This window comes from Orussus abietinus, unplaced genomic scaffold, assembly GCF_000612105.2.
Source record: "Orussus abietinus isolate OABI.00-Male unplaced genomic scaffold, Oabi_2.0 scaffold218, whole genome shotgun sequence".
NCBI classification, from domain to species: Eukaryota; Metazoa; Arthropoda; class Insecta; order Hymenoptera; family Orussidae; genus Orussus; species Orussus abietinus.
In genome coordinates, this window is record NW_019394389.1 from 97,869 (window position 1) to 160,295 (window position 62,427).

The following is a 62,427-nucleotide window of genomic DNA, read 5'->3' on the forward strand; positions in this document are numbered from 1 at the left end:
AATTTAATTGACCTGGAAATCACAGGTGGCGCAGGGAATCCCTCTGCAGTCAATTAGGGCCCCAGAAAGCATGAATCCAGAGGATTTCTGGAGTTTTACTTCGATTTATTTATAATTATTGTACGAAAACGACAGGTGGAGTACGCCATTTGGTACAATACCCAATATAATTCGACCTAGCTGTCGATATAAAAACGAACGTCGGCAACGTAGGCATTTAGAAAAATCTTCTTTATCGACGTCGATCAAGTTCCTCGACGTGTTTCACATCACCTTAAGAGATCGTATCTAGGGTTGGGTAAGTCGAATACTCCGAGCAATTTACGTATTTCCTTTTTTTCTTTTTTATGCCAAATAAGTAGGTATTTTACGTCACGAGTTTTGTCCGCGATGTGAATTAAGCGAATAGGAGACGTTTACGTTTCCGCGGCTCTCGGACGTGTTTCTAATCGGTCGTAAGTGAAATATTAATAGAAGTTGAAGATTTATAGTTTTCCATGGAATGCACAGAAAACTGGAATGTTCAAGACTGGAAGACCCTTTTGATGGTTTGCTGCTCTCTAACGCGATTTTTTATATACTTTTTTAACCGAAACACTCATCACGGACAGTGCACCCTTTGGATATTTTGAAAAAAGTGAAGTCACCGTCCCGCCGTCTTTGTCATGTAATTTAGTAGATTTTTCCCGGGTTTTTTTACGCTAAATACGTCGCTTAACTCGACTTAAAAAACATCGAGTGACGTGTCACCGAACAACCCTGATCGTACCTAGGGACGAACCGATACCACGTATCGGTACTTATTACTTGCATCAAGAAAAAAATACCGATACCTATTCGTGCCGAATCAAAATACGCTCAATACTCAAACCAAATCAGGTGCGTCAAGCTAGCACGTCACCATCACAATTCATGATTTCTAAATACAGAGGAATTATGTGCAAATTTTGTGCTGTAATAGTTTTTTCTTACACCGACCATTTTTTCCAAAAACTCGATCTTCGTTCCGAGGGTGCCAGCTCCACGTAAAGCTAGCACGTTCCCTTTTCAAACATTCCAGAAAGTTAAAATCAAGTACACCAAATTGAAGGGGAAATTATGTGCTAAATTTGTGCTGTAATCGTTTTTTTCTTACACCGAGCATTTTTTCCAAAAACTCGATCTTTGTTCCGAGGGTGCCAGCTCCACGTAAAGCTAGCACGGTCCCTTCTCAAACATTCCAGAAAGTTAAAAACAAGTACGCCAAATTGAAGGGGAAATTGTGCTAAATTTGTGCTGCAACAGTTTTTTTCTTACACCAACCATTTTTTCCAAAAACTCGATTCGGCACAAAATTAGCACATAATTCCTTTGTATTCAGAAATCGTGAATTGGGATGGTGACGTGCTAGCTTGACGCACCTAACCAAATCCGTTTCCCGTAGAAGGGGTGCCTCGAGGTCCATTTACCCACGTCCGATCCGTATCCGTCCCGTCTCCGATTTGTACAGGGACGAACATGAATGCCTCCCATAGGGATATGGTACTGCCAACGTAAAAGGGGGATGTATGCATGTCGACCCTGTACAAATCGGAGACGGATCGGACGTGCGTAAATCGACCTTCATCGACAACGATATCTTCGATACCGGAAACACCGGAGCTTGAACGGACTCTAACAGGACGGCACAAAAACGGAAAGATGGAAGCGTTTCCATTAAAAAACATTGTATCGATCTTGTCGGGTTTACCGGATCGGATACGGAACGGACGCGGGTAAATATGTCTCTTACAATGGCGATACCATATTCATATGGGCAGCATTCATGTTCGTCCTGTATAAATCGGAGACGGATCGGACGTGCGTAAATCGACCTTCATCGGCGGCGATATCTTTGATACCGGAAACACCGGAGCTTGAACGGACTCTAACCGGACGGCACAAAAACGGAAAGATGGAAACGTTTCCATTAAAAAACATTGTATCGATTTTGTCGAATCGACCGGACCGGGTAGTAAATAGGCCTTTTATAATGGTGATACAATCTTCATATGGGTAGCATTCATATTCGTCCCTGTACAAATCGAAGACGGATCGGAGACGGATCGGACGTGCGTAAATTGACCTTCTCCGGCGGCGATATCTTCGATACCGGAAACACCGAAGCTTGAACAGACTAACCGGACGGCACAAAAACGGAAAGATGGAAACGTTTCCATTAAAAAACATTGTATCGATCTTGTCGGATTTACCGGACCGGATACGGAACGGACGCGGGTAAATATGTCTTTTACAATGGCGATACCATATTCATACGGACAGCATTCATGTTCGTCCTGTATAAATCGGAGACGGATCGGAGATGGATCCGCCGTGGGCAAATTTTGCCTTTTAAACGGTATCAGAGACGGCCGTTGCGGACGAATTCTTACATTAATTAAAATACATTTTCGTCGTCAATCGGTTTAACGTTCTAGTGGATACAAGAGAAAAATGAAAAACGGTATCTTCTTACCGCGTTGTATCAGATTTGGTACGAGTACTTTTCACCAATATGGGCTACGTACCGAGACGTACATTAATTAAAATACATTTCCGTCGTCAATCGGTTTAACGTTCGAGTGGATACAAGTGAAAAGTGAAAAACGGTATCTTCTTATCGCGTTGTATCCGATTTGGTACGAGTACTTTTCACGAATATGGGCTACGTACCGAGACGTACATTAATTAAAATACATTTTCGTCGTCAATCGGTTTAACGTTCGAGTGGATATAAGTGAAAAATGAAAAACGGTATCCTCTTATCACGTTGTATCCGATTTGGTACCAGTACTTTTCACCAATATGGGCTACGTACCGAGACGTACATTAATTAAAATACATTTTCGTCGTCAATCGGTTTAACATTCGAGTGGATACAAGAGAAAAATGAAAAACAGTATCTTCTTACCGCATTGTATCCGATTTGATACTACTTTTCACCGATATGGGCTACGTATCGAGACCGAGGGTACCGACGCCAAAAATTCTCGGTACGCGTAAATACGACTGCTCATTTCAGTCGGTTTATATCCCTAATCGTCCGGTCGAAAACAATGTCGGTACGCCCTCAGAATTCCGAGCATCCAATTGAAAAAAGATGGCCGCGGACTAGCGACGGCTGGACGATATCTCATTTCTTTATATCGTACTTCTCAAATGTTATATGAACTAACTGCGAAAAAAGCACGATACGGAACGCTTAACCGTCTACGATTTTGAATTCACTTGTAACCGCGGTCTATCCTCGTTGAAAAATTAATTGGAGAAGTAACGGAGCTTCTGGCGAAATGAACGGCACCGCGTGTCATCCTTGAAGGTTAAATCGCATCGATATACAATGCATAGTTTGTTAAACCGATGCATCTCAACATCGGAAAGAGAAACGTTAACGTTTTTTCATTGTCTGTATCACTGCTACGTTTAGGATTTTTGTAACTAATTCTTCCCGCTAAGATAATCCAATCGGCTGGGAATAATATCTAACCTATGAATAACAAATAACCTAATAAATTTACACGTTGTAGACTCTTACAATGCAAAACTGAATTTCGACGTTAGCCGTGGAAAATGATTTAATCTTACAATTCAGTCAACGCAGATAAAGTGCTTTCCGAAAATGTAAAAAAATTAGGAATTTAACGAGCCACCCATACAATCTTCCTTATTGCCAGGAACAGTTAACGTTATCCAGGGTTAAAAATAGATGGGTTCCGATACTGTATTAAAGTCATAAACATTTTCCCTACAAGAACAATAGCACATTAAACGCGCAATACCAAAAGCCAGGATTTAGAATATAGAAAAATGTATCTCTACCATCTACGATATGGGATATAAATTGTTATTACGTATTCAGAGGTACATTATGCATCACGAGATATAATTCAATCTTTACAATGCGAATATTTTCCAATTTTGTGCAAGAATGAGATAGTAGGTATAAACAATGACTAAAAATGAATGTCTTCTCGACAACCAGGTTGTCGTTTGGTTTGATTGTCCATTGATTGTCAATAAATATTTATTGAACGAATTAATTCATGAAACACCCTGGTCGATACTGTAGTTCGAGAACATTAATAAAAGTATTATAGAAAGTAACGCAGATTTGCGACACGCAAATGACAAAGGAAAATGCAAGTTAAGAAATAGTACACCTAACAAGAATGCCCGTTGCACTATAATTCTTTTTCCCCTTTTCATTAAGTATTTTTTTTAAATACTGTCATTAATTCTTTTAATATAAATACTGTCTACCAGATGCATACCAGACCAGAGAGAAGCACGGTCAAAGTGTCACAATGTGTGACTCTCTATGCGAGATAATATAAAAAAAATTCTTTTTAATTCAGACTTTTTCTTAGTCTTTTCCGCATTGTTTTAATTTTGATCACTGAAAATATATTTTAAATCTTATTTTGATTTTCTCACTAATATCGAAACATCCACAGCAAAGAACTTTATTTGCTTTATAGTTTTTAAACACGTTTATCTCGTTCAAATTCTCAATAGTTTTCAAACGTATTCTTTACATGAAAATGGCCATGTCGTTAAATAACAGAATTTTTTGTTACGTAGGCCAATTTCTTTTTTTTTATTAAACCGATCCATATTTTATTTCCATCTTTCCTTTTTATAACAATCTGAGGTATCCATTAATTTAAAATGTCAGGTATGACATCAAATTACCGATGCATGTTTTTGAAACTATATCGTTATTACTTAATAAGTTTAAGAAATTACGTAGGAAAACTTTGGTACGCTTTAAAAATTACAGCAAGAGTCTGGTCACTCACCTGCGACGAAGCAGAACTCCACGATGACAATTAAGCAGACGATGCCAAAATGCAGGACATGTCAACCCTGTGCGTTAGACAATCTTCGAGGAAGCTTAAAAGATGAGCAATTCCTCTACCGAATCACTTTGCTCCAAACGAAAGAACCATTCACCATTCCACTTGAATCGAGGAGCTCTACACTCAGGAAACGAGCACTTATAACCTTTCTTTTAATCCAAAAAAGAATCTTCCTCGTTCACACATCCACCGTGTACACACACTTCCTGAAACACTCACGAATATCTAGGGCCGAGCTTAAACGCCAAAATTGAGGTCCTGGTGTATGCTTTTACTCTCCGTCGTAGTCCTTCGTTTTCCTATGTCATCCAACTTATCCTTCCGATATTTTCGCTGGCAAAAGATCACGCGAGTCGGTGCTCCACTCCCCCAAAGAAAAAATGTTTCAGCTTCTAGCCTACATCTTCACCGTTAGTTATCGAAACAACTAAGAACTTTACCTTCTACAAAATCTTCGGTATTTCTCCAAGCTCTTACGTTGCATCTCGCGTGATTCTCCCGCGTCTTAAAGAAGAATAAGAAACAAGTCCAGATGGTCCTTGAACGACTCCCGTGGCTGATCGTCGGGATGAAAAAGAGTCGGTAAACCTGGCCAACGTGTCCTCGCCTGGTTACCGTTTCCTTGCCAAAGCAGCTTTTTTTGAAACGTCTTCGGGAGGTTAAATCGTCCAGAAATGATTCCTAGAGCCTATTTAGAATCGCAGGTCACCTGGCCGATAACGATCACCCTCGACGAGATATCCGGAGCGGTCTGGAAAAGTCCAGGAGAGGGACACGGTTAGGTTATATTCCCTTTAATGCGGCGCCGGCCGGTCGAACGGGCTTAAAGCCTCCGTCGATTCGAGAACCACCGCGCACCGGTTTAAAGCGCGACTGTTCGATAGACGCACAGAAATCTTTGAGGTTATGTAACGGTGGCTCGGCTGCACTTTAAGTGAAGTTTACCGATCGAAGAGAAACGTTGCTTCGTTTTCACTGAAGTTCTTGGTCCGTCGGATAACGTTCCAGGGATTCCGGAACGTCGCGGAACCGTGCTAATGGGTCGAACCCCGCCGTTTGAACGCTCCTCGGCCGCGGTTTTTACGAGACCTCGGAAGAGTGAGGTTAGGCCGCTGCGACTACGGGTTAATCGGATACGCGCAATTCACTTCCGGTCCGACCGAAGTCATGCCCAAGGCACGCAGTAACATGCTCATCGTCCTACGACTCGATTGTGACTGCAGGTTAGTAAAATTCACCGTACTTACCCCCTCTTTGAGAACGAGGCATTATTTACGAGAACCGCTGGCGACGCCCTCGGAACGCCGAAGCCCCGCCCACCAGCGAACGGGGGACGGCCTTCTAGACCTTCTACGCTTCGTGGTCCACGCCCACCGAGCCGAATCGGCCTTTCACGGAATTATCCGAACTACTCCGACCGAATAGACGGATGGACGGTTCGATGATTTTTTTTTTTTATAAGTGATTACGTTATCTTCTTTCTTTGTTGTCCTAAACAGTGATCGATCGCTCACAGCTGATTACTTATCTCATGCATTGTTTACCGATTCATTTACTTATTAACCGCAAGTACGCGAATGTATAGAAAGGAAGATTATATGAGATTACTTACCTTTAGGGAAATTGTTAAATCTTGGAAGTTACGTGTGTTTTGTTGTAGGAATTAGATACTTCGTGTTTTACACCCGGCATATCGGGCCGAAAGTTGTACATGCGTCCATCTACGTTCAGTTTTCGTTTCTAGATTGCAACTCGATTATTTGCAACTTGCAATTGGCTATTTCTCCTGTGTTAGAGTGGAATAAGAGCGCAATTTGCAAAACAAACGTGTAACCGCCGGCTTATGTAGAAGTTATTTTTTTATTATCGTGTAACGGTACTACGTGATCAATATTGCAGTATTGCAGTTAACCATGTTAAAAGTTATAAAATAAAGGTCAAGCTTGTTCCAATGCTCGATGTGCTAATGTCAATCATCATTCACGTCACAAATATGACATGATAATTCGTGAAGAAATCTAGATCCGTTGCGGATTAATAATTAATTCGAATAACTATGACGGGCGGAAAGTAAGTGCAACGGAATCGCAAAGCAATTCCGACGATCTTTTATGTTAAGAAAATTTAGAAAATGTGAATTGTTTATAACGACACAGAACCCTTAAATTTAAAGCATCGCAAATAGGAAATCAGTAGGTCAATAAAAATTCCATATACATAAACAAACATAAGCGCACTCAACCGTAATCTTTTAGTTGTTATCATTACATTTGAGGTATCAAGGCGCACGTGTGAAATAATATTGTATGATTTGAGGAAAAACGCTTTGTTTTGACATCACCGTCTACTATATCTATGCAATTACCCCTGCTTTGCAATAGTTTTGTGAAACATTTCTCGGAACTGGCTGTCGAATAATTTGAAATTTTATCTCAAATATGGAGACCCCAGGATAAGTCCTGACACCCATGGAAAATAATTTTTAACCTTTTATAAACAGTTCTAAATTTTTTTTTGTAAAAAGTGGAATTTTATGGATATCAGGACCTTCCTTAAGGCCTCTACATTCACGTCACAAATCTTCAAACAATTTGGTACACCCAGTTCGGAGAAAAGTTTCAAGAACGATTGACCCCTCAGATCTCATTTTCACATCACCTTAAGGTAGGTTTAAGGTAGAATTTCTATATGTTATTTGGAAACATTACCCGGCCACTCAAGAAACATCTCCGATGCACAGTAGGTTAATTTAAATATTCATTTGTCAAAAATATATTTCATTTTCCATTATGCGTTTTATGTCAGTAATACGAAATATTCGACGGCTAACGTTGAGTTTAGAAAAAATGGAACGTTAATAAATATTTTTGAACTTTTATGATAACATTAAAAAAGATTCATGCAATTGTCGATAGGAGAGCTTGGTGGTACATTATGGACAGAGTTTACAAAAATTAAAACGTAGTTAATTTTGAATTCATGGTTTTGTTACTGGAAAGAAATACTTTTCAATGAATATAATATTAAGACATACTTCATATCTATGTTTCTGCAGAAGGGCGCAAATTGTCGCAGCTGCAATTAACGTTTACGTTAAGAGATATCATATAAGAATTGACTGAATTTATTTGGCAGTGGGGATATCCGGGAAATTGTACATATTTTACGTAATAACCATCCCTATGTTCTAAAAAAAAATCATTTTTCAAGTAAAACTTCTTATGCAGCGTCCGAGCTTCGACCATTTGAAGAGTAAAATGCCGGAAAAGATAAGATGTAACAAAAAAGCGTTACGCATTGGAATGTATCCCTTTTCTCTTTTTCGCATCCAAGCCTGTGACGACATCTATCCCGCATGTGTGTATATATACTATATGGCATGCCTACGTGTGTCGTCATAGCGACGTAGCGACGTAGCGCTATCCACACTAACTCGCCTGTGTTAGTCTTCTTCCCTAGCCGGGCGAATGTGTACATTAGCAAGTACTGATAATAAGTAGTATTTTGTGTTGACTTTCACGTATATCTTAGCGAATATATCAGTCTGCATATACATATACAATACAAAAGAATATAAGTGAAAGTGAAAAGGAAACAAACCCGATAAGTTGCGAAGCTGGACCTTTCAATTTGGGAATAAAAGCTCCGTCATTACATAACGCAAATGAATTGCTGAAGTATTACCTCTGTCGTGTGTCCCTCGACACGCACATTTTTTTCTTGTGTAGCCTTGTATGAGAATATATTTCTAATGATCAAGGTGTTATGAAAGGGTTAGTCTATATACAGGGTGTAACGGAACTCGTAGTCACGATTTATACAGCGCTATCTTTGTTGAAAAAGGAGTTGAAAAGTCCTGTACTATTTTTTTCCTATAGTGCATAAATTTCCTGCAATAACTAAGTTAAGGTGAAATGAAACACGTTGAGGAACTTGATCGACGTCGGTAAAAAAAATTTTTCTAAATACTTACGTTGCCGACTTTCGTTTCTATATTGACAGCTGTGTCGAATTATATTGAATATTGTACCAAATGGCATACTCCACCTGTCGTTTTCGTACATAATTATAACGAAATCGAAGTAAAACTCCAGAAATCCTCTGGATTCATGCTTTCTGGGGCCCTAATTGACTGCAGAGGGACCCCCTGCGCCAGCTGTGATTTCCAGGTCAATTAAATCTTCACTCCGAGACCTCGTATTCCCATCGTTTTGGCATAGAAAGGCATACAACACTTTTTTCGCCTTTGTCCCGTTCAAGTGCGAGTTTATCGATTACCAGAGTGTTCCAAATTGTCGTAAAATTGTCCTGATCCTTTCGATTCTCATATCAGACCCTTCGATAATTGTACATTGATCGAAATATGAGAGCTCGAGGCCATTTTGGTTCTGGTCTGGGCTAAAGTAAAAAATTTTGTCAAAAAATCCATATTTTGAATGTATCAGGACAATTCTTAGATGATCAGGAGTACCGTGTCGATGTTTCGGACAGTTTGGTCTAATACCCTTAAAAAAAAAGTGTTGTATTCGAATTGACTGATTTGAAGGGGGTTTCACTTCACCTTAACAACAGCCAATCAATCGCGTTCCCGTACGGAAGGCATTACGGAGAGGCACTAACGCATAGGGTAGTGCTGCGTTTGGCTGTCTGTGGCCAAAGAATTCAGAAGTCCCATGGAAGCCCAGATCCTATGTTAGCGCTTGATGCTCTAAAAGTTGGCTAACAAACCAGAAGTGGGGGTAAAAGAAAGATCGCACGTGTTAGTCAACGATATCTCACGTACAGGAGGAAGAGAGACGCATATGGAAAGGCGAGTATTGGGGGTAAGATAAAGAAAATGCAATCGCTGTATATTGCCATAAGATTAAGAAAGATGGAGAGATGATTACAGCGCCGCCATCCGTTGGCTAACATACTATTTATCGAGCATCGAACGTCCGTATCCTTCTGGTGAAGTGAAACCCCCTTCAAATCAGTCGATTCGAATACAACACTTTTTCTTTAATGTATAAGACCAAACTGTCCGAAACTTTGACACATCATTCCTGATCATCTAAGAATTGTCCTGACACATTCAAAACTTGGATTTTTTTTTATTTTTTAACTTAGCCCAGATAAGAACCAACATGGCGTCGAGCTCTCATATTTCGATCAGTATACAATTATCGAAGGCTCTGATATGAGAAACTAAAGGGTCAGGACAATTTTACGACAATTTAGAACACTTTGATAATCGATAAACTCGCATTTGAACGGGATAAAGGCAAGAAAAATGTTGCATGCGCTTCTATGCTAAAACGATGGGAATACGAGGTCTCGGAGTGAAAATTTAATTGACCTGGAAATCACAGATGGCGCAGGGGGTCCCTCTGCAGTCAATTAGGGCCCCAGAAAGCACGAATCCAGAGGATTTCCGGAATTTTACTTCGATTTCTTCATATTTATTGTACGAAAACGACAGGTGGAGTATGCCATTTGGTACAATACCCAATATAATTCGACACAGTTGTCAATATAAAACCGAACGTCGGCAACGTATGCATTTAGAAAAATCCTCTTTATCGACGTTGATGAAGTTCCTCGACGTGTTTCACTTCACCTTCTGGGCTTCTATGGAGACTTCTGAATTCTTTGTTGTGGCGTACTAGCCTACTGGCGTCCTCTTCATTATGCCTTCCGTTGGGAAATGCCATCGATTGGCAGTGCTTAAATTAGTTATTGCAGGAAATTTATGTACTGTAGAACAAAAAAAAAACAGTACAGAACTTTTCGACTCCATTTTCAACAAGGGTAACGCTGTATGAACCGTGACTACGAGTTCTGTTACACCCTGTATATCTGAGAGATCCAATCGTTCGTGAAAGTATTCTCCTAATTACAGCCCCCCGATTTGTTTCAAATTTTACCACGTGAATATGGAGGCCCTAAGGTAGGTCCTGAAGCTCATGCCTTTTAATTTTCATAAAAAATGTTTTTATTTATCACGAACTAGAACCAATATGGCATCGTCTGTACAAGTTTTTGATGTTTTTCGCTTTCTGAAGGTTTACAATTGAAAATTAAGAATTTCAGGACCTAGCTCGAACAATTGAGAATACTATAGAAATGGATTATTACAGAGTCAGATGGGAAAATATGGAAAATTATTTCACAAACGATTGCAAAAAAATACTGGCTTGTCCCGTGGGTAACACGTGTTTTCAGAGAAAAATTCAATTCTAGATAAACGTCACAGATAGCGCCGTTGGTCCATTGGAGTATCAGAAATTATGAATTCGCGGGATTTTGAGTTTTGTTTCGATAAAACTATAATTATTCTAACAAAATAACGTATGGAAGCCTCATTTCGTACAATTCTGAACGTAGAGTGTAATAGACTTTACAGAAATGTAAACCCTACAAAAACACTTGCGTGTATAATACTTCGCCGAGTACAGGACTGCCGTGAACCTCTTATACAAAAAATGTGTATTACATATAAAGTTTCCATACAAAAAGCATTTAAATCATATTACAAAGCCAAGTACACAAATCATGATTATATATCTGCTTATTTTACCAGTCGGGGTTGACATCAATTTAATGTATTTATATGCGAGTTTTAAAGTGTTTCTATTTATTCATATTCCGATTTATAATTACGTTTGATTAATTGAAATTTAATTCTTTGCGAGTGCGTGTCTACAGAGAGTTGCCGAAAAGTCTTTACAAAGAAAAAGTTCCGACCGCAAAGGATTAACATTCCGTAAAACGTTAAGTGCTTGTTTATCAAGTACTATTTGACAGGTCAATGTTTTTTAATATTTAAAGTATATGTATTAGAGATAACTTCAACGATAGTACGTATACATTTTAGATGCATCACTGCAACATTATATTAAATTGAATAAGTATTTTAGAAAGTCTGTACCTCCAATCTATTTAATAGGATACAGACCCGCCAAGTAGTACTTGATAATCACATAATGCTTTACGGAATGTTAATCCTTTGCGGATGGGACTTTTTCTTTGTAAAGACTTTTGGGCAACTCTCTGTAGACACGCACTCGCAAAGAATTAAATGTCAATTAATCAAACGTAATTATAAATCGGAATATGAATAAGTAGTAACATTTTAAAACTCGCATATAAATACATTAAATTGATGTCAACCCCGACTGGTAAAATAAGTAGATATGTAATCGTAATTTATGTACTTGGCTTTGTAATATGATTTAAATGCCTTTTGTATGGAAACTTTATATGTAATAAACATTTTTTGTACAAGAGGTTCACAGCAGTTCTTTACTCAGTGAAGTATTTTTCAGGCAAGTGTATTTGCAGGGATTTCAGAAATTTTTGTTTTTATAACATTAAGAGCACATTTGAAAGACATAAGAATTTACAGGAAATTAAAATAAGAGAAGCATTGGAAATAGTACTCACCGTATAATATGCAGCCCATCGATTTGCAGTATAAATGTACTTGTATGTATTTTCCTATCCATTTACATACTTTTCTTAAAAATTAATTAACTTGTATATTTGAAATTGTACATTTATGATTGCTCTAATTAATCTCTTGCACTGGAATTACGTGCTACACATGTCCAATGTTATTTATTTCTAAAGTGGGAATGACGTTCTATGCACATAGACTGATTATAGTATATGAATATGAAATACAAGTTTGAGATAGGCATCTGCCAATTAATTTCCAGTGCATTCCTGTCCATGTCGATAGATACTACTCAATCGCATTCTGTCCATGTCTTAGCAGCATGTCGAGGATACCTATAAAATAATATGAATTAAGCTTGATGTTTGTTAATTACATGGTAACAGGAAAATTACAAGTGTCATATACACGATGTAAGTTTTATAAAAGGTACAAACATAATACTAAGACATGAGATTTTTGGAAACGTGTATTTACTGCTAAAAATGTATTATAAATTAACCTCTTCCATTTGATTAACATATTTAGTCACCAAATATAATCGACTGGTTATTCTACATTATGCCAGACGAGGGAAGTATTTCTTATGCTACATTACCTTTAAATATAGAAAATAGTATAGTACAGGAAGTAGGTATCGTACTAACGAGGTTAAGGATTCGACATACAAATTCATTAAACATTTAATTAATGTTTACTCACCATTTGTAATATTTAGAATACTTCCTGCCAATATGTGATCTTTTCTTGCAGGTTTTGCTTCCTCTCGTCTACATATACAGGCGAGAAGCTGTAACGTAACCCAATATGAATAGTTGAGCAGGTCGTTATTGTACTTGTTTCATATCTCTCGTAGCTGTTTCACCATCTACAATTTCTTTCAATTCATACCCCATCCCATGTTCTGTTTCGAACTATTTCTAATATCTATGTACTCCATCTGTAACAAATAAATTTCTAACAAAGAATCAATAATATCAAAAACAATTTTGAAACAAATCTTTTATGGATAATACTTATTTAAGAAAAATATGCATAAAGACGGTCAACTTATCTGAGTTTCGTTCTCCATTAGCCGTTGTATGCTCTAACTAGTTCCTTCTGATGTTGTCTCGAGTGTTTGTGTGGATTATTATAAAACAATGCACGACATGCACTACGTTTTTGCACTTGGAAGCCACTTTGAGGTTAGAGAGGAAGCAGGGGTTTGAGGTAAGGGGAAGGTGTTCCCGCGAGAGACGTCTTGTGCGCCACTAGCGCCATTCACCGACTAAAAAAAGTAACGGAGGTGCGAAGATGACGACGTATCTGAATGAGCCGAGACGCGGTCGTATAGGAAGTGTTGAAAATAATCATTAAAATCTTTGTAGCCAATAAATCAGGCTATATAAAATTGATATAAATATAATCAATGGAATCTCTTGAACAAGATTCATGCATTACATATTGGCTTCCAAGCAGAATAAGTAATATTTGAGGCAAAATAGTTCGGGTATACGGGTCTTCCGACTAGACCGGCCTGGATCTTGCTGGATCAATAGTACCGGAAGTATGAACTAGCAAATTTCCCGCCATAAATTTAAATTGAATGAAATTCAGAAACTGTTATTTAAGTTGCAGTTAATAAGGTTAGGTAACTTATTAGCTGAAAATCTCACAGATATAACAATTTCTGTAAAATTGTAACTATTTAATTTAGTTATTATCATATCTTATCAATTATAAATTTTAAGTTAATGCAATATGATTTGAAATCATTATTTTCAGATCGATCGAGTTCGTAATATGAACAAATATGAATAATAATGAGATAAATTAAAAATTTTTCTTTTATAATAATCTCTGAATTTCAAAGAAACATAACCCATAGCAATGTTATTTACATTCTACTTACCAAGTTACATATATCTATATATGTACATAAATATAACTTCCTACGGTGTTTCGTTGTATTTCTATTCGATGATAACGATGATGATTTATACGCAACTTTAAAATATATTTACAAAAGGAATACGTTATTGGGAACGAAATGAGAACTAATTTTCCTTCTCTTGTAATAAGGAACGCATTGGATGTCCTGGGTTTCTTTCGTACAGAAATAAAAACACTTTTTCTAGTAATTATTTATTTCCAAAGTTTGTTACATTCTCTATTATTAAAGCTATTACCGCTATTACAGGTTATTTCAAATTTTGATGATTAAGACGTATGAAAATTTTAAATAAACAGAAGAAGGTAGGTTGTTAGAAGGTAAAAAATGAAAATCATAGATGTCACCAGGGTACTACAGGGTTCTGAAGAAATAATACAGATGTCATTGGTTAATGAGTAACACGCAAGCGCAAAATTAGTTCTTCACTTCCGTCTACTAGGTCTGATGGCGCTGCAAACACCATTTAATTTCTCCGATTAGAGTGTCACCCCCCTGAGCTGCCTCGAGTAAAAGATCCCTCTCTGGTCGGACGGCCTGTAGCTCGGTGCGAGACTTGATGTCGGTAATGTGATGCTCATGATGCCACTTGAGTATCCATAATGGCGTTACCACCAAAAAAGGGTACAGATGAATTTTATTTTATCGACTTCGATTAAATTTCTTAGCGCCTTTCATATCACCTTAAATGCATTACGGAATGGTGTAAGAGCTATAAGTGATGTGTCAAACGCCCATATTCGCCTAATGTTTTGTAAACTTGTTACGTTATCCTAAATTGCATTCATACGTTTCAGAATGAGTCTAATGTTGTATGGTAGTTTAAGATACGACGGAAAAGAGAATATGGAGAAATCAAGAAACATATTTTACATAATTGCGAAGTATTACTTTTTAACAAAAGAACATATAAATTTACCTACAGTGCAACGCATGTACATGCATTATGTAAACCACGTAGTTTACCGTAGAAAATCGTAGAAAACCAATAAATTACGTTCCCAATATGGAGGATGCCGCAGGTGTGCGTTATTCGGCATCCACTAGGTTATAAAAGTCTTTTTGCACATATGAAAACACGTCAATATTTTTATGGAATACTAAATTGATGGTGCTTGCGTTTGAAATTGTTTAGAATTTTACGTTTCCAATATGGTTGATGCCGCAGATGCAGGATATATGTATTCTCTAGGTTATAAACGTCTTTTAGCGTATATGTGTACACGTAACAATTTTGAAGGAAGAATTAATTTGGCGCTTGTGTTCAAAATTCTTTCGATTTAACCCAGTTTAATATCAAATTTACAATTGAATTCATTATTTTCTATTTCGAAATAGAAGGGGATAATATGCTTCGCGCTCACGTAGAAATCTAGGAACGTATTATGTTGTAATATACGCCTAGAAAACCACGTATATTCCGAGAGAAGATGAGAGTAGCCAGGCCCAAGGGGACACAGCTATCAAATTTTTGCGACACGAGCGCCGTTATTCCTGCGGATGCCTCTGGTACCCGAGGGACCGTTTCAAAAATAGGACGAAGGTTAAAGCGCCATCTCTGATTCAAACCGGTTACTTGAGGCATCGAATTAGACAAGTGATACGTCGCCATCGGCCAGTTATACCAAGTATCTGAAGTACCGAAGCGTAGCCGCATTTTTGAATTGTAATAACATATTAAGGTGAAGTGAAACGCGCCGAGGAACTTGATCAACGTCGATAAAGAAGATTTTTGTAAATGCCTACGTTGCCGACGTTCGTTTTTATATTGACAGCTGTTCCGAATTATATTGGGTATTGTGCCAAATGGCATACTCCACCTGTCGTTTTCGTACAATGAAAATCAAGAAATCTAAGTAAAACTCAAGAAATCCTCTGCATTCGTGTTTTCTGGGGCCCTAATTGACTGGAGAGGGACCCCCTGCGAATCACCCCCTACATGGCGAATCAACATGTAATTCTGCGATGTCCTATCGGAGAGTCGCTTGCAGCGTTTGCCTGAACTACGTATGTTAGCAACGCAGGTACCGTTAACCTAGCTGCCGACACCACATCGGTATGAAATTGTTTTTCGCTTTCTTTTACGGTGGATGGCGGCATCTCCTCGTTTCAAACAGTTTTCAAACAATTTTAATAGTTGATATAGTTTGTGTCATCGTCATATGGGTCATACGCAAATAATAGGGTTAGACATCCGGATTGACCGATTGGTGAATTGAAGATTGTTTCTGGCGTGTTGCGGCCAGAAATAAATATTTTTAACACGTTAAGCGCGGAACCGATTTTGTTGAGTTTCCGTTTACAATTTTTCTAGCACAATTTTTTATATATAGGATTCTTGATGCCGTGTCAGTCCCCAGGGACTGACGCCGCGCTTAACGTGTTAAAAATAGTTTTGTTGTGGAAATAGGGTAGGAACAACAATTCGTATTGTGTTAATTACATTAACATTATGAAGGTATCGTAATATTGTAATGACCTAATACGATAGAGGTTAAGATCTAAGTTGTCATTTTTCAGGTAAAACATTTCACGACAGAGAAAATTGAGAATCGGGCTTAATTATTTGGCAAAATGTTATTTATGGTTAATTATGTTATTATAATAAAATGTTGACTTGAATATTCCATAAAATCTTAACACAGTCTTTTAGCCTGTATAGATACACGTGTTCTGCACAATTAATCGACGTGTTATCCATTTACAACGATTTCAGTGAAGAGGGCCCTATCCAGAGTCAAATGTTAAACATATGAAAATAATTTTGTTTTTTGTTAAACATGGGCTCGCCAAGTAGTACTCGATAAGAAATCACTTAACATTGTACATAATAAAAACTTATGATGATTAAACTTAACTTAAATTTACAGCAAAAACGTAAAACTAGTGAAGGCATCAAAGTTCGTCAATGAAAAAAGATTGATAAACTAATGCCAGATTATATAAGAAGCAGATACTTCCCGGCGTATGTGCTTGGCTTTGTGATTTGATTTCAGTATTTTTTGTAGGTAGAAGCATAATGTGAATATAACTATTTTTTTTTTTTCAAAATGGGGATTCGCAACGACCATGTACTTGACGAGGTTCTTTTACACGGAATACGTCTTATTCCACACACGATAAATAACAATCCCTAGAATAAAACTTATAAATCTACCAAATACATGCAACAAATTATTGCCCAAGATGATCCCGAGTGTCCCCAACCGATGCTGAAATTAAATAATTACAAAATTTGGTACTCACCGCCACCGCTGCGCTCTAACTTATGACGGCAGTATTCTGCCACGTTACACCCTGTGGGAGACATTTATGTTCATCATTTTACAAACTGAAGCCGAATCAGACGCATATAAGTGGACCTTATGCACGCCCGATTCTCGGTACTTGACTGCTTATGTATAAACCCACATTCCGCTCATCCGTTATTAGGTAATTTAAAATTAAATATGATAAACTATAAAATTATTCTTAGTTTACATTCGAAAGGATAGACAAATAACTTTAGTTGTCAAGTTTATATCATGTATTTTATTGTAATAATTATGTATATAGAAAATAAAAATAAAAATGACCTTTACATCTTTTAAAATATTGTAACATTAAATAAGAAAATATATGCGTGGTGTCCCAATTAAAAAATTTTGAGAACGTGTGGGACACCAGTAAACTAAGAGAAAACTATAGGAATTTATTCACTTTTGCTTCCTTTTAGAGAAAATTACAAAAATCTATTAACGGCGTTCACCACCAAAGTGGTGACTTCCACCGCTAGATGGCATTAGCATCGAATTCGGTGGGAGGTAACCAAAACGTACTTTCTCGCTCAGATGAGGGAGACGCGACGCACAATGGGCGGTGTGTAGCAACGGGCGAAAAATATGTGCGTATTTTGCACGTATAGGACTCACACAACGGCTAGACGCCTCTGGACTAGGCGCCGAAACGTGTGTGACCCCCGGCCGCCCGCATACACCAGTTGGACGCTCCGCCTAGAGTCGGCAACGGTTGCTAAGGAATGCCCAAATTCCTAGCGAGAAACTCGAAAATCCTGAAAAAGGTGCTCCATGGGGACAACGATTTTGAGCGTATTTCTCAACCGATCGAGCTCCACGAGTGCTCGTTTTAAAGATAAAACGTTGACGCTTGTTTATATGGGAGCGATTTTCGATTAAGCACCTCCTTCCTAGGTAAAAGGGCATTGAAATTATGTATATATTATATTTCTGAGTTGCTCTCTTCTGATTGGAAATTGGCGTCCACACTGCAGTGCTGCCCCTGAAGCATTACCGTTGAAAAAAATACCATATGCAAATACCATATCATGGTCTCTAAAAGGAAGCAAAAACAAACAAGTTCTTATCAGAGTTGTCTCTCACATGTTCCCAAAGTTTTGACATTAAAATTTTGGACAACCTACTACATATGAATGTATCTACGTTTTTGGAATAACCCTTTTAACTTCTAGAAACGAGAATTCGTCCACCATTATTCACAAGATTATACATTTTGATATTTAACCTTTAATAGAAATAAATGCAGGAGAAGTGGTACCAGTCTTTCTTGGGTTATCATACATAGGGGATAAGTTCTAACTATTTTGAGTTTCGACAAACTTCTTTACGAGACGTAACAGACATTGGCAGTGTTAAGGTGAAGTGAAACATCCTTCAAATCGGTCGATTCGAATACAACACTTTTTTTCAAGGGTATTAGACCAAACTGTCCGAAACTTTGACACATCACTCCTGATCATCTAAGAATTGTCCTGACACATTAAAAATTTGGATTTTTGAAAAGAATTTTTTACCTCAGCCCAGACCAGAACCAAAATGGCGTCGATCTCTGATATTTCGATCAGTATATAATTATCGAAGGCTTTGATATGAGAATCGAAAGGGTCAGGACAATTTTACGACAATTTAGAACACTTTGATAGTCGATAAACTCACATTTGAACAGGATAAGGGTAAAAAAAGTGTTGTATACGCTTCTATACTAAAACGATGGTAATACGAGGACTCGGAGTGAAAATTTAATTGACCTGGAAATCACAGATAGCGCAGGGGGTTCCTCTGCAGTCAATTAGGGCCCCAGAAAGCATGAATCCAGAGGATTTCTAGAGTTTTACTTCGATTTCTTGATATTATTGTACGAAAACGACAGGCGGAGTATGCCATTTGGTACAATACCCAATATAATTCAGTATAGCTGTCGACATAAAAACGAACGTCGGCAACGTAGGCATTTAGAAAAATCTTCTTTATCGACGTTGATCAAGTTAATCGACGTGTTTCACTTCACCTTAAGGGTGTATGTATATACAGCGTCTATCTACATTATCTTTTTCGCATAAATAACAAAATTGTCTTCAAATGTTAAATATTGCCAAGCTTGAATCGTGCTAGTTGTTAGTGATATACATTAGGGGTTACACCCATCCGGAGTTGAGAAAAAAATGATTACTTTATCAGACAAACATGCCTACCATGATGGACATTTTGTACCACGTTTCATTTAACCCTTTGAGGCACGGCATTTATACCCCACCGCATTAAAAGGTGGGACACTTTTAATACCACCGTGCCTCAAAGAGTTAAATAGATCAACCGCAAGCACTTGTAATCAGAAAAAAACATTTCTTTCATAACATTTTAAGGAATGATTTCACACCCTTAAAATCAATTTGAGCAGCTATAAAAAAACACGTGTCTCTTACTTTTTAATGCTTTATCACATATATGAGAGCGAATAAAATCGGAGACGTACACCTGAAAAACATTCCTTATAAAAAAACGTTTGCTCAGTTTGTTAATTGAATCAGTTTCATAAATATCCTTAATATAGATATCATTTAAGTTACTGAATCTTTATATTTGATGGAGTACAATTGTTATTTTATTTACCTTTACTGTATTACAAATGTATAATAATACAAGATTATTACAAATGATAGGGATTGGTAGAAAAACCCAACAAATCGTTTGTAATAATTCTGTATGTAACTTTTTGCTTGCTTCAGTAGAATAAGAATATTCGTTTGTGCATAATTATTTAAAATTACTGTGATGTCTTATTTGTCCTCGTATAGTTTATTACAAGAAAGCGTTATGAAATGTATTGTATTGTATTGTATTGTATTGTATTAATTGTTCCTAAATATCACAATTACCTCCCAGCAGTAACAAAAAATTATATACATATATATAAAAATATATATATGTATAACATTTTACAAGATGAATAATTTGATGCACTGATCTTGTAAAAATAAAATGCAGCTAAATGCTTCAAGTAAAATACCACGATCTTTGTTCTATTAATTAAACATCTTATCTTTTTAGGTTAGGAATGGCTTTGGTCAATCATTTCATTGATCTTATCGGCAACAATGTAACCCATTTCTACATCATTGTTTAAAACAAATGAATGATAGAAACGCCGCTTACATAGCACTGCATCAACTTTAGGATGACAGGCCTTTAAATTTTCATAATATGATACCGGTACCCATCCATCTCTTGTTCCATAGTAGAACCAGAGCTTTGAAGCATGTTTTTCTATAACATTATGATCTAGCTCTCTCACTCGTTGCAACTCTTCATTGGCCAACATGAAGACATTGTTCAAAACAGTATAATTCAACAATTGCAGTACTGCTTTTATACTCTTGGCAGGAATACCATAAAAAATTCCAAATAATCTGACCAGATAAAATTGAAGAATGTAAGGAAAGCACGAAAAAATCCATGTAAATATCAGCAGAACAGGAATTAACCATGAAACCTATTGAAGTGAAAATATTCTTGGTAATAATCTTACGTAGACTATAACAATAACACTTATTTGTCAATATTTCTACAAATTGAAATATAACTTACAATACTAGTATAGAATTTGCCATTTGGAGTATCCAACATATTCTCAATCGTTGGAAAAAGGAGATAACACTTAACGGTACGTTGCTCAATTTCCTCGTCTCTCAATAAATTTAAGATAAACCAAGAACCAATCGAGTGACCCACCAAGTGTAATCTAGCATCCTTTGGAACGTACTTCTTGATAAATTGCATCTACATAGAAAAAATTTTTCGTTATTATAACATAAATACTTATATTTTATGTTATCAAAGTATGAATACTGAACCTTGTGATCATATTGTCCTTTCATATCATAAAGCTGTTTATCTGGTATATCACTAGGTTTTGCATGAAGCAGTTTGGGAGGTTGTACATGCCCTGCATGTCCTACAACCCAAACAGGGGTTTCAGACGGTAGTTTCTCTTTCAAGGACTTTATAAAGCCTTTGTAAAACTCCGGAATCCCTGGATTCCCTGTTATTAAAACAACTATGTCCTTACAACCTCCTGGTGCTAAATCTTCTTCTATCCAACACCCTTGGGTCATCACATGAGTCGGTACTCCATTGATTGGAATCATCGCCTCCTGCATCTTTTTAGGTTTTTGGACACAGTTTCGGGTATTTCTTGAAAATGTAATATTTCTATTTTAGTACTTAGTTATCCTATGTTATTAACAGTATTACTAAGCAACTTTTATCATCACTAAACGATTTATAACAAGGTGTAACAGTCAAATCAGAGTGTTTAACAGCACTCGCTTGTCATATAACTGACATTCGTGGTACGTCTGCGAAATGTAACTGCACAAAATGCGTAGTTTAGTACTGCATGAAAGTAAAACTTTCTCTGCGGTCGAACATCACATTCTCTATCTTTATCCAGAAGAAAGCGACTAATGTCAAGAGGTTGTGTATGTATGTATGTATGTATGTATGTCAAACGTCACATATCGAAAAACGTGATATTACCCAACCTTGAACTTGGGACATTCCTAGAGTTTCAATTGACTAAGGTGGCCACTGCTATTCATCGATGGTTTCCTTGCGGACCTACTGCCCTCTCCGGCCGCGCGGCGTACTAGCGACGAGAGCAGCGCGGAATTTGACTCGCCCAAACGGCAGAAAACGATTTCTTAAAGAAAATAAATGTTCATAAACAAAAACAAATAATACAAATTATTTAAATATGATTGTGAGTATGTATATACAGCGTCTATCTACATTATCTTTTTCGCATAAATAACAAAATTGTCTTCAAATGTTAAATATTGCCAAGCTTGAATCGTGCTAGTTGTTAGTGATATACATTAGGGGTTACACCCATCCGGAGTTGAGAAAAAAATGATTACTTTATCAGACAAACATGCCTACCATGATGGACATTTTGTACCACGTTTCATTTAACCCTTTGAGGCACGGCATTTATACCCCACCGCATTAAAAGGTGGGACACTTTTAATACCACCGTGCCTCAAAGAGTTAAATAGATCAACCGCAAGCACTTGTAATCAGAAAAAAACATTTCTTTCATAACATTTTAAGGAATGATTTCACACCCTTAAAATCAATTTGAGCAGCTATAAAAAAACACGTGTCTCTTACTTTTTAATGCTTTATCACATATATGAGAGCGAATAAAATCGGAGACGTACACCTGAAAAACATTCCTTATAAAAAAACGTTTGCTCAGTTTGTTAATTGAATCAGTTTCATAAATATCCTTAATATAGATATCATTTAAGTTACTGAATCTTTATATTTGATGGAGTACAATTGTTATTTTATTTACCTTTACTGTATTACAAATGTATAATAATACAAGATTATTACAAATGATAGGGTTGACGAGGTTCTTTTANTAAATATTTTACGTTTTAACTAATGTTTAATGTAATTATTTCAGTTCTTACAGTGATTTAAAACAGGCGTTACGCCACTGACACTTTTGTTACTTCTTCTATGTTTAATATACTGTTTCCTTACATTTGTGTGTGTCAGTTTAAGCAACGTCTGTTTTGATCATTGCAAGTACTTTTTTAAATCCCGAAAATATCCCTTCTTTTAATAAATGAATTTGAATAGCCCGCCAAATATTTTAGTTCGCGAAGAAGGCTTACTCCAACCGAAGACGGCGGTAGTGCATAAAGCGTTACACCCCAATACAGGGCAGTGTCGACCCCCTGAGGCGGACGTAAAAGTACGTTGAAGTATAGTTCCTCGAAGTTGCCCTCCTTTGTTCCATCGCGCTCTTAAATAATTTGGTAAGTTTCAGAGGCAAAATCCGCCATTTTTGGCGGAATCAAGAGTACTTTGTACTTGATTAATCCGATCACTACTGTCTGTCTCCAGATATCGTCCATCCAGTGTCCTTATCTCCCGCTTTGCAGGAGTCTTTCACGTCCATCGACTCAGGATCCCGAAGATCAATTCGATGAATGAATTTTCCAAAATCCATGATTCTTTATCTAGCGATTAGTTGTCACTCTCGGCGTAATCGTCGTTATCACCGCTGTCATAGATCTGATTCTTCGCCTGTTGACCTTCGAAGGAGGACGTCACGTCGCAAGGGTGTCCCTGAATCAGGGGGTCTCTTGAATCCCCGATCAGGACGTCCAGATTCGGCGACAACATGTTCTCCGTTCCGGAGTCGCAAGACCTGGAAACCGACAGTCAATCAATCGGTCGTTCTCCCCCGTTTCACCCCCAGGTGTCAGGACAAAAAAAAGAACAGGGCACACGTCCTTTGTTGTTTTTCGACAGGCGTTTACATCGGTCTGATGGAAAAGAGTCGGTGTCTAAAGAGTACTGGAACAGCAACGGATCGTTAGAGATACTCGATAAGTCGGAACTGAAAATCCCAGTCTTTTCGAAGTATGTTTTGGCACGACAAATGTACCGGATTAACGATTTCCTCGGTGCAGGCTCGTCGCTGGCTGTCAAATTGCTGAATCTTTTTTCCATTTTTTCTTGTTCTCATGCATCGGTGCATTAAAAGTAGCGAAGTTAGGGAGGGAACGTTTACCATACTTTACAGTATGTATACTTTCAAATTGCTCTTGAGTTTATTTATACACATAACACGATCTAAGTAAAAATGGAAAGGTTCTTAAAGCAGTGCATCGGTCATACAGCATGTGTTAAAAAAAAAGAAAATGCATTTAAACCAGAAAAGAATGAAGAAAGCGGCGTTAATAAAACCATGGACGGCTGGTCCTCGAGTATTCTTGCCATTGTTACGTGGCGGCCGACTGGCTAGCGAGGCCGGGGGAATTTTGCAGATTCCTCGGAGCGGTATACTGTTTGTAGAGATATTAACTCGTACGCACACGTAACCAGTTTATTGTTTGAGAAATATGGAGAGGATAACCCGAGCGGCTAGGTCAACCTCTTTGGTGGGATCGATAGGTTTTTTGGTCCTCACAGGGTGTTGGAAAGTTGCAATGAGGACACAGCAGGATTTTAAGGTTTCGTGAGAACCAAGTCGTTGTTTTGTATTGAATGAAACAGTTCTATTTATGATATAAGGGGTACAATGTCTATGGGGGTAAGGTGTGCTTATATGTGCTGCGCTAAGCAGATCGTCGCGAGTCGAGACAAGGATATTGTAGGCCGCGCGGTAGCGCCTCGCGGAAGTGTAATCGAGATACGTCCGCGTATCAATTGCGGAATACTGACACGGAATTCTTTGCTTGCAAGGTGCGCTTTGCCTTACTCAGCAAGGGCAGCTAATGAGTTGCGATTCATACTTGAAGAGTTAGAATTTGATAGTTGTTACCGGAAGGTAGATACCGAATTCTATTGCGGGTTAGTAATTTGGAATAGGGTTCAAAATAGAGTGATAAAAGAGTAAAAGAGTGCGAGAGTGGAAGAGTGGAACTCTTCAAAGAGGACCTGTACCTTGCCTTCGCAGAGGCTTTTACTTCCGGTGACTCTCCTACGTCCTGCCGGTTGCGATGAACTGCACGTGAACGCCTTCAAACCGAGGCGTGCCCTAGGGTTGGAACTTCCTAAGATTCTCCCGCTGGTCCGGAATTCACAGCGCCGTCGTTCTTCTCACTGTTGGCTCGTGGATGTAGGAGTACCGAAACGCACAACTGTTACTACGGTCCGGTCAGCTCTTCAGAGAGCTCCAGCCTCGTTCCGGAGACTGCTCTGTATGCTATCTTGAACTCTTCTATACTACTGCCGGCTGCTTTTCGGTACCGCTTTTATACGAGATCTTATCCTTGAGATGCCCGTGAGGACAGGGCCCAGTTTCTTTGTTTCTGGATTTAGTTGTTAGAAGCTTGATCGGAAGTGCTGAGGTAGTCACTATGTTGACGGAAGAGTAGGTCCGTGTTTTGGTCCAGAGTGCAGTTCGATGCGGAGTGCGTGCGAGTAAGCCAAAACATTCCTCGATGATTATTTCACTCGTTATTTTTTTCGGTTTAATCGGGCGATACTGTCGTTGCTTTCGATTCGATATTTATCTTCCGGTAACTGACTCATACTTAATAGAATGCGCGCCTCTCTATTTTGAGGAAAATCGGGTAGCCTCGTAACACCATCGTTTATACCCTTGGATAATTATAATATATAGGCTGCAACTAGTAAAAAGCAGAAAAGAGCCTCACATGAAAGCAGAAGGTTGCCGTTTGCGACGTTAACGATATCTGACCTTCGTAAAAATCACCCCAGGTTGTCTTTTATTTACCAAACGCATCAATACACGTAACTAATATCGCTTGTTTTTACACTTTTGGTTATTGTTACTGGAAGAAACAAATCGACATACCCAAAATGGCTTGACCACACGAGGTTCCGAAGATAAAGAAATATAGTCCAGGTTTGGAACGGTTGCACTTTTCCATCGACTTGTAAAGTGCAACACGCGTCGAATCCGTTCGACTGGATTAGGGTGACGTGAAACACGTCGAGGAACTTGATCGATGTCGGTAAGGAAGATTTTTCAAAATACCTACGTTGCCGACGTTTGTTTTTATATCGACAGATGTGTTGAATTATATTGGGTATTGTACTAAATGGCATATTCCACCTGTCGTTTTCGTACAATAATTATAAAGAAATCGAAGTGAAACTCCAGAAATCTTCTGGATCCATGCTTTCTGGAGCCATAATCGATTGCACGGAGACGTCCTGCGCCATTTGTGATGTCCATATTAACTAAATTTTACTCCGAGACCTCGTACTCTCGTCGCTTTAGCATAGAAGCGCATACAACACTTGTTTTGCCTTTATTCCGTTCTAATGCAAGTTTATCGATTACCAGAGTGTTCTAAATTGTCGTATAATTGTCCTTTAGCGGGATTCTGTACATCATATCCGATAGCTATCAATGTCGGTAGCATAGGTTAACGACAAACGTCGGTAGGAGCGATTCTGTACATACACGTCAGATATCAATACTTGTTGGTAAGAAGCGTCGCTAGCTATCGAAAATTATCCGTAGGCTACCGAGGGCTAGTGGAGGCCTCGTTAGAGCTAAAACTGAATCGTTAAAGCTAAGAAAATATCGATAGAGCAAATAACGTATCGTTAAACACAATTTGTTAAAATATTGGTTTATCTTTGTTCTTGTGGATTAGTCGGTATCATTTCTTATAAGTAGTTCTATTATTTCAATGTAAGGATATTTGCTTATAAATATATACATGTTGCAAAATAATATAGGCAAAAAGATATTTTAGATTAAAATAGCTTTTTTTGCAAATTAATCTTCTGCCGATCAGGATTTAATATTTTATAACCTCAAGTGCAGGTATTTTGTACGGGCTTTTGATAGGAATATAACCTATAGGAATCGTGGAAGTGCATGTGAACAGGCAGGACGAATATGCTAGACATGAAAGAGTCGTTATTATTCATTCACTAAAACGAATTACAAATTTCATGTACAGCAGCAATATATTATTAAATTCTCGAGGGTTTCATCAGTTTTCCGTACACTTGCATTATTTTAATGGATACTGTTCTTACTATAATATTTGATATAACGTACTTAATTATTTGTAATTACACATTTAATGAATTCACCTTGTTCCATTATTTCTTACTTAAATATGTATGTACTTACACGTTGACATTAATTGCTTGCCTTCAAAATACTTCATCAGCCTTAAAATTATTAAACAAGTAAAACATTAACTTAACCAAAATTTAGGATACAAAATTAAAACACTTGTGGAAAATAACAAAAATGATGACACCAAAATTATTTAAATTGGTGCAAAAGAAATTAAAAATGGCAGCAGATTTTGCAGAATATGAAAATCACTTATTTCTTAGAAAATCATTATTTCCCGCCAATGACATTCATAACATAAGATGAAACGAAGTTTAAACATCAATTACAAATACATATATCGTTTTATCACGTATAATACGTTACCTTATAAATTAATTCTCTAGGTATGTATCTAGTAATTAATTGGTAGCAATGCACAGTGTTGTCAAGTCTCGCGTAAACTGTGCCGACTCGTCGAGACTGTCGCTTGCATCGTCAAGTCTTGATGAACTGCAAGTACAGAATCGCACCGAGTCGCTAGTGTCGTTCGCGCAAGCGACACTGCCATAGAGTTCGAGAATTCTCGGTAACATTAAATTGGAGAAGGTAACTGTGAAACATACCGTAAGTTACCGGGAACATTGAGAATTTAAGAGAACGTTAATTTTGTTATTTATACCTTAGGTTTCTTCGTTTAAATAACTTTTTTTTTTCAATCAACTTCAAAGTTCAAGCTAAAGAGTAATAATTACTATTAGAAAATATTGATTACAGGGTCGTATTTACCTCCAGCTAAAAATATTCACGTATGTACAACTTCACGGAAAATTCCATGCCATTTGTTTCAAACGAACTGATATTTCATTCTGCGACGAAGCGAATGGGAGGTTTTTATTGGCTACGGAGAACGTACATCGGAAATTCCCCTCTACGATGTTTCTCTATAGCTAATCGAAACCTCTCGTTCGCTCTGTTGAAAAAGTCAAATTCTCGAAATTTCTCGATAAAAAAGGCTTTGGAGAAATTACCGATAAATTAGCGGGAATTTCTCATCGTTTTTGACGTAACTTACTGGATTTAGAACTCTATCGGTACCTACTGACAGTGTAGAGTTCTAAATCCAGTAAGTTACGTCAGAAACGAAGAGAAATTCCCGGTAATTTATCGGTAATTTCTCCAAAGCCTTTTTTATCGAGAAATTATGAGAATTTGAATTTTTCAACAGAGCGAACGAGAGGTTTCGATTAGCTGTAGGGAAATATTGTAGAGGGGAATTTCCGTTGTACGTTCTCCATAACCAATCAAAACCTCCCATTCGCTTTGTCGCAGAATGAAATATCAGTTCGTTTGAAACAAATGGCATGGAATTTTCCGTGAAGTTGTACATACGTAAATATTTCTAGCTGGAGGAAAATACGACCCTATAATGAATATTTTCTAATAGTAATTATTACTCTTTAGCTTGAACTTTAAAGTTGATTGAAAAAAAAAAGTTATATAAACGAAGAAACCTAAAGTATAAATAACAAAATTAACGTTCTCTTAAATTCTCAATGTTCCCGGTAACTTACGGTATGTTTCACAGTTACCTTCTCCAATTTAATGTTACCGAGAATTTTCGAACTCTAGTTACCGATATCGATAAATACCGACACCGAAGTACAGATTCCCGCTGCAGGAGCTGCCAAGCACCACCAAACGCAACCTCCCAACCTCGCTTGGGGCACTCTCTGCAACTCTCTAGTCTATGGTCAGAACGTTGCGGAGAAACGGGTGGGTGCGACTAATGTTCATTGTTCTGGAATCGGCCTGAGCAGTTCAGGGTCTGTGGTACGATCGTGAATATACGGATGAACATAGTCTTCTACGTGCAGAAATCAGTGGTCTAGACATCCTAACATTAAGTTAGAGACGGACGAGGCTGCACATCATTTCTCTGACAACTCAGTAAAAAAATTCACAATCGTGGAAATGTCTCGCATCGCAGCTTTATTGTTCGTCGTGTTCTCAACAAGTGTGGTTTATGGTATGTTTGAAGGAAACAGTATTTTTTTTCTCAAAGTGGTAAGCCAAGCATGGAACACAGGCAGTTAGTAGGATGGTATTTTTCAGTAAATGTTTATGTATGGAGATTGGATGACATTTTTTGTATCAGAGAATAGTGTAACGAGTTTCGCCGGTTCTTTGTGATAGTTTATTAGTTCTCCCATACTAATTCCATAATTTTTGTATATAATCGGAAACATTCACAATTCTCAATTGAAGCTCACCATGGAGTTGCAGAATGAGTTAGCCCTATACATGAATGCATAGGTATATGTACACACGTCATACACACCACCGCGTGCGTACGCACCAAAGCACGCGTTACACACACACGCGCACACACACACAGAGAGAGATAGAAATATACAGGAGCTCTGCTAAACCTGACGAAGATTATTATTCAGAATTTAGTATATATTCTTTTTTTCTCATTACATTGGTACTCAGCTTTGAATATTATAACAATATATGTGGAAATGTTTTGCATGCACTGATTAAAGACTTTAATATATAGTAATCTGTAAAGTAGGGTTAACAATTCAATGCTCAAATGATTTCCACTTTGCTCAAATTGTTGTACTGTTTAGATATTTAATGAATTAATTATTTATGATTTTTGATTAACTAATGGTACAAAGTAGTAATATCGGAACATGTGAGTAACAATGTTCGGTATGGTTATGATTGAGCACAAAGGGCAGATATAATCGGGTATGGTAGATGGCCAGCACCTGCGATAAGAGTTATTTTTTGTAGGACTTCCATGTTTTTTAGAAAAGTAGTCCTGAACACAATAGTTTTGGACTAGATGTAAATGAACTATAGTTTTTTTTATATGTTAAAACTGAAAGGCACACTCTGAATTCTTTACTGGACTATGACTAAGTACGTAATATGTGTAGGAAATATAATTAAGGTGTATCCACTATTAAAAAGTCCTTATATTTTCCATAAATCTTGCAGGCTAATACAGTGACTTATTAAGAGACAATATTAGTGTAGGCTTCAAAACAAAAGCAATCAAAAAGAGCCCACCTACTTGGATCTGTAGTCCAGGATAAACTTCCTTTTCTGCCCACTCCTTCTGAGAATAGCCTTAGTTCAGCCTTATCTTGTGTTTGGATAACAATGACCTCATTTGTTGAGTAATACCTGGAATAGAATCGCCCATGGACCTCCAATCGCTTGGTCTTTGTTCCTCATTGACATATTCCCTTCATATCTGACTGTATAATTTTTTGAAGAATTAGATCCAACTTTTTAGTTCCGGAATTCAACTATACTTTTTCAGAACTATCTCACGAAGGTGAAAACATTCTTACACATGTCCTTACCTTTCACATCAATTTGTAGAAATTAGTGTCACTGAGCTTACTTTTTTTTTTTTAATGAAATTCTAGGCAGTTCTCAAGCTCTTCCCAGGTAGGGCCAGTATGTCTTTGGAAATGATCTTCTAGCTTTTTTGAGCAGTTATCAATTAGGCAAATACTTTATTGCAACTGGATTGTAAGAAGAAAAAATGTATCGTAAATCTATACTAGAAATAAATTTAAAGGAACGATGAAACGACTGGCAATAATAACAATGATGATCCTTATCTTACTGGTGTCAGTTTATGGACCTATGGTGATAGTGTGACCAAGAATTTCTCTGACAGAAACATATAGAATTATTTTTCAAAATTTTTGGACATTTTTGACACATTTTAAAATTCAAGAAAGATGAAAAGACTGCCACAAATTAAATTTGGAGTCGGACAGGTCCAGATAATGTTCTCGAACATATTTCAAGTTTGGCAGTCAAGCGAAAGGGTATACAGATAGTAGTCAATTCTTGGGACCAGGCTGATCGTTCGTTAGAGGGTCGATGCAATCAATGAACTTTTAAAAAATTGTTTTTATTTTTTATAAATTGGTATAAAAGCATGTTTTGTGCATAATTGTAATTTGCAAACCGTGAAAGTTTGAAACTTTAATTGTGTTACAGTTGAAAACGCAGAATACACCACTTATCTAATATGGTGTCAGTTCCAAAATAGTTGTTAAATTTATTCTGTAACACAAACGGTATGAGTTAGAGCTAAGAAGGTAAGAAAAGTAACACAAAATCATTATTCAAAAGCGAAAAGAGAATTGCATTGACTGATTGGCAGTAGACATTTGTGCCCATAATTATGAAAGTGGTCTAAATCATATATTTCTTGTTTCGAGATATTTAATGCATTGCATTTGAATAAATTAAAAAATATTTTTATATTATGCAACATTTTAATTTAGAATTTTATTACTCTTGATTAATGGAAATTTATTATGAATATGAAATTTTGTGTGAATTTCATACCAAAATGTCGTTTTTAAAGTGTGAATTGACTTGGACCATTTTCAAAATTAACTGAATGTCCTATGAATGACTTAAAGCAATAAAAAACTACGAGTTATATTAGAAACAATAATTTTAATGAAATAATTCATGAACCTTTAATAATTATTTTTAAAAAGTAATCCATTTTTATCATTTTAGGCTTTTATCGTTATGAGTTTTTAAGATTCTTAAAATGTTCCTGAAAAACTGGAGGGATGTATGGTAGTAAACACATAATATCTTTATGTTTTTCTTCCGTTACTGGTCTAGTGGTGGGGTATAATGGAAGTAATTTAATATTTCCGTATATTTTTGGTCTTCCTCTTTTAGGTGAAAGATTCAAAACATGGAATTTAGAATCATCTAAAGAAGTATTACGTGGTCGTATAATATCTGCAAATCACATCATATCTGAATAATAATTAACGTATTCACATAATAAGTACGTTGCCATTAACGTAAGTTAGCTAACTGAACCGCTATCTGTTGACATAGTGGTAAAATATATAAATTATTTTTCCGCCAATAATTAGTTCGGAAGAGCCCAACTGAATTAATGCACTTTCAAAATAGAACAAAATGAATTCTATATATTGTTAGGTAGACCGGAAAGTATTGTTGTTTCTGTTATCCTTTGATTGTCATTTGTCGGCTTATTGTGTAGTTCAAAAACGCGCCAAGGAGGGCCACGTGCTATTTTAAGGTTATGTTTATATCAATTCTTTAAATTTTTGACTTAGACAACTTTCATAATTAACACTAAATGAATTCCATATAATATTGAAATTACAACCACTATCTAATGGTTCATTTTTGACAATATCGAAAAAATTACATTGAATTAATTTTATTTTAAAATAATGTGGGGTGAAATAACTGATAAACTCATTTTTTTTTAATTTTGACTTAGACCACTTTCATAATGATGGGCTCATTTATTTCACCTGTTATTCTTGATGAATTTACACTGTCAACTTTAAATGCTATTTTCCACAACTTGTACTATTTTAATCCTAATGTCAGACTAAGTATCTGAGTAACCTTTTGTTTCTTCCTATGTAAATTTTCTATACTTCCTGGGCAGATATTAAAAAATGTTGCCGTAAGTCTCTTCTTGGGCTTTATTTAAACATTTTTGTACATAATCAAAAAGTCGAGTGGACTGACATAATGGCACTTCTAATAATTAGTGTAAATTTTGTTTTATTATATGATGTTAATCGTCCCTAGCATTATTTTAAACTTAAAAAGATTTATGTATGGATTGGGGTATCAATACGTTTGAAAATACATGTGCTCCAAGTAAAACAGATTTTTTTTTTACAGAAAATAATATCTAAAAACGTATGTTGCACATGCTACAGCAATATCTTTTCGGGGCGAAATTTGGTTGGAAACTAGCTCACCATCATTACCTCGCACAGGTTAAGAGCAATTTTGCGTGCAAGAACAAAAATTTTCAAAAGTGTAAAAAGCGTATATGTATAAACAGCCGTGCGTACATAAATACTCCAGTTGGATGCAAACTTTAAATGTCAAATTTACAAAATTCAAGGTTCTTACTCATATCTCACTTTTAGCATTAAAAGACGTATTTTAGAGCACTGTTAAAAGAGACTCTACTCATGTCTCGCTTTTAAATCACTTTTAAATCACTTTTATAGAAAGTCCTTAAAAGAAGCCATAAAAGACGTATTTTAGCAGGAATATCTATTCATACCCACTGAACACCATACATAACAGTTACGTAACTTAAAACTAACAAATAACATAACGTTCGTTACAATGTAACATGCTAACAGTTACGTAACATAGAGCTAACTAGTTACCTGCCATTTGTACAATGCCGTAATTTAACAGTTATGTAACAAGGAGCTAACCAGTTACATAACATTTGTTACTATCATATCTACATAAATGTAGCGTAACTTTGTTACTCTTATCTTACATTATGTTACTGTCCTGGTATTACTGTCTATATGCAGCACATATTTGTAACAAAACAGAACTACATTGGTGCTGTCATTTATTTTATTACATCATCTTCATCGTCATTGTCATAATTCATTGTCGAATGTCATAAGATTAATATATGTCATATTTTCTTTTCTAATCATATGAAAAAATGTAATTTTACTTCGTACGCGCATACACATCAGTAATTGTTTGCAAGTCGAATGAAATCCTAGTCTTTAAATAAAATCAGATAGTTTGTCTTTCACATAATTTCATTTAAAGTCTGATCTATTATATAATACCTAACTATTGCTAAGTGACACAAAATAATACAAAATAAAAAAATTGTATAATTTTGTATAAAATTGCTTTATTTTTTGTATTAAATGTTTGAAAAATTAATATTATTTGCAGGTAACTGAACTTATAATATTAATATAACATGTTATCTTATTGAGTGGGAAATAATAACAAACATCTTACTTCCATGTTACTTTTATGCTACATAACACGTTAGTTCCGAAAACGTAACATTTACCTAACAGTTACATAACAGGGTTCTATGGGTACCTCCTTTTAAGCTTCTTTTTGAGCGCTTTTAGGATAAAAGTGAGCGACGATTCCCTAAAAGTTGGTAGGGGGATATTTAAACTGCTTTTAGTTGTCAAAATCATACATCAAATTTTGACATCTTTTAGTTCTCGAAATCGTACATGAAAAATCGAATGGATTAACGACATTTTTTTACAAAGCACAAGTTTGCGAAGTGAATACAGTGCATCAAATAAATACCAGGGACTTTTGAAGTCGAATTTATGTCGTTCTTGACTAACCAAGAAATTGGGCTTTGGTTCCGGCTTTATTCTGTCAAATTCGCTTTCCATTTTCGTGGCAAAGTTCAGCAGACTCTGAACTTTTGGCATACAAAAAACGCACGCGCTGGGCACGCGGAGCGCATGCGCGTAACGCAGTTGTCACATTTTTCCGACGTTGTTATATTACATTTCGTGAAAGTGGCCTTTTCATTGAAAGCGATCATAAAAGAAGATATGAGTATGGTATCTTTTAGCAGCGGTCTCATCATCTTTAACTAAAAGACGTTTAAAAGCGCCGAAAAAAGTGAGATATGGGTAAGGCCTTAAGAGTTTGTGTCCACGATGCTAGAATTCGGTTGAAAAAATCGGATCAAGATAAAGTGTCTGAAGTGATATTAGGTGTAATATGATGTGCAGGACGTACTAATCTACACAGATTTCTATCATAAATCTAGATCACTAACAATGAAAGTTCAAGGCCTTTTCCGGTTTATCTGATTTCGGTTTCCTTTTAAAGGCACAAGAGGGCAATGTAGTTTGTAACTTGAGGCGTTCAGACAAAATCGCGAAAGTGCAAATGTCACACGATGACATTTAACATTTATTGTTTTCACGAGTTAAATAAAAAAATGCCGCAACAGTATAAAATTAATAACAAAAGTAATAAATTAATTTAAATACAAATTCTCAGAATTCTCTTAAATTCTTTTAAGTTCTTTGGAGATCTTCAGATTATGTAAGATTCTCGGTTATATTACTCGAAATTGAGTTCTCGAGAATTTAAAAAAACAGGCCTGGAGTATTTCGACTCGTTTGTAGCAGGCTTCTGTATGCCAATTCCGAAGCTCTTGACATCGTTAACCGTGTTCTTTCAATAGGTTAACGATATTGGCAGCTGTCGAATTGACGTACCGAATCCCGTCTCTGTGTCCTCCCCACTCTACCATCAGAGGGCGGGAAGCGCGACTCGACTAGAATATCCCTATAAAATGTACGGGTCAGCGTACCCAAACGGTAACTGATGGAACCCTGAATGAGGTAAGGCAGAAGGAAGCCCTGACACATTTTTGTCCAGTCCGTACAGCACTGTCAGCGATCTAGATTTAGTTACAGAAATCTGTGCTGATCTGTATACTAACCATGTACGTACAATATATGCACCGCATATTGTGTGTCGTTGACAGAACGGTAAGAGAATGGGTGCATTCAGAGGAGACAACTGTTGAGTGATCGGTTAGCGCTGCATCTGCTGAATGGGTACGTTCACTCAACATGTTTACTGATCAGACGCCATTTTATGTATCACAAATTTTCTACGCTTCCTACGCTCAACGTGTTGGGTAGATCGAATTCAAATTCAAACCGTGTAGCTTCAAGTTAAAGAAGCAAGGATGGCAAATGAGATCAATTATTACAGTGAAATGTATGAAGTGAACGGTCTTCGGTACGATGTAGTAGAGAGTGTAGAAGTGCATAAAATGTTATAAAATGGTACGTTATTTCGAAATGTATACTTAACCTTAATCTAATGTATTCTATCTTCCTAATATAGACCAAAAAACTAATAATAAATAAATAATTAAGTTAGCATGAACATGTGAGTGTTTTTTTTTCAGACGTTATATTCTGTTATGAATATTTTTTTAAAAATATATCATGTATAGAAGTTGTTGGTGTATGTAAGGAAAAGGTGCAAAATCCTTCAGGTAATGAAGTAGCTGAAATAATACACGACGTACATGTACTGTAAGTACTGACTGCTAATATAATTAATATAACTAATATAATTATATTAGTAGTCAGTGCTATAAGGAGGTTAGGTTACACAACACTGGATGCCGCCATATTATGATCATTGAACAGTCCATTCAGCAGAAAATCGCAACATGTTCCCAACTAATCGGTAACCGCTTTTCTCCTCTGAATGCACTCAATGGGTCTGTCGTGATCGAGTCTACGCTTCTCTGCGCTGGTGGAATACGCAGTAAGTTTTTGACGGTTGACAGCAATACACACATGCACATACGCAAATTACTTTACTGCGCACTCATGTTACGCAGATAAGCGTAGACCCGATCGCAATTGTTCTCGTTTTCTCGCCGTTCTGTTAGACGCAGTCACAGCCATATTCAAGTATAGGGAGTGAGCGGTCCATATATTATACGTCTGTGATATTAACCGGATAGTGTTAGGTCGGGGATCGTTTACTCGGGAGCGGTGATAGCGATTACCCGAGGATGTCGATCGGACCGTGCCTCGTGGGTTTGTTTTTGGGGACTCGCTTCCAGATGGTTGAAACCAGCCAAAGACCTCGTCGAGCAAAGTAACGAAGATACTTTATTTTCGATGCCTCTCGGTTTTACAGGAACGACTCGTAGACTCGGTCAACTCAAGGGGACTAGCGTTCGCCGAGAGTTACAGGTGCCTTGCACGCAAGTTACAGAATGGAGACAGTTCAAACTTCGGTAGATCAGAGAGCGAGCCCTTCGGAGCGGGCCTTTTTATACTGACCTAGGATGTTCCTAGGCGCGGAGGAGGATGCTTATTGGTGGGTTTTTAAGATTGAGGAGGGAAATGTCTCATGTGATTGGCTTGGGGACAGGTCGAAGGGGAAACAGGTGGAAAGTGTCTTTTTCCAGAGAATCTAAATGTTTGACGTTTCCCAGGGCTGTCATCTAGTTTGGGGTGCGGAAGTATTCGGATAAACAAAGGGGAGATAAGAACGAGAGAGAGCATGTCTCCAGGAGCGTTTCGGAGCACGAGACGCGTTGCTTAGCGTCTTTCTTAATATTACTTAAAATAAAATGTTAGGTAGGGACCTAACAATAATTGATAGCCTACAAAATTGTGTGGTTTCGAAGGGACCAGAGAGGCATCATGTTATGGGCATATTAACTAATATTGTATTTGCGGATGCGTAAAAGTAATGCGTCATTCAACCGTAGATAGTATAAGACGTGTCAAATGAATTTACTGGAAGAAAATTGTCATTTTTATTAAAATACTACGAGAAAAAAGATAACCGTTTTATTTTAGTCGAAGCTTTGTTACGATATATACAATGCATCATTTTACACGTAACTTGTTTCTTCTGCCCTTTATACCTTAAACGTTTACCTTTGCAAATTGACAGTTCATCATTTGTTATTGCCGCGATTAACGGTTCAAAACTTTTGCACATACCTACTAGTTATTTATTTAGTATCGTTGCCCATGTGTAGTGACGCTGGGGTGCTTTGAATTCGCTGAAGTCCTCTTCGTATAGAACAAATAGGTATCAACTATATAAGTTAGTACATGTTGCAACGGGAAATTGGGGTTACTCGCACCCACGCTCTGCAAACTGGTAATCCGTGTGGCCCCTCCATGAAAATCCTAATCTTAAACCCAGGCGGTGGAAATTTGAATTGGCGATAGGAGCGACCCGCTTAAATTTTGTTAAGGGTGTCAGGCATGCTTCAACATGCCGCGGGCCTTCCGGAAATCCCGGCTAAGGAAGTCCAAGCTCGGCTGTGGAAAATAGCGGAAAAGCTTCAATTGCCGGTCGCTAAGCCTTGCAAGAATCCTCGAAGGACTACATGCGGCACGGTAGAGTCGGGGGGTGCACGCAAGAAACACGGAGCCATTAAAAAGAAGTTCGGGTTAGGATGCGGGTATAAATTAAAAGATCAAAATTAGATAATAACCAACTAATGGAAGCTCTTTATTGGACAGCTTACTTCTGGATTCCGAGGCCAATTGATTTTACAAGGAAGGTACCTGAGGTGTCCTCCTCCGATTTTGTTCATATTTAAATATGTTATAGAGGACTAAAATCTAAGGGATGTAGGAGATGAAGTTACCGAAGCGAAACCACTGTTAATGAGTCTATATTGTTGTAGATTTACAGAACATTAATTGGATTATTGTTCAAAACCGTAGATATGATTCTCGAGGTGGCGTATATAAAAAATGGATCCAAGTGCTCCGTTCTAAGATCCTTGACCAAGTGCCGTCCCGTCCACTGTTTGCAGGGACCGTCTTGGTCTAGCCGCATCAGTTGTTTAGGCCATGCTCATATCTTGTAAACATTCTCGCCTTTCCTCGCCCATGATTCTGGGAATAGGTCCGCCCATGGACCTCCGATAATTTGCCTTGCCTCTTCGAAATATTTCCTTCAGGGACACGTGCTTTTTTTTTTATCGGAGGATAAACACTTTTAGGGGGTGAAATCAGGCTTCAAAGTTGGCCGTGCAAGGGGGTGAGTTGGCTGTTTCATTTAGAAGCACTCGACCGATTTTCATGAAACAACCATCAAAATGTAGGGAATGAAGAATTATGAAACATGCATTTGGAATTTTTAGAAAAAATTCATTTTTAAGAGGTGAGCCACCCCTTTGAATACTTCTTTTACCCCTTACGCTAGCAGTAATTGTTCTATCCAAATGAAACATTTTTTGTATTGTTCTGATCTATAAATTAACCAAGTTTCATTTGGATAAAGCAATTACTGCTAGCGTAAGGGGTAAAAGAAGTATTCAAAGGGGTGGCTCACCCTTTAAAAATGAATTTTTTCTAAAAATTCCAAATGCATGTTTCATAATTCTTCATTCCCTACATTTTGACGGTTGTTTCATGAAAATCGGTCGAGTGCTTCTATATGAAACAGCTAACTCACCCCCTTGCACGGTCAACCTTGAAGCCTGATTTCACCCCCTCAAAGTGTTTATCCGCCGATAAAAAAAAATACGGGTCCCTTAGATTTTAGTCCTCTATAACATATTTAAAAATGAACAAAATCGGAGGGCGACACCTCAGGTACCTTCCTTGTTAGAAGATCTCAATTTCAAATTGTTTTCACAACCCGTAATGTGGTATGCTAACTCTTATGACGTCGTCGCAGAGTGGCCACATAAAATTGTAAGGTCATTGAAGCTAGCACCCCCACCATATCCAGAATTTTGAACTTCCGGTCTATATTTGTGAGCTATTTATGAGCTCTCAAAAGGCGACAGAAAAAAATTGTGAACTCTTACCGTTTACGAGAAAATGATTTTTTTTAGGTGGGGGTGTTTTAAAGCTTCCATTGAAGTTAACAGCCCCACCCCTAAAAAAATTGTCAAAATAAAAAATTAAGTATGTCAGATTTATGTGCTATTTATGAGCTCTACAACGAGTCCAAATACAACCCTCTCGCACCACCAGAAAGAGGTAAACCCCCCTCCCGTACTACCGGCACACATATCAATTCATAGAATGCAATTTTTTTCTAGAATATTGCAACGCAGGATTTGAGCTATTTATGAACTCTTCGTAGAGGTTAAACTCAAAAATCTCGCCCCCCCCGGAAGGGGTAAACAATCCCTTCAAAAAGTTCAACATATTGTTATTTCTGTCCGTTGAATGAGATATTTGTTGGGGATAATTATCATTTGTTAACGAATTTAAGTTAGCAAAACACGTGACGACTAAACAACCTGTCGATGAAATTTCCCGGGGGCAAAACGGCGAAACATTATAATTTCCATAAAAAATATCATCTTCCACGGACAGAAATAACAAAATGTTATACTTTCTCTAGAAAATTCCCGATGGAAACGTGCGGTGGCGGCGGCGGGGGGGAGGCAGACACCCCATGGAACTAACCTAACCTCCTCCCATTACTAATCTGGGTGGATATTATTTATAAAAATCGTGGCTTAATTCATATAGAAGGCATTTATTAGAAATTGATTTTCACATTAAAAAATTAATCATTTGATACAGTTTATACGTGGCATTGCTGTATTAATCACGAGGAGTAGCAAGACCAGCTACGAGATGAAGCAAAAAAATAGTGGACTGTTTCTTCTATGAATAGTTAATTAGTAATTATTTCTCATGTGAAGGACTTATTTAATTCTCGCCATTTCGGGAGGTCATGTTGCGGCGATATCATAAGGGTTGGCATACCGCAGTAAGGCTTGTATACAAAATTCGAAATTTGGTCCTCCTAGGAGTAATTAATTAGCAATAATAACTCCCCTGAAGGAGTCATCCTTTACTCGCAATTTTCATCTCACTATGCTGCGACTAGCACTAAGGGTGGTGGCATACCCAGTCGGGGGTGAGCAAAAGAATCGATTTTGGCTTATCTGTGAGTAATCTATTAGCAATAAATTCTGGTGTATACGTCAATTATAAATATTTGCTTTATTATTATTCTTATAATGTGAGAATGCTAGCTTTACATAAAGCTGGCATCTCCACCGTTTTTTGGGAAAGTATAAGAGTAAACAATGTTTTTCTTACGCAATAACAGAAAAAAATTAGCAATAAATTTTATTTAATTGTGCTGAAGTGACAATGTCAGGTTTAAGAACATAGATATTCATGTAATGCACTTGTACAGTAATAAGTAGCAATAAATTGAGCAGCATAGTAAAACTATTAGGTTTTCGGTCTCTTCTCTCTTGAGATCCATACGGCTAAAGGTAGTTTAAGGATGAAAGGGGCGGTGTTTCGAATCTGGCTTTTGGATATTCCTAGAGCACTTAAATAGCATAAAAATAGTGCGAGAAATGAACGTGCAAAATTTTGTTATCTCTATCTGTTCTTTCTGGGAGCTTTTATGATTCGGGGTAGTTTTGGGGTGAAAAGGGTAGTCTTTCGAATCTGGCTCTTGGATATCCATACAGCACTAAAATAGCACCAAAATAAGGCAAGAAGGGAATGGGCAAAATGTTATTATTTCTACCTCTTCTGTTTTGAAGTTTATACGATCGGGGGTAGTTTTCGGGTGAAAGGGGTGCTGTTTCGGATCTGGTTCTTCGGTATTTCTAGAGCACTAAAATAGCACCAAAATACTGCGTACTCGTTTTTCTGTCAATGTTTCTGTTCTTTGCACTGCACGCCAGAAGGCGAACAGCTCCTAGTAGTTCTGATTCATTGTTTTTAAACCAGACTTCTACTGGGATAAAGCGTACGGAGGGATGCAACTTCGCGTTACGTTGTTCTGAATGAGAATCGAGGACTTCCTTCGTTCGTTGTAAAAAGCAGAGTATCCCTTTTGGAGTCACGCAAGGACTCGCGGTGCCTCAGAAAAATGTTACCGCGTTGTGGAAGGGAAACAAATTTTTTCTAAGTTTTACGTGATTGGTTCGTTGGCGGAAATGCCCAAAAAAGTCGCCTCCCACGACTTCGGCAACGAGGGTAGCAAAAGGGTAGCCAGGTCGAGTACGGTTTGACCATGCCTTTGTAAGATCACGTACCGTCCGAGGGTATTTTTTATGGTCTTGTTTACCCAACCCTTCGCGAAAGTTCGGTTCCTTCGCACAAAGGCAAACAACATTTGGCGGCCAAATGCACACCGTGAGAAAGCGGAGAAAGTCAAAATTCCCAGGATGGTACGAGGTCTCGTGAAGTTATAACTATGTACTCTAATTACTACACGCATTTTTCTTACGGACGTAACACTTTCCTTTAATGAAGTATGCACTGTGGGGATGCTGAGTGAACGTTCACTCAGCACCACCATCAATTTTTGGGATAAGGGGTGGAGTACTAAAATCAGGGCAGTAGCACTAAAGAAGCACTAAGTTCTCCAATTGGTTTCATTCTATGTTTCCGATGTGGGGGTGCCTACTGTACAGTGGGGGACATGAATGCCTTCCCTGCATATATGGTATGCCAATGCATGATGGAAAGGCATTCATGCCCGTCAGGGTACATACATCTCATAAACGAAAGACCTCTTCATTATTCATTTTTCATACTCTATTAATTAAAGTTGAAATATGTTACACATTAAAATTTTGGAATTTGTTGAGATTTAAAACATCCTACATCTCACCATAATTATATTTTTTGTTTAGGAATGGAATGCCAGTTAGGACACAGCAGCAATATCATTGAACGAATCATCAAGAGTTGTCCGAGACCAATCTTGGATAGTTCCGACAAGGAATATTGTTGTATAGACATCCAAACTGAGAGTTTCTATTGCTGCAATGCTGAAGAAGCTCTGAAAACTGGGTATTTATTTTATTGCTCCTTATTCATCTTGCAAGAACTTGTTTTTAAGATATTCATACCTTATCTTTCTGAAAAATGTCATATTGCAACTGTAAAGAAATTGTCTCATGAGCAAACATGCGAACTCAATCAGGGTTGTAAGATCTACTTTCATGACAATTACTAGTTGCGAACACCTCTAGCGGGATAACATTATGAACCACCTTAAGATGAAGTAAAGCCTCCTTCAAGTTAGTAAAATAGAATAAGACTTTTTTTGAAAGGTATTCCACTGAACTGGCTGCAATTGTAGCACATAATTCGGGAGTATGTAATATACTGACGTTTTCTAAATTGGGGTTTTCAACCATTTTTTTTTTACTTACCATTAGTCCAGACCAGAACCAAAATGACGTCATGCTCTTATGTTTCGATCAATGTGATTTTCGAAGGCTCTGATGTGAGAAACGAAAATCTCAGGAGCGTCGCCCAACAATTTAGTACCCTTTAGTAATCGAGGAATACGCATTTAAGGTGATGTGAAGCACGTCGAGGAACTTGATCGATATCGCTAAAAAAGATTTTTCGAAATACCTACGCTGCTGACGTTCGTTTCTATATTGACAAGTGTGTCGAATTATATTGGGTATTGTACTAAATAGCATATTCCACCTGTCGTTTTCGTATAATAATTATAAAGAAATTGAAGTAAAACTCCAGAAATCCTCTGGATTCATGGTTTCTAATGTCCTAATTGACTGCAGAGTGACACCCTGCGCCGTCTGTGATTTCCGTATCAACTGAAATTTCACTCTGAGGCCTCAGATTACCATCGTTTTAGTATAGCAGCGTGTCAGACATTTTTTTTACCTTTATCCCGCTCAAATGCCAGTTTATCAGTTACCAAAGTGTTCTAACTTGCCGTCCAATTGTCCTCACACTTTCGTTTCTCATGTTAGAGCTTTTAATAATTGTATATTTATCGAGATATGAGCGCTCGACGCCATTTTGTTTTTCACTTCACTTTAAACGTGATAAAGACAAAAAAGTGACTTATGAGCTTCATTGCCTCAGGGAAATAACCCTCACAAAAACACTTTCTGTGTAAAATAAAAAAACACCGGCAAATTCATCGTTTCATGCAGAATTATTTTATGATAATGTTTCCACAAAATAACGTTTGAGCTCACAAAAGGCATCAAATCAATCACTTTTGCCAAATTCGTGTATTGTTGCATGCAAAATCAAATTTGATAAAATCATCTACAGAGCAACAATTGTGCGCACAAATAAACGTGTTTCGTTTCATTTTAAAGTCACGGATCGAGTATTTCGACGGAGCAAAATGTGATCTTGAAAATCATTGGAATAACGTGGCGGATGACAGATGGCTCTGAAAAATCTGAAAAAATTATAGGGGCTTCGGAATGTAACGTTTTCAAGTTATGCCTAACGTGAATTCATTATAAATTCTATTAACTGAATTATAAACATTTATCCGCTCGAAGGGCCGAAATTTGGCGCAAAGACCTCGCGCATATACAGGGTGTTACAGAACTCGGTCACGGTTTATACACCGCTATTCTTGTTGAAAAAGGAGTCAAAAAGTCCTGTACTATTTTTTTCCTATAGTGCATAAATTCCTTGTAAAAAGTAATTCAAGTACAGCCCACAATCAATGGCTTTCCCGAACGGAAGGTATAGCGGAAAGGACGCCGGTAAGACTGCGTTCGGCTGTCTGCGGCGTAGCTGCATTCCCGGCGTCCTCTCCGCTATGCGTTCCGTTCGGGAACGTGATTTATTGTCTGTGCTTCAATTAATTATTAAAGGAAATTTATGCACTGTAGGAAAAAATAGTACAGGACTTTTCGACTCCTTTCTCGACAAGGATAGCGCTATATAAACCGTGAGTACGAGTTCTGTATATGACGTAGATTTATACCTATGAATTTATGCATGTGTTTGTAATTTGGTGCAAAATTCTACTGAGTTTCTTAATGCTGAACCTTCTATTACCGGCTGAAAAACGATTTCCGAGTTCACAAAAATAGGCTTGATAAAATGCGAAATGATTTTCCAAAATGATATATAGCTAACAGATTAATCGACCTCCGATTGAAATTGGAAAAAAAAAATAAAACTTTGTAGATTCTATCATCGCTCAAACTGTCACTTGCGACAAATCTATGTCCAAATAAAAGCACTTGAGATCTGCTCACGTTTCTAATGACCGTACATCTATTAAAAAAAAAAAATGGTAAATCTGTAATGAACCAATTCCAAATAATTTTGTAACGAAAAAAAAAAAAACAGTGGTCGTTTTACACGTGTCATTCAAAATCCTACAACACACGTAAGAATGAACAATATTCAGCTCGGAGTTATCAACACAGATGACAATGTTATATCCTTCTAATATAATAAATATACTACAGTGTACTGATCTAGGAGAGAATACATAATTGAACAGTATTTGATGAGTGGTTGTCAACGTTTTCTTTAAACTTATTCGAATTTCAATACAGAATAGGCAATAATAAGTAATAACTGATCGTAATACTTCGCGTCGTCTGTGGAGTGACTGTCGACTTCAGCTTTCCCTTAACAGACAGAAGCAAACATTACCCTACGAGTTCAGCCAAAGAATTCAGAAGTTTCATAGAAGCTCAGATCATATGTCTGCGCTAGAGTTCTAAATCCAGTAAGTTACGTCAGAAACGAAGAGAAATTCCCGGTAACTTATCGGTAATTTCTCCAAAGCCTTTTTTATCGAGAAATTATGAGAATTTGAATTTTTCAACAGATCGAACGAGAGGTTTCGATTAGCTATAGAGAAACATCGTAGAGGGGAATTTCCGTTGTACGTTCTCCGTAGCCAATCAAAACCTCCCATTCGCTTCGTCGCAGAATGAAATATCAGTTCATTTGAAACAAATCGCATGGAATTTTCCGTGAAGTTGTAGATACGTGAATATTTTTAGCTGGAGGCAAATACGACCCTATAATCAATATTTTCTAATAGTAATTATTACTCTATAGCTTGAACTTTGAAGTTGATTGAAAAAAAAAAGTTATTTAAACGAAGAAACCTAAAGTATAAATAACAAAATTAACGTTCTCTTAAATTCTCAATGTTCCCAGTGACTTACGGTATGTTTCACAGTTACCTTCTCCAATTTAATGTTACCGAGAACTTTCGAACTCTAGTCAGCGCTTGATATTCTAAAAGTTGGCTAACAAACCAGGAGTGGAGGTAGAAAAGATATCGCATGTGTTAGCCAACAGTATCTTTCATACGGGAGGAAGAGAGATGCATATAGAAAGGCGAGTTCTGTGTGTAAGAAAGAAAGAATGCAATCCGCTATATATCGCCGTAAGATTGAGAGACGGAGAGATGATTACAGCGCCGCCATCCATTGGCTAACGTACTATTTATCGAGCATCAAACGTCCGTATCCTTCTGGGCTTCTATGGAGACATCAGAATTCTTTGGTTCAGCACTAATGTTGCATACCACTCCGCATGTTCCCACAGTAACTTCACGTACCACAGTCTCACAGCGTTATCCAACGGTTATTTCGTGCGTCGATACAGGAGAAACTTTCCGTCAAAATGCACTAATTTCATCACTCACTAATAGATATGGTAAAATATCTTAACTGATTTTTTTCATTATTTTACAGATTGGGGATCCTCCTACCCATAATAATAGGAGCAACTATTATTGTGTTGTTGATCGGATGCTGCATCTCATGTTTATGCTGCAGCTGGTGCCCATGGTATCGCAGGCGCCATCGCGGCACCGTTTATGGTCGTAAGGGCTTTGTCTGAAAACAGACTTGTATTTAATAATATTCAATTCTCGTTGAGATGAAAAATTCTGTAATTTACTTCCATTTTGTAATTCTTTATTTATATTGACGCTATAGTTTATCTATGTTATTATTCAAAGAATATTTGTTTTTCGTAACAGAGACAGCCGAGACAAATATTTCTTTTTTACAAACGTTGATACTGATAGTAGAAGTTTAATATTCCATATTTTTTTTAACTGAGCATATATTTTCTTTGTATTATTTGTATACCATTGCATGGTAGCTTAATTTAATGAAATGTTTATTTAACGAATACATCTCCAGTCCTAATATAAAAGTAATTTCAGTTATAACGGTGATAACTAAGTATTATTAGTCAATGCGGAAAATAATGGAAAATTTGTGGTTGTTTCTGGATAATGATGTTGCATAAATTGAAATTTATATATGATTAGTCTCTATACTTTTCTTCAAAACTTTGGAAGTCATTAATTTTTTGTGCATTCTTTTTTTTTTTAAGTTAACATATAGTAATATAAATTTGTCGGCGATAATAAAATCGCAAACAAATGTAATTGCTTAAATTGAGTTCGAGTTGAGTTCGAGCCTCCGGGAATTATTTTCAAATATTATTTAATTCAAAGGGTCGTACGAATACACAGGCGTGAGAATACAGAGAGGTTAATAAAGTTCGGTAACACGTGACAATAACAACCATTTTGGAATCAAGCGTTCAAAATATATTGTATATAAATTTTACAGTATAACTGCCACTTGCTCTTGACAGGCTGATATCTTTGACTATGTAAGTATGGACTGCTAACCAGGGGGCTGACACTCGCATGTTATTCTTCGAGACCAGTGTTTGCAGCGACCTCTGGATCAATAGTACCGGAAGTATGAACTAGCAAATTTCCCGCTATAAATTTAAATTGAATGAAATTCAAAAACTGTTATTTAAGAAAAAATTATCTAATATTACTGTAAATTTTGCAGTTAATAAGGTTAGGTAACTTATTAGCTGAAAATCTCACAGATATAATAATTTCTTTCCAAATTCTAACTTTTTAATTCAGTTATAATCATTTCTTATCAATGATAAATTTTAAGTTAATGCAATATGATTTGAAATCATTATTTTCAGATCGATCAGGTTCGTAATATGAATAAATATGAATAATAATGAGATAAATTAAAAATTTTTCTAATAATCTATGAGTTTCAAAGAAACATAACCCATAGTAATGTCATTTACATTCTACTTACCAAGTTACATATATCTATATATGTACATAAATATACCTTCTTACGGTGTTCCGTTGTATTTCTATTCGATGATAACGATGATAATTTATAGCAACTTTAAAATATATTTACAAAATCAATACGTTATTGGGAACGAAATGAGAACTAGTTTTCCTTTTTTTGTAATAAGGAACGCATTGAATGTCCTGGGTTTCTTTCGTACAGAAATAAAAACACACTTTTTCTAGTAATTATTTATTGCTAAAGTTTGTTACATTCTCTATTATTAAATCTATTACTGCTATTACAGGTTATTTCAAATTTTGATGATTAAGCGTATGAAAATTTTAAATAAACAGAAGAAGGTAGGTTGAGTAGAAAGTAAAAAATGAAAATCATAGACGTCACCAGGGTACTACAGGGTTCTGAAGAAATAATACAAATGTCATTGGTTAATGAGTAACGCGCAAGCGCAAAATTAGTTCTTAACTTCCGTCTACTAGGTCAGATGGCGCTGCAAACACAATTTAATTTCTCCGATTAGAGTGTCACCCCCCTGCTGCTAACTGCTCGTATTTTATCATGCATAAATAGCTCGAAAAGCGAGACCAACATGAATGTAGTGCAGGTCCGAGTCCTAAAGAAAAAAGGAGGGAAATTCAAATATAATTGTTTCGATCGAGATAATATAATACATGGGGTCGGTTCTTTAAGTCAAGGAAATACTACAAAATAAGCTACTTTTGGAACAACATTACCTCTATGCATTTTTCATTTGGGTTCAGAGCGGTAAGATGTCCCGAAATTTATAACGAAAATAATTTTGTTGAGCACCTGTGGAGTTTTACTTCCAAATGCTATTCCACGTATACTTAATTCTTGATATATTTTGAAATCCACTTTACAGCTTGACGTTGCAGATGAAAGGTAGTTTAAAAATAAGATAGCATTGAATCTGGTGTGATCGGTTAATCCCTTACCTTATAATGGTATTTTTGTGTCTTTCTTTTTATTTTTACTCTATATTGTGTAATGACAACCGTGAACCCATCAGTAGTAGTCCATTTTCCTTAATTAAGTGCAAATCTATTTCGTTGAGAATTTAAATTAGAACTCCGGGGTAAATGAAATCGTTATTTATTAGTTCATGACGGCGTTGATATCCTAGCAACATGTGTGAAGTTGGCAGCTAACAGTCCATACATTTATAGTTAAAGGATCATACTAGCCAAGGCTATTTTTCCATCTTGAGCCGAGTAACAACTTATCCTGACTGTAATATTTAAATTTGGAATTGAATTTAGTAGTAATTCAATAAGTAGTGATAAAATAAGCTTTACTTTTTGAAAAATGTAATTTTTTAGATTAGATTATTCATTTTTTGTATGCTAATCTCTAATAAATGTAATAGAAGCGATTTTAAAAGGATTTTGAAGATGTATGGACAATGAAATTTAGCATTCGGGAAGATGAAGAATAACCTCAAAGATTGGCAATTTATGACATTAATGTTGCTACATTGTGGAGTCATGAAGAAATAATGACGTGGGAAAAATATTCGAAATTTGATAATATGGTTGTATAATAAATTATCACAAATCTAATTTTTATGGCAGATTAACCCTTTGAATTAATGCCATGACAGGACAGCAAATAACAGATTCCTATGGATTTCTATGGAAAGAGATCTCTTTTTCAAGGGTTCCATTGCTTGAATTCCAATGAATTAAATGTGGAGTTGTTGCTTAAAAACTTTTAAAAGAGAGGCAATTCCAATGTAAAAATGTAATTAACGGACTCTAACAAAGTGAGGTTATATCAATAGGGTCAGGGACTTTGTCGAGCTTGAAGGTCGGTTTCAAAATTTAATGTGTAGTTGTTGTTTAAAAACTTTTAAAAGAGAAGCAATTTCAGTGTAAAAATGTAATTAACGGATTTTGACAAAGTGAGGTTATATCAATAGGGTCAGGGACTTTGTCGAGCTTGAAGGTCGGTTTCAAAGAGGATTAGATAGAGCGGAAGGTCCCATAAGGCCACAATGTATTTTTCCGTATACGAGTTTCGGCGCTCCCTCGTGGTTCTAATCACAAACTAAATACTCCCACCAGGAAACTAATCCCATTCAACCACCCTTTCCAGAAAATCTAAAGCCAATCTTATTCGACTGGAATGTAAAAAAAATACACGTAAATAAAGCACACATGAAATTGACATATTTTATTTAATATTGAATGTAACATAAATAACATGCTTGACGGAGTTTCCATCCATTATCCACGCCATGCAAATTATCTGCTCCGAATAAGGGATCGCGAATCCCTTTACGATCATATTTCAATTCGAGCGGCCTGCTTTAATTTGTTTAGTGAGTGCCAGGTATGAAAAGTCACATGGTGAGCTCCGCGACTGGCCCGACTCTGAAACATGGGCGAATATGCTATCGTCAGGCAGCTCAACCCCGTGAGACCCTTAAGGTGATATGAAAGACGATGAGATATTTAATCGACGACGATAAAATAAAATTCATGTATACCCTTTTCGGTGGTAGCACTATTCCGAATACTTAAGTGGTAACATAAGCTGGCACGCCCCATTACCGACATTTATATTTATGTTGAAGTCTTACAGTCTACATTGAGTCTACATTAGTATTACATTAGTCTACATTACTATTTGTTTTAACTTCGCCATGGATGCGTTCGTACCGAATAGTCTGACGTGTGGTCCCTAATAATTTTGATTGGTTTAAAATTTGCCGCCGGAGGGGGCAGTTTGTTCACTGTGTCCCTCAATTGGGATTTCGTTTCTTTGTTGTATACTGATGGGTTTCTGAATACATGGCTGTTTTTGAGTTTTTTTGTGGTTTAATATGACAATGGGGCTCGTTTCCAGTCTTATTTCTTCCGCGAACTTCTTGAAGCTCTCTCTTCTATTTTTGGGTAAGATGCGTTTTGCTTGTTTTGCCTTTTAATTGTATTCCCGTAAGTCTTAGGTTTCTCGTTCCATTATTTATTCTTATCGGACGGTGGTCACTGCCATGGGAATCGTCCATTGTGTTCCACTCCCATTCGGAGGCTCTCTCCGCTGTTGCGACGGTCAGGTCCGGGGCACTGGTCCTCTTTTCATTCTTAACCCTTTGCACTCCGTTGTCCCCTCTGAGGGGACATTTTAAGTCTAAATGGGATGGCGCGGAGTGCAAAGGGTTAATATCTATCCTTGTTCTTGGTCCTTCATCATCTCCAAATTCGTGTTTAAGATTGCTTCTTTCCCATTCTGTTTGATTTGCTTGAGCCCCATTGAGGGTTTTGGGCGTTGAAGTCCCCACAGATAATTATCCTACTGGAGAGGTCTATATTTTCGATGTATCAGGAATTTAATCCAATTGCTGTTTGAGAGGACAGTGTTTGGGGGAATGTGGGCAGAATATATCACGAGCTTTTTTGCGGTACCATTTTCCTTTATTTGACATCCTACAATCTCTATACCTTCAGTATGATTGTTGTTCATGTCTAGGTCTAGTTCCTCGTAATTGATGGTTGTTTTAATTCCTATTAGAACTCCTAGAGATACCAAGATCCGGTCCCTTCTAATGAGATTGAATTCATTGATGTTTACCTTTTCTGACGGGTTTAACGCTAAACCTACGACCGGCGGGTCAAATTGACCGGCTTAAATGGTATCTGCAATGGGGATATAAATCGTCGGTAGGTTTAGTGTTAACTAAGTTTCTGAAAAGCAGATAATATCTGCGTTTTTGGCTATTAAGAGGATTTCGTTGATTCTGGAAATTAGGCCACTACAATTCCACTGGATTACTTTAACCATGATTAGAAGGATTTTTCGTTTAATTTGATATTATCTGCAGATATTCCAGTCTTCTAAAGGTTTTAGTATCCTATGATTCGGTTCTTCCTTTCTTATTGGAGGTTTCTTTTATTGTAATCTTTTGGGTCTTCGCTTTTTGTTCTACGATTTGGGAGTTTCTTATGTTTGCTTTATTTTGGGGATGTCTGCTATCTTGCTTCTCGGTTGTTTCACTGATGGTTATTTGTTTATTGGTGGTCGCATTTTGTATAGTCGTCATGGAGTGCGGGTTTTCGTGACGGTCGGAGCGTTCCGGGGTCCGCTCTCTCGGTGTTGTAGCCGTAGAGTTCACCTGCTCGACTGGAGACGTCGGGGTGGAGTCGCTGGTTGTTGCCGCGGCGAGGTCATAGAGGCGGGCGATATTTCGCTGGGTTTGGCGAGCCAGGTCAGAACCCTGTGGGATCGCGTTGAGGACCCACGTGTTGCCTCATCGTCCGGTCGCCGAGATGGCCGTCGACCCTGCTGCGTCGCTTCGGGTCGCTCAGGTCCGGGCCGCCTTCCTCGTTCGGGTTGCTTTCTCGGTTTCCTGAGGTGTCGGCTGGTGCTCTTCGTGGTTGTCGAGAGGGACTAATGCTTCGGTAGGATGTAAGACAGGAGCGTAGGCCAGGTTTTGCGAATCGAGTTTTTTTATTTCCAGGCGTAATAGTTGTCTCTTTGGAGACTGGTGTCGGATATGATTTTGATCCTACTTATATAGGTGTCGGCGTAGGACACCCGCACCAATCAGGGCCCTCCGTACCGTTTCTACTGTTTTTTCGGTTCTCCGGTACCGTTGCTAAGGTTTGTTTGGTCCTAAGGCGAGCAAGAGCCGCGTGGCTTTGCGCCAATACTGCGCTCGCTCTCGCGGCACATGTTAGATTGTTCGAATTCTTTGTTGAGTGTAGTTACTGGTTTTAATGTGTCCTCTTTGTTGTGTTTTTCTTTTGGTTACCTCGCTTATTTGATCTTCCGTATATGTGGGCTTGATAGATTGGGGCCGAATTATTCGGATCCCCTCTCTTGTATGTCACTCTTTTCTTCTTGGTTATTATTATTTGTGTCCATTACTTTTGGACAGTTGGGGTTTTTGTCATTTTCTTCTTTAACCGTTTGGGTACTATGGATTTTAGGGTGGGAGGATTGTTGTTCCTTTTGTGAGATTGGTTCTCTCCTTGGTTGTTTGTGGTTGTCTTGTTGGGCTTATTTTCTGGCATTACCAGCGCTTTTGTAATTTTCATTGTTCTAGGGTAGCTGCCTGTTTCCAGGATTTTGTTTTCCATTCATTCAAACAGTGTAGATTTTATTTGAGTTCGCTTTTTAAATACTTTGACTATCGTTTGGGTGTCTTTTACATTGTGTTTTTTAACATGTTTTTTTTTGTTTCTTTTTCGTCTAAGCCTGTATAGGCACCTATTCTGTTAATTATGTCATGCTCAATGAATTTGAGGCATTCACAGTATCCTGGTCTGTGATTTACTATACAGTTGATGTATTTTTCTTCTTCATTTGTACATTCCTCTTCTTTGTGGTCTCCACTGTATTTGTTGCATGTTTCGTTGGTTCTCCATTGAATTGTTGCATGTCCTAGTCTATTATAATTTAGGCATCTTTTAGGCCTAAATACGCATGGTTCCCCTGGACAGATAATATGCCGGATGGTGATTTCTTCCGGTATTTCGTTCTCTCTGAACGAAATTTTTATAAAATGTGAGTCTATTAAGGTATTTGTTCTATTTTTGTCTCTCATTTTGATCCTCTCTTTTCCAGTGATGTCCGTATTTAAGTTCCCGCAGTCCAAACCTTCTTGGATTTCTTCTGTTGGCATGTTTCTGTCTACGTTCCTTACGATGGCTTTTTTAAAAATGAGGTAATCGGGGATGTCCGCGATCCATTCCGTATCTATCGCCTGTATGTTTCCTATCAGATTATTTGCCGTTTCTGCAGTACTCAACTCTACCATTACTGTCACCTTACTTAATCATCTAATGATTTTTAGGGCTTTGTTATTTTTGTATATTCTCTTACTTATTTTCGTGCCATGTAGATTCCCTATATTACTGTTGGGATTCTTAATAGTAACGTGGATTCTAAACGGGCCCATGCAGTTTGACCTATATATGTTAGTTTTAGCTAGTGATTGGGCTCTCTCGATGTTCTTTGTTTTTAGTAATTCGGGAGGGGGGTCAGTTGGGCCTGCCTTATTAATACTAGATTCTGGTTTATTGTTGCTATCTTTACTGGTTTCGGGGGGCTGTTCTAGAGGTCCTCCGTCCGTCCGCTGTTTGTCCCTCTATGATGTCCCTATAGTCCCCAAAACGTTATTGTTTATGTCTAGTCCTAAGTTGCCTATAAGAGCTACTATTTGGTTCTTTTATAGTGTATTTATGTAACTGTCTACTCGATTTTTAGTTTGTTGTTTTCTTTGCTCTTTCGGACAGTCAACTACGCTGGACTTCTCCCTATCTAAACCTATTGACTGTTGGGGGACTCTATACGCTCCTTTTCTGACTTCTATGGCAGCCTTGAATATATTAGGTAGGAAGTGAACTAGATATTCTGTTTTCGTTGGCTTTAGTTCTTTGGTACTTTATTGAATTTTTCCCTGAACCGGTTTTAACTTTGAGGGGTGTGTAGGTCCTCTTCTGATGGTTAGGTTATTAAGGTGAAGTGAAACACGTCGAGGAACTTGGTCGACGTTGATAAAGAAGATTTTTCTAAATGCCTACGTTGCCAACGTTCGTTTTTATATTGACAGCTGGGTCGAATTATATTGGGTATTGTACCAAATGGCATACTCCACCTGTCGTTTTCGTACAATAATTATAAAGAAATCGAAGTAAAACTCCAGAAATCCTCTGGATTCATGCTTTCTCGGGCCCTAATTGACTGCAGAGGGACCCCCTGCGCCATCTGTGATTTCCAGATCAATTAAATTTTCACTCCGAGACCTCGTATTACCATCGTTTTGGCATAGAGCGCATACAACACTTCTTTTGCCTTTATCCCGTTCAAATGCGAGTTTATCTATTACGAGAGTGTTCTAAATTGTCGTAAAATTGTCCTGACCCTTTCGATTCTCATATCAAAGTCTTCAATGATTGTATATTGATCGAAATATGAGAGCTCGACGCCATTTTGGTTCTGGTCTTAGCTAATTTAAATAATTTTTTCCAAAAATCCAAATTTTCAATGTGTCGGGACAATTCTTAGATGATCAGGAGTGATGTGTCAAAGTTTCGGACAGTTTGGTCTAATACCCTTAAAAAAAGTGTTGTATTCAAATCGACTGATCTGAAGGGTGTTTCACTTCACCTTAATACTAGTGCTGACCTGTAGGGTTTTGTAACTAGCACCACGTAATGAGCTTCGGTTCCAACCGGCCTTTTTTCATGCCTCTCATCTGTTACTTTCCTTCTCTGGGTATTTTCCGTGACTTACGGTTCTATTTTCTGCCTCTTGTTGTTTTGATCGTGTTGGACTGAAGTATTTCTGTCTACAATAGTTTTTCACTTTTCTCTTTGCATTAGGTTCTATATGGGTATTTTACTTTTCAGTTCGAATGCTTCGTCGTGCATTCATCTGCCATTTTCTTCCGAAGTCGAGAAAAGAATTCCCCACACAAGTACTAACTACAAACAAAAAACGCGTTTGCATAGCGCGATCTATTTGTCACGTAGAGAGCGCCATCGGGCGGAATATCGGTGAATCGGATAAAGCGCGCATTTCGTAAAGCTCAATAGAAACTAAATATTTATTTCAAATCTCACAGTACACTTTGCTTCACATAAAATGTGCATATATCTGTTCAAAAAATGATAATTTCCGCCAAAATAACATGTTTGTGCAAATCTTGTTTTCTACTCCATCCTCTAAAAAAATATTTAAGAAATAAATGTAATTAGAGAAAAGATAATTACGAACAAAACTTAAAAACAAAACTTTATTTGATCAGCAGTATAATGTGTTCAGCATTTATAATTATTATTTTTGGGCTGGCCAAATGAAGTTTTGTTTTTAAATTTAGTTTCTAATTTTCTTTTATCCAATTAGATTTAGATCTTAATTCTTTTTTTGGAGGATGAAGTAGAAAACTAGAATTGCATAAACGATTGATTTGCGGAAAATTATTATATTTTTAGACAGATGCACGAGTATTTTATATGAAACAAAATGTACCGTGAGATTTGGAAAAAATATTTAGTTTCAATTTTTAATGGTAGGTTTGTAACACTTTGACGCTGCATTCATTTTCATGACTATAACTATAAACTAACGTTAATGTCTTGCTGCCACGTGAATCATTTGAAACTAAAGTTTAGCATTTAGCGACACATTAAAAGGTACTTTTAAAGTATACAGGGTCCATTTTGGATATCTATCAAATGTTAAATGTTGTTAACTCAAGAAATAAGTTCCATCGGAACGAACGCTCGGACATGTCTTCTTATTTTGGCTTTAAATTAACCTGTATAAAACTCAATAAAATATCTGACCCGATCGATGTGACCTCTCTCTGCGAGATCTGGAATGAAAAGAACAATTTGTAATAATTAGTGAATTTATCTTTCATTCTACGGACTAGGTAGTCGAACAGAAACTGTAATTCTGCTTTCGGAGTGGAATTTAACTTATGTTGTCCAGTCTTAAATATCTTCTGGTGTTAGGGTTATGTTGGAAGGTTTAATTTAAGAGATTGAAGTCAAGGAAATTTGAGAAGGAAAAGTTTTTAGAATTATTATATTAAACTTCTCCTCGGAGCGTGATCCAATGTTGCAGTCCAAAAGTCCGATAGGTTAGACAGGGCCCACTATTGAAAAAGGTTGTTAAAATAAAGTATAAATTTTATATTTCCTTGTTTTTATGTGGAAACGACCCGAGAATTTCGAAGGAGACTAAACAATTTAAACTGCTTGATTCTTACGTCGTTGCCTTTCTCGGAGCCACGAACTCTTCTTAGGCACCTTACACACGAACTGACAAAACTGGCGCCGACAGCGGTTTTTTCGTCGGTAACAATGTAAATAAATGAGAGTTACATTGTCAGAAAAGTTTGTGCTGGTGCCGGTTTTACCGAGTTGTATGCAAGCGGCCTTACGCCGTTTGCACACGACCGACAAAACCGGCACCGGTTTTATTTCGATGGTAATAATGTAAATAAAGAAAAGTTATATTGTTGGAAGTACAGTGCCGTAACGTGTGTTTTGCCGGAACGTGTGCAAACGGCCTTACTCTAAGTATTTTCGATTTTGTAAATTAGACTAACAAGGAAACATTCCCAAGTGTCCGCCCCCGATCTTATTGATTTCCATATATGTTGAAGAACACAAAAATCTAAGAGACACGTGATCTTTTATATCTCCAATGGTCGACATTTAAGGGGTGAAACAACCCCCCAAAGTTTGGCGAAAATTCAGTTTTTATAATAATTTTCGTAGAAGCAGTGGAGGGATTTCGACGAAACTTGGTATAAACGTATTCCGTATAAGAACGGTGAAAACACAATATTGTTCAGCAATGCTACACCCCCCCAAGGGGGTGAACTACCCTTCAGGCGACATTTTTTTATAATATCTAATAAACGAGCACTCCTACTAAAGTTCCACTTACGCGATGTGATTGCTCACAAAAAATGAAGAATCCATGTTTTTTGCTTTTTACCAATAATCATTTACACATCGGTTGTAAACAATGAATGTAGGTGGTATACGGGTATATCCCGAGTAGCTTTATTGGGTTATATCGTGACCAATTCATTGTACATAAATCTTGTGAACGTGCTAATTCCTCAAAATGTCGTTGGTTTTCATAATATGTAATTATTTACGAATATCGCTAACCCTATTATCGTAAAAACGGTAAAAATACAATTTTACCGTTGCACCAAGGAGATTATATTACTAGTTGGAAACGAGTGATGACTGCGTCATCGGATCTGTTGCGAAACTATTTTAGTCTCAAACTTTTTTTTAAATTTATTTATAAATAATTGCATGCTATGAAAACCAAGGACATTTTTGAGGAATAAGCACTTTCACAAGATTTATGTACAGTGAATTGGTCACGATATAATCCAATATAGCTAGTCGAAATATACCCGTACACCACCTACATTCATTATTTACAACCGATGTGTAAATGTTTATTGGCAAAAAGCAAAAAACACGTATTTCTTAATTTTTTGTGAGTAATCACATCGCGTAAGTGGGACTTAAGTAGGAATGTTGTTTAATAGATATTACAAAAAAATGTCGCTTGAAGGGTAGTTCACCTCCTTGGGAGGGTGTAGCATTTCTGAACAATATTGTGTTTTCACTGTCCTTATACAGAATACGTTTATACCAAGTTTCGTTGAAATCCCTCCATTGCTTCTACGAAAATTGTTATAAAAATCGAATTTTCGCCAAACTTTGGGGGGTTGTTTCACCCCTTAAATGTGGACCATTGCAGATATAAAAAAAACACGTGTCTCTTAGATTTTTGTGTTCTTCAACATATATGAAAATCAATAAGATCGGGGGCGGACACTTGGGAATGTTTCCTTGTAAGGCGTATGATTCTGTGGCGCGACATTAATTTTCGTACCTTTACAGTGGTCCACTATCACCACTGCCTCGTTACAAATATTAAGCATGAGAGTTCCGCATAATAAAATTATAGTTACTTTCATAAAGAATCGAAATGAAGGGAATTCTTGATATTAATTATATCAGAAACAGCAATTAAGAATTAGCAAAGCGTGATCTCTCTGCACGCAAAACAAACTCTACAGGCTTGAATTTTAAGATTTGCAATTCTTTTCAGGACCATCCAAGGCTTGAAATCATTCCCGTTGCGTACAATTGATATGAGTGCAGAAGATGATGAGCGCTGCCCCTAACAGTATATAAACTCGCATTCCATTTGCTTAATTATTATTATAAAACAATCATTTCTATTTAGTGTAAGATTAGATTTGTATGGTCAATATAATATTTTATGGCTAATGCTATTATAGATACTCTTATATCTCGGGGAAAAAGAAAAAAACTTTTTATAGCAGACATGGTTTGGAGAGAGGTGTTTTACAGAGATTTTTGAAAAATATACGTACGTAGGTTCTTACGTACGACTAGATTTATATTTCTATTTTAAACGCACCGTGTACCCAGTACATATAATTACACAAAGGAATACTAAAGCTTCATTACAAATATTGTAGGGATCTATTTAGCATATGCTTAAGCTTTAATTGGATGATTGCTATGATGCCTCATAAAGGTGATTGCAGATATATATTTACTGTTATACTTAATGATATTTTGAATCTGTGTGAATACGAGAATTTCACAATCTTATTAATGCGGTAGTTCTATACACCGGCATGAGTATAATATGTACAAGTTTCATAAAAAAAAATGTATTTTTTTCTAGAATTCGTAATTTATAATGCAAGATCCGCTTGAACGTAATGATAATATATTACTAAATGAATAATTCTGCTACTTTAATCGACTTAAATAAAACCTCATTTGACATTTAATACATGTTCTTTATTACTTCACCCATTGTATTCATTATTATTATTCACTTTTTTATCACGATGCATCTCATTTATGTAGAATTAACGAATACAAATCTATGATTTGTATGTTTTCTTAGCTATGCGTTAATCGTAGCATATATTAAATATTTCTTGGCTGTCTCTGGGAAATGATAAAGATATTGATAAAGTAAGTGCCCAATAAGTGATACAATTGTTCCAGACGTACAAGTTCCCAGTGTAGTGCACACTATTCAAGCTCAACCAGGCTATGCAACTACTTATGTTAGCCAACCAGTGAATCAAAATTCGTACCCTGCGCAATCTGTTTATGCTCCAGGTAACTGTTTCCGAAAAATTGATATAAAAGAATTCACTTAATCGGCAGTGGTACTGTAAAATAGATAATATTAATTTTCTTTCTTCGTAAATTTGTAATTGAATTAACGAAGGCTGGCCAAATAGCTTGGTAATAAATCCATAGCTTCTATTACTAAAGTATAGTTTAGTGATGATTGGAGTTCGAATTTACAGTTCTTTTTGAAATCATTTTTCTTTCTTTTATAGATGTATCGCAGCCTGTGCCACCCCCGCCTTACACGAACGAGGCATATGCGAAACAAGCACCTCATAATCCGCATTATGCACAATAATAATATAACAAAGGATTTCTGGGTATACAATCTCCTTTTGATCTGGATTGTTAGGTACATTGTTCCCAAAGATAGCTATCAGTGACTCTTTGAAATAGACTTCCTTCGATTACTGTTAGCTTTGCGAACACTCACTCTTGAAAACAATGCCGTTTTACCTGTGATTTGTACGTATAGGCAATAGAAATGTCTATTGTGATGTAGATTGACACTTAACCGATCCCAGGTTGAAAAATGAGTACGTAATGTATTTTTTCTAATATTCTTCACAATGCAATGCTGCATCCAAATTTGTAATATCTTTAAAAAATGATGCATCGATGAATTTTTCCAGAGTTAACTATCAAAATTTTAATGAACTTGAAGTAACATTAGATTCTCAGGAATACTACTGAGTAAAGTTAACCGATTTGAAGGATTAGTTTTCAAAGTTATAACGTTTTATGCTTGCCATTAATTGTAACATATGATTGGTGATTAAAATGGATGGATGGTCTATCGTAATAAATTAGATGTGCAGGCGGTTTTTGCATTATAAACAAAGAGAATAATTCATTTATTTTTTCCGATAACTTTAGACTCATTTCTCTGGTTATTCTGATTTTTCAAAATGTCTTAAAGCGCTCTAAAGGAATATACAAGTAATAAACATGGTTTTTTAAATTCAGATACCTTTTTTATACACATATTTTTCTAGTTTACCAAGGAATTATGTCTTCCGATTTGAATGGAAATGAATATATAATATAAGATAATCTTGTCAAACAGGTACATGTGTCTGTTGCGTCTAAAAGGTGTTATTGTTTACGAAAAGTACCAATGGTGTATTAAGATAATTAGTGTATTAATTTCTTTTTTTTTTTTTTTAGAGCCGATTACTTACTTCAAATTTTCACGTCAATTCTATTCAAATAGTAGCCTTTCCTAGTTTACCATTCATCAATATTTCCAGTGTATATTAACGCTTTATTGACGGGATGGTTTTATTAAGTTTTAGTTTGGATGTTAATTTGCGTGCCCCGTCGATAAAGTGTTTGAACATGACCTTGGCCTGCGATTCTCGTACATGAATACTGATCGATGGAAAACTATAAATTGCTGTTAGAGAACTCCTGATTAGTTGTAAGAAGTATTAATAGGTATTTGTAAGGAATATGCCAAACGATCATGTCTAATATATAGACTACTGAGTGAACCTAAAATTAAAGGCCACTACATATTTGATACTTTTTGCCTCGATTAGTATAGTACCGAGCATTGTAATATGTTTTTTATAATAAAGAGAATGAAATGAAAAATGTAATATAGTCTAATTCAGTAACATCAGACACTTAGATTGTTATATTACTTGCCGTTTGTATAAATGATTCAAAAATAAAAACGGTTGTTTTTTTTCAGTACTTTATTTAAAACCATTTATATTATTATATTCCTCCACTTACGGTGATATGAATCTGGCCTCTGAAGCATCAAAATATTTGTAAAACTTTTCTCCGAAGTGGGTGCACCACATCGTTTGAAATTTTAAGGTAAAGTGAAACACCCTTCAAATTAGTCAATTGAAACAAGACACTTTTTTACAGGGTATTCCATCCAACTGGCTGTCTTGTATCACATGCTCCTTAAAGTGAAGTAAAACACGTTGAGAAATTTGATCGACGTCGGTAAAAAAGATTTTTCTAAATGCCTACGTTGCCGATGTTCGTTTTTATATCGACGGGTGTGTCGAATTATATTGGGTATTGTTCCAAATGGCATTCTCTATGTGTCGTTTATGTACAATAATTATAAAGAAACCGAAGTAAAACTACAGAAATCTCTTATAGACTGCAGAGTGCCACCTGTGATTTTAGTGCCAACTAAATTTTCTGTCCGAGACCTCGTGTTACCTTCGTTTTAGCATAGAAGCGTATAAGACACTTTTTGCCTTCAGAGGAAGATGCCTATATTTCGGATACCATTTTGTTTTTAATGTGTAGAATTAAAACTATTAAACCTTTGGTTAAGGACTTCCCATTGTTTTTTATTATAAATAACATACGTTAGGATTCTAAATCGTTAAACATCCGATGTAAAGAAAAACTTTTTTAGATATATATAAAAGAATACGATCAGGTACCATCCGATACATTCGAAGGGTAAATTACCCCTTGGGTTCAAAGGAATGTGATTCGTAGAATATAAGACAGTGGAGTTAGCTGTCCTCGCAACTAGTGCGTAGCCGAGTGGTAACGCCGCGCAAGAGAGCAGTATGCAGTGCCAGGTTAGCGCAGGGGTAATTTACCTTTCGAATGTATCGGATGGTACCTGATCGTATTCTTTTATTAATTTTAATCGTTAAAGTCCTTTAAGTCCAAGAAAGTCGTACAAAGCTGGTTTTAAAACGAGATTATACATCATTTTATTAAAGGGTTGTTACAACCCTTAAAATTCGTTTTTCGAAAAAAACCAAAATGTTTTTTTTGTATTGTTCTGGTCTATAAATTAACCAAGTTTCATTTGGATAAAGCAATTACTACTCGCGTAAGGGGTAAAAGAATTATCCAAAGGGATGGCTCACCCCTTAAAAATGAGTTTTTTTTAAAAATTCCAAATGTATGTTTCATAATTCTTCATTCCCTACATTTTGACGGTTGTTCCATGAAAATCGGTCGAGTGCTTATATTGGGTTGTTCAGAAAGTAATTTCGTTGTTTCCCAACAGAGGACTTAATTTTCTTTTTTCACGGCCAATTTCACACTTAAGCCGCATAATCATTATATGTTTTGACAGCTGATCCTAGCAAGGCTTGCTTGTGAAAAAGTTTGATTGATTCTACGCAGTAGTTTTTGGTTGGTACCCTTTCAAATATAGAAAGTGAAAAGTGGCATTTTCGGCATATTTTACTTTTTTACTATCGAAAATGTAAAAATGCTGTTCAAACAAGAAAAAAATTATCCGATGTGTATGGAGAAGATGTATTGACAGAACGCCAGTGTCAAAACTGGTTTGCAAAATTTCAATCCGGCAATTTTGATATTGCAGATGCACCACGTTCTGGAAGGCCACTTAAGGTGATGTGAAAGGCGATAAGCAACTCCGAATCCGG

General features: G+C 36.9%; 2 protein-coding genes across 2 annotated transcripts; one reads left to right on the plus strand and one right to left on the minus strand.

The window, feature by feature from the left end:
- Positions 1–20,117: 20,117 nt before the first annotated feature.
- LOC105699946 (lipid droplet-associated hydrolase) lies at positions 20,118–22,075 on the minus strand. The gene is made up of 3 exons (XM_012425400.2): positions 21,396–22,075; positions 21,130–21,321; positions 20,118–21,034 (listed from the first exon to the last, which is right to left on the minus strand). Exons 1-3 carry the CDS (start codon positions 21,699–21,701, stop codon positions 20,594–20,596), a joined length of 939 nt encoding a protein of 312 aa, XP_012280823.1. The 5' UTR covers positions 21,702–22,075; the 3' UTR covers positions 20,118–20,593.
- Positions 22,076–28,759: 6,684 nt separating this feature from the next.
- LOC105699945 (protein shisa-5) lies at positions 28,760–60,642 on the plus strand. Its single transcript, XM_012425399.2, has 5 exons — positions 28,760–29,141; positions 42,126–42,285; positions 45,948–46,078; positions 58,910–59,026; positions 59,254–60,642. Exons 1-5 carry the CDS (start codon positions 29,087–29,089, stop codon positions 59,337–59,339), a joined length of 549 nt encoding a protein of 182 aa, XP_012280822.1. The 5' UTR covers positions 28,760–29,086; the 3' UTR covers positions 59,340–60,642.
- The last annotated feature ends 1,785 nt before the right edge of the window (positions 60,643–62,427 follow it).

Bases quoted from the DNA above. Each gene is read 5' to 3' on its own strand.
- LOC105699946 (XM_012425400.2), bottom strand. From the start codon at position 21,701: ATGCAGGAGGCGATGATTCCAATCAATGGAGTACCGACTCATGTGATG. The intron at 21,322-21,395 runs GTTCAGTATTCA...TTTTCTATGTAG, and splicing joins AAGGACAATATGATCACAAG to ATGCAATTTATCAAGAAGTA. The intron at 21,035-21,129 runs GTAAGTTATATT...TCACTTCAATAG, and splicing joins GCAAATTCTATACTAGTATT to GTTTCATGGTTAATTCCTGT.
- LOC105699945 (XM_012425399.2), top strand. From the start codon at position 29,087: ATGTCTCGCATCGCAGCTTTATTGTTCGTCGTGTTCTCAACAAGTGTG. The intron at 29,142-42,125 runs GTATGTTTGAAG...TTTTTTGTTTAG, and splicing joins CTCAACAAGTGTGGTTTATG to GAATGGAATGCCAGTTAGGA. The intron at 59,027-59,253 runs GTAACTGTTTCC...TTTCTTTTATAG, and splicing joins GCAATCTGTTTATGCTCCAG to ATGTATCGCAGCCTGTGCCA.